Here is a 72,089-nt window from a genome sequence, read left to right as displayed (position 1 = left end):
CCCCGCCAAGTAACCTGGACCCCGGAGTGTGAGCAGGCCTCCCAACATCTGAAAAATGCACTTATTAATGCCCCTGTCTTGGCAGCTCCCAATCCAACTAAACATTTTCTTGTTAACACAGACGCTTCTATGTTTGGATTGGGGGCAGTGCTGAGCCAAGTTGGGGCCGATGGCGGAGAACACCCCGTGGCTTACATCAGTCGCAAACTGTTACCCAGAGAAGTAAGCTACGCCGCCATCGAGAAGGAATGCCTGGCTGTGGTGTGGGCCCTAAAGAAGTTACAGCCGTATTTATATGGACAGGCTTTTTCCCTGCTCACGGATCACAACCAGTTAGTATGGCTGAACCGGGTGGCTGGGGACAATTCCAGGCTGCTGCGCTGGAGTTTGGCGCTGCAGCCTTTTGACTTTAATATTCAGTACCGCCCGGGCAAACAAAATGGAAACGCTGACGGGTTGTCGAGACAAACTGATTTGGAGAAATGATCCGTGAGCACCCCGGACATCCCCAAGCCGATCCGTGCTGGATCAGACTGTGTATGCCGGCTTGTGGGCAAGGGGGAGCAGTGTAGCGGATTGTATTTAGCCTGGCCTGTTTGGATCATGTAGGACGACATTCGGTTGATTGTATGGCTATGTATTGTAAACTGTAATGTTTACTGTGTTGGATGCATTGCTTTTCTGTGCCTCCTCCCCTCCCCCTTTTTTTTCCTGTCCCATTCTTTTCCCAGCAGGGTGTGGTCTCAGGGACACTGGGAGACCAGTAATCTAGCTGTTCTGTCCCTCCTCCATCTCCCATCAGCCCTTGCTATTGTCTGTCCCCACCCTTCCTTGTACCATGGTCATCTATGTGCCCCATTGTATGTAAATAATGCTGTTGGGGGGTTTAAAGTGTGTGCCATGTCCAAATAAAGTTAGTTCTGCTCCTGATGCTGTGTGTCGTCCAGTCATTGGGATTGCTGTTGGGATATTATTGGACTATTTTGCCTGCTAGAATTACTACCCTAGGATTTATGATACTTGTTCCTGAGCCTCACTGGGATCTTAGGTGGAGATTGGCTGTGGAATATCAGCTCTCCGCTACAGTCTCCCTTTCCGCTAACTTGGGACAAAAATTTCAATCTTTCATGGACTCAATATGCCCCTCACGGAATACCTTGGGGTGTCTTCTTTCCGAAATGGGGTCACATGTGGGGTATTTATACTGCCCTGGCATTTTAGGGGCCCTAAAGCGTGAGAATAAGTCTGGAATATAAATGTCTAAAAAATGTTTACGCATTTGGATTCCGTGAGGGGTATGGTGAGTTCATGTGAGATTTTATTTTTTGACACAAGTTAGTGGAATATGAGACTTAGTAAGAAAAAACAAAAACAAACAAAAAAATTCCGCTAACTTGTGCCCAAAAAAATGTCTGAATGGAGCCTTACAGGGGGTGATCAATGACAGGGGGGTGATCAGGGAGTCTATATGGTTGATCACCCCCCTGTCATTGATCACCCCCCTGTCATTGATCACCCCCCTGTAAGGCTCCATTCAGACGTCCGTATGATTTTTTACGGATCTACGGATACATGGATCGGATCCGCAAAACACATGCGGACGTCTGAATGGAGCCTTACAGGGGGGTGATCAATGACAGAGGGGTGATCACCCATATAGACTCCCTGATCACCTCCATCATTGATCACCCCCCTGTAAGGCTCCATTTAGACGTCCGTATGATTTTTTACGGATCCACGGATACATGGATCGGATCCGCAAAACACATGCGGACATCTGAATGGAGCCTTACAGGGGGGTGATCAATGACAGAGGGGTGATCACCCATATAGACTCCCTGATCACCCCCCTGTAAGGCTCTATTCAGACGTCCGTATGATTTTTTACGGATCCACGGATACATGGATCGGATCCGCAAAACACATGCGGACGTCTGAATGGAGCCTTACAGGGGGGGTGATCAATGACAGAGGGGTGATCACCCATATAGACTCCCTGATCACCCCCACGTAAGGCTCCATTCAGACGTCCGTATGATTTTTTTCGGATCCGCAAAACACATGCGGACATCTGAATGGAGCCTTACAGGGGGGTGATCACCCATATAGACTCCCTGATCACCCCCTGTAAGGCTCCATTCAGATGTCCGTATGATTTTTTACGGATCCACGGATACATGGATCGGATCCGCAAAACACATGCGGACGTCTGAATGGAGCCTTACAGGGGGGTGATCACCCATATAGACTCCCTGATCACCCCCCTGTAAGGTTCCATTCAGACGTCCGTATGATTTTTTATGGATCCACGGATACATGGATCGGATCCACAAAACACATGCGGACGTCTGAATGGAGCCTTACAGGGGGGTGATCAATGACAGAGGGGTGATCACCCATATAGACTCCCTGATCACCCCCCTGTAAGGCTCCATTCAGACGTCCGTATGATTTTTTACGGATCCACGGATACATGGATCGGATCCGCAAAACACATGCGGACGTCTGAATGGAGCCTTACAGGGGGGTGATCAATGACAGGGGGGTGATCAGGGAGTCTATATGGGGTGATCAACCCCCTGTCATTGATCACCCCCCTGTAAGGCTCCATTCAGACGTCCGCATGTGTTTTGCGGATCCGATCCATGTATCAGTGGATCCATAAAAATCATGCGGACGTCTGAATGGAGCCTTACAGGGGGGTGATCAATGACAGAGGGGTGATCAATGACAGGGAAGTGATCAGGAAGTCTATATGCGTGATCACCCCCTTGTCATTGATCACCCCCCTGTAAGGCTCCATTCAGACGTTCGCATGTGTTTTGCGGATCCGATCCATGTATCAGTGGATCCGTAAAAATCATACGGACGTCTGAATGGAGCCTTACAGGGGGGTGATCAATGACGGAGGTGATCAGGGAGTCGATATGGGTGATCACTCCTCTGTCATTGATCACCCCCCTGTAAGGCTCCATTCAGAGGTCCGCATGTATTTTGCGGATCCGATCCATGTATCAGTGGATCCGTAAAAATCATACGGACGTCTGAATGGAGCCTTACAGGGGGGTGATCAATGACAGGGGGGTGATCAATGACAGGGAAGTGATCAGGAAGTCTATATGCGTGATCACCCACTTGTCATTGATCACCCCCCTGTAAGGCTCCATTCAGACGTCCGTATGCGTTTTGCGGATCCGATCCATGTATCCGTGGATCCGTAAAAATCATACGGACCTCTGAATGGAGCCTTACAGGGGGGTTATCAATGACAGGGGGGTGATCAATGACAGGGGGGTGATTAGGGAGTCTATATGGGGTGATCAGTGGTTCATAAAGGGTTAATAAGTGACAGGGGGGGGGGGGTAGTGTAGTGTGGTGTTTGGTGCTACTTTACACAGCTACCTGTGTCCTCTGGTGGTCGATCCTAACAAAAGGGACCACCAGAGGACCAGGTAGCAGGTATATTAGACGCTGTTATCAAAACAGCGTCTAATATACCTGTTAGGGGTTAAAAAAATCACATCTCCAGCCTGCCAGCGAACGATCGCCGCTGGCAGGCTGGAGATCCACTCGCTTACCTTCCGTTCCTGTGAGCGCACGCGCCTGTGTGCGCGCGTTCACAGGAAATCCCGGCTCTCGCGAGATGACGCATATATGCGTGACTCTGCGCAGAGCTGCCACCTCCGGACCGCACATCTGCGTTAGGCGGTCCGGAGGTGGTAAATTAGCATGATGAACCCTACCAGGCAGTATGCTAAGTTTAATATGGTTGATCATGCTGACAGAGCCTCTTTAAGTTATTTCAGAATAAGAAGAAGTGTACTAGTCCCACATTGCTAACACCCTATTGTCCTTTACACAGTCCAACTCACTGTCAGCCATCACTAGATTTTTACTCTGAGTAATCCGAGTCAGACTAGTTATGTTTGTGAGTAACAGAATTTCCAGCTAAGTGTTAGAACTCTTAAAGGGGTTATTCACCCCTGGGGATGTTTTCTACAGACCTGTCAGCATGGCTGGACCTGCAGTGGTAGTTATACTTACCTGATCCCTGACGCTGGGTCCCAGCCCCACTGCTTCCACACAGACTCTGCAGGTCCCGAGACTGGCCACAACAGTGACATGTCACCCATGCATTATGTGACCCAGTAACCTGACACATGGGTGCCATGTCACTGCTGTGGCCATTCATGGTTGATGCGTGTCAAAATGGACATTGACACAGGGAGACCCGGGACCTGCAGAGGCAGTGAGGCAGCGATGGAGCCATAACCCAGTGGCAGGGATCCGGTAAGTATCATTACCACTGCTGATCCAGCCACTCTGTGTAGAAAAGGTCCCTAGGGGTGAGCAACAACTTTAAAAATAATGATAATGGTTGAATGGCGGACTAAGTAGCTAATAGTTGTCTACAAGGATTATATATCATGTCACAAATTCATTAGATATCAAAATATGGTGTTAAAGGTAGTCAGTCATCTCCCTAAAGCACTATTAACCGCAGTACTACATGACTAGTATGGCTGAGTGTGAGTGTGGATCGCTACTTTATATTTCTATACGATTCCTCCCCCCTCCGCCCAATGTTCTGCTGTGCCGCCACATTGCTCCACTGTAATACCATACATGGGACATACTCCTTTATGTGCTCGCTGTTTGATTTTAAAATTATGATTTCAGTAACAATTAATGTTATACCTTATGAATGACCTTGTACGTGGTTTGTCCTTAATTTGATAGCTCACAATAACTGGTGAAATCTTAGAGAGACAAAAGGGAGTGCTCTGTGATAGGGAGTAGGCTCTATTAACAAGGGGCCCATATATTGTTCTTACAAAGGGTCCCTCAGTTCTCTGCCCCTGGTCTCTAGTATCGGACAACGTGTCTGCATAGCAAAAATCCTAGAATGCACTGGCTGACGACTGTGAATCTATAGCAAAGGGGAAATTCACAGACACAATACCTGCTTTGTCATGAGACAATGTGCTTTTCATGTCCTTTTTATGGTTGGGTGACTGCCATAGATTTTGATCTGGAATAGTTTCATTATCTGCATATCTCATATATGTACCCGCAAAGCAAAACCAGGGCTCCTGTAGACTGCCTGATATTAGGACAGATTATTGCTAACAAGTCTGTTACAAATGCTTGTTAAAGATAATCGATCGCCTAATGTAAATTGCGTCGGGGGTCAGGTATTTAAAGATGCGTCCATTTGCAAGCGCAGCGGGCGCCAAAGCCACCGGGTGCCTGCTGTTTTTTAACAGCAGGTACCTGGGGCTAATGTGTGTGATTGATGATAACGATGAATTGTACAGATCACCCTGCAAAAAATGAGCCATCACACAGCTCTGTACACATAAAAAAAAAAGTTATGGGGGTCAGAATATGGAGAAAAACGATACATATGTGGTATTGTTGTAATCGTAATGACCTGGAGAATGGAAGCAATTGGTAAATTTTACCACATAGGGAACGCCGTAAAAACAAAACCCATAAAGCTGTGTCAGAATTGTGTTTTTTTTTATAATTGCACCCCATTTATAATTTTTTCCCCGCTTCCCCACTACATTGTATGCAACCGCCGTAAATGGTGCCATTACAAAGTACAACTTGTCCCACAAAAAAACTAGCCCTCATATGGCTATGTGAATAGAAAAACTAAAAAGTTATGGCTGTGAGTAAAAGAAAAAAAAAATAGAAAATCACCTGGTCCTGAAGGGATTAAGGATGCCTCCGAGTACCCAATGAACGAGCAAAATGCTAGTTCATCAGGTAATAGATCATTGCGGTCACCTAAATCATCATTTGCGGACAACAGATTGTGCCGTCTAAACAGCCTCTGCTGCCGGCAAACAATTATTATGTAGGAGGATGAGCGATGGCATTAGTGACCGCTCCTCCCCATACTGTGGAGGGGATCACTGCATGTAATAGCAATGGTCTCCTTTACTGACGAGCAGGCAATTGGCAGGAACACTCCCCAGTGTAAAGGGGCCAAAACTCTAGTTTCGCGGAATCTTCTCTAAAATGATTCCCAGTTTCTTTTAGATGATAATAGGATATTGTCCTTTGATGATCTGTAAGGATGGTGAGTGAGCACTGCGAGAGACATGCTGTACAGGGCACAGTATGTATCCTTTCACAATAATCTTGTGCAAGACACCTTCCAGCAGTCCGATCACAACTTGGAATGATCAATACACCTTTTTGTGGCTGTAATCCGATCACACCTCGCTTTGGAGATCACATTTAACTTTTTATAACTGTAAAATATTAGACCTGGTCATTATAATGGCATCTGTTATTAATCTGTGACTATGCGAAATACATCCATATTGAAAGATAATAGCACTAAAGGTAGTATGTTATTAAATAACTGTAAAAAGACTGAGAAAGTTGCATCCAAAGGTACCCTGATCTGATGGAGCAGCAGGGCGGCACGGGTCTAACCGCTCCATTTATTCTCTAGGGGACTGCTGGAGATAGCTGAGTACAACACATGACTATTTCCAGCGACCCCATAGAAAATATACGGAATAGCAGGACCCCTGCTCAACCTGCCGCTTCATCAGATCAGGGGGAGGGGATCCGTGTTCTGCCGATAGGTGGGGGTCCATGTGGTCAGACCCCGGCGATCACTTAGTTATTAAATTAAAATGTAAGCTTATGTGGCTTATAACAAAGATTTAAAAAAGACTGTATGTCTATAGGTATACAGTCTGCTTTTATGTGCTGCAGCTGCAAGAATGCAATCAGAGTAAAAAGTAAAACAGATGCTATTTTTCCAAATATATTAACAGTAAAAAGCCTCCGAATTTGTTGTTCCCATAACTGATAAAGAGGATAAGTTGGTGACTGATGACACTGAGAAGGCAGAGATATTACGTTCTTCTACATGCAACATTTTTCCCATCTGTGTTCACAAAGGAGCATGTGACTAAAGCTCCTTGTCCTGATATAGCTTTCATCTTTGTGTTACTAAAGAACTTATAGGAGTTGTCTCACAAATGGCATGTATCATGTAGACAAGTTAATACAAGGCACCTACTAATGTATTGTGATTGTCCATATTGCCTCCTTTGCTGGCTTCATTCATTTTTCCATCACATTATACACTGCTTGTTTTCAGGGGATTCGGCCACCGCTGCAGCACAGATACCAGGTGGCCAGGAAGGCAGCTGCTACGCATGTGTGCCTTTTCGCTCCCACAGACCCTGCCACCATGGAGGTCAGCACGTTTTCCTATAGTTTTAAAGCACGACCACCGAGGCAGGATTGCAGAGTGGTCGTAGCCCCTGGAAACAAGCAGTGTATAATGTGATGGAAAAATGAATCCAGCCAGCAAAGGAGGCAATATGGACAATCACAATACATTAGTAAGTGCCTTGTATTAACTCTCTCTACATGCTAAATGGTATTTACTGAAGAGAGACAACCCCTTTAACTCTGTGATTGCCAAACCATTGTATTTGATACTTAAAGAGGTTTTCCAGGACTTCTTAAGGCTACTTTCACATTTGCGTTATTAATTCTGGTATTCAGATCCGTCAGAGGATCCCAATACTGGAATTAAACTGATCAGTTTTGATTATGCACAACAGTTCCGTTAGGATGTGGCTGTGTGACAAGCGTGACGTCTTTGTACTTACTACCATACATGCCGACAGATCCACCCCTATTCCAGTTTGTGGATCGACAGAATCAGTCCCCAAACCTGTGTGCATCCAGGACTATAATGTTGTTTTTCACAGCAAAATATTTCTAAATTCTATGAATCGCTTGTTGGGTCAAAGTGCTCGCTATAATCAGGTACTGAAACCATACACTGCCCTCCGCAAAACTCGGGCATGGTATAAAAAATTGTCATTGCACCTGACGCAAATTGCCCTCTATAATGCTTTTGTAATATACAGAAGTGCAGGAAACAGAGGAAAATTCCTGCACTTTCAAGAAAAAGTAATAAAGAACTTTTTATTTGGGGAACAGGAAGGGGAAGGGAGTAGGGCCACAGGAAGTGAGAGCAGAATAATACGAGGACAGCATTTCCCTGGGGTAGTTCCCCCCCCCCCCCCAGAGACATGGAGAAGGCCACAAAAAAGGTGGCGGGTATGCTCCAGAAATGGAATCAGGAAAGACACAATTCATCATTGTGAGACGTGCCCCTCAAAGCCGGGTCTTTGCATAAAAGATTGTTTCAGAATCTACCACACCTCTGTTGACTTCTCATTACACCACTAGATCAATACCTTGACGGGTGTTGTTTTACAAAAGGGGACTAGAACTTTGTATGTTCTGGTAGCTCAGTGCCTCTGCAATGTGATGACATATAATATACAACATATTTCTTTGATATAATTTGAGACACTTGTTTCTTTTAGCTGCTATATTTGGCGACTATGTCCTACCATATAAAGCTTTTTTATATATATATATATATATATATATATATATAAAAACTTTGTAGGATACCGAATACATCAGGTGTTGCTTATCAGTTCACTGAACCCTGCAGTGTGCCCATACAGCAGTTTACGGCCACATATGAAGTGTTGCCATATTCAGGAGAGAATGGGTAACAAATTGTGGGTGTAATTTACTCTGTTACCCCTTGTGAAAATAAATAATTTGGGCATAAAGACAGATTTTCTTGTAAAAAATAAAAAATGTTGTTTTTCACAGCAAAATATTTCTAAATTCTATGAATCGCTTGTTGGGTCAAAGTGCTCGCTACATGCCTTGGAAAATTCCTTGGGGGGGGGTGTCATTTCCAAAATGGGGTCACTTCTTGGGGTTTTCCACTGTGGAGGTACCTCAGGGTGTTTTCAAATGTGACATGGCACCTGAAAATTATTCCAGCGAAATCTGCCCTTCAAAAGCCATATAGCGGTCCTTTCCTTCTGCACCCTGTTGTGTTACCATACAGCAGTTTATGACCACATATGGGGGGTTTCTGTAAACTGCAGAATCAGGGCAATAAATATTGAGTTTAGTTTGGCTGTTAACCCTTGCTTTGTCACTGGAAAAAATGGACTTAAATGGAAAATCTGCTAAAATTCTGAAATTTCATCTCCATTTTCCATTAATTCTTGTGGAACACCTAAAGGGTTAACAACGTTTGTAAAAATCAGTTTTGAATACCTTGAGGGGTGTAATTTCTAAAATGGGGTCATTTGGGGATTTTTGGGTGGTTTCTATTATGTAAGCCTCAGAAAGTGACTTCAGACCTGAACTGGTCCTTAAAAAGTGGGTTTTGGATATTTTCTGAAAAATGTCAAGATTTGCTTCTAAACTTCTAAGCCTTGTAATGTCCCCCAAAAATAAAATATCATTCCCAAAATGATCCAAACATGAAGTAGACATATGGGGAATGTAAATTAATAACTATTTTTGGAGGTATTACTATGTATTATAGAAGTAGAGAAATTGAAACTTGGAAATTTGCACATTTTTCAAAATTTTTGGCAAATTTGGTATTTTTTTATAAATAAAAATGATTATTTTTTTTACTCCATTTTACCAGTGTCATGAAGTACGATATGTGACAAGAAAATAATCTCAGAATGGCCTGGATAAGTAAAAGCGTTTTAAAGTTATTACCACACAAAGTGACACATGTCAGATTTGCAAAAATCAGTCCGGTCCTTAAGGTGAAAAATGGCCCGGTCCTTAAGGGGTTAAAGTGAATAGAGCTTATCTGCCATACCACACACAATCTGTTGACGTATATAGCACTGGTTTGGAGGAAACAGCTATGTTTTTCTAATTCTGTACAATCCCTTTAATTACTATTAGTCTTGATGGATTTACAAAGCATGTATGTAAAAAGTTTTTATGTTTCACAGTTTTTATGGCACAAGTGGATCCTTCCGTGGAAGTTTCCTGTTGTTTTCTTGATGAAAAAAGGAACGACATCACCCGCCACAAAATCCTACCATCAGCTGTTCTCTCTCCAGGAGAAATCAGTGCACTCAGACAACAAACAATCGGTCTGGGAGATTTTCTGGTTATGCAGAAGGTAAAGGTCAATCCTGCTGTGTAAATTTCATTGTCAGCTACATATTGTTCCTCATTTCATCTGCTTTCCTCGAGCTGTCAGAGGCTGCTGGCATAACATAGAGTGATCCCAGTGTTTCCTTAATTGATTACTTCAGACAGCAAAGGAAACTGAAAGTGAAATAGGAATTGTGGAACTGTGATGTCACTTCCTGTGATGTAAAGAAACAAGGAAATAAATTTATTTCCCAGTTCATTCCCCAGCAATGTGGCCATTCGGGAGTGGAGAGTTTTGTACTTTGCACTTCTCCCGGCATTTCCAATTCAGTCACAAAACACAGTCCAGCTGACATGCTACTTGTGTTACATCTTCTGAAATCAAAGTAATTAATGTAGGAAGTGAGTCGTTTATACGTTACTTGACATGTTGGATTGTGCAACAAGGAGGCTTTCTTTGAAAGTTTGTGTCTTTTTTATTGCAGACATAATTTTAGTAATTTCCCCACTCATCTCCACTGACATCATCCATGGACATGGTCAAATACATACCCTACAACATTTTAAAATAAAAAATAGGTATATACTCTTTCTTCCTTTGCAAGCATGTAGAAAGAACACATAACCCCTTTGATGAATACCACCCCTCGTGCCCGCTGACGTCAACCACGTCGAGCTCACGAGACCCGGTATGATCACAGGGTTTACCAAAAACGTGAAGTTACGCCCTCCAGAGGAGCACGTAAGGTCAGGCTGGTATAGTTTACACACACACCTCCTGTCCACGCGGGCACAGAGAGGCAACAAGCTGGAAGAGCCTTTTCACTGCCACAGTGAAAACAGCCCACACTCAGCCCGGGTAACTGCCACCAGTTTCTCGTTTGATATAAGCCCGGTCCGCTAACGGGATTATATAGGGTCAGAAACCAACCCGCGGTAGCTTATAACTAGGCCAAAACACGGACGTTGGGATTCGTGATCGAGATACAAGACAGCACAAGATTAAATTATAGATTTAATCGCTGTAAGAGCACACTAGATATGACACAATATACACAGACAATATATACAGTGGTCTGAGATTACAGATACAGATTATATGGGTACAACAGGGTGAAGCAGTGTAAAAGTAAGTTACCAAGTATGATGAGAGTTCCTTGTGATGTCCTGAGCTGGAGTCCACACGAAGGGCTGTGATCTCCTGCTATTTCCTGGGTCCCTCTAAACACATGTGTAGGATGTGACCCCTCCTCAGAGAAAGACCCGCCTACTTGCTGGCACCAGGCTTTTAGCCTGTAGCCGGCCCATCCCCTCCCTGCCTCAGGGAGGGGTCAACTCCCCCTCTTCTGGGCTGACGGTGAATGACCCACAAAACCCTTTAGGGTTCATAGCTCCAGACCAGAGGGTCACAGGAAGATGGTTCTGGGACTAATGGACCTGCCTGGGTTCCGGCTACAAGTAGAGCCCAAACCTGGTACCGGTAGGTGGTTTCTATGGGGAGATATGGGTATCTCCCTACCCCGACTGGGTACGAGTAAACCAAGACCATGGGACCATACCTCGTGGCCACCGGGACACAAATATGTATCCGGTTTGCGCCTGCGATGGCCGGGCGCTTCATAATTCCTTATGAGAGGTAGGTGCCAATATGTCTGGGGAGTCTCATTGATCCGGGCAAGAGCAGATACCCCCCTGCTGAGAGTTTTCCTGCCGGATTTAGGTGGCTCCCAACTGCTGCACAGAGGTGTGAACTTCTCCTTGAAGCTTGGACCCCCTGGGGCGTCTTCCTGGCCCACTGACACGCAGATGGCTGGGGGGGGGGGGGGGGTGGAAACTTATTTTGCATATACACTGAATCATGCCAAGAGGTGCATAAAATTACAATCAGGGCTGGGGGCTTTGAAGCAGGGAAATCCTGTGGATTTCCCTACCTCTGCTGTCTGTCAGCCAATGGGGGGGGTGAGGACATGGCTGACAGTAAATATTAATCCATATTCCTCACAACCCCCACCTGGTAAATTCCATACAGTTTGAATATAAATTAAATTGCCATACAGTGACTAAAGCAAGAGATTCCTTATTAAAGGGATTGTCTGGTTTCAGAAATAAACCAGACAACCCCTGGGAGCCACCTGAAATGAAGTACTTAAAGGGAATCTGTCACTAGCAATTTACCCCATTTTTTTTTTTTTTTCATGAATCCATGTTTAACAGAGTTCCCTGGTTTCCATCTGTGTTGTTCTTTTGATTGTGAGTCTTGTCATTTCTTCAAAAAATCGATTCTTATGATATGTAAATGACGCTGTAAGGAGCCCAGAGGGGCGTTATTCTTTCTCCACGGTGCCCAGGAACGCCCCTCTGAAGTGCCGTTCCCGCCTAAGTTTGAAAACTAATAACGCCTCCAAGTTCATCTAAATCGCCTCCCAGAGGCGCGGCTAAGTGCTCAACAACCCCTCCCCCCCAGCGCCGCGCTCTGCAGCAAACACCCCGATCCTCCTCTCGCCGGCATCCCAAATCCCACGCAGGCGCAGTGCCGTCAGTCATCTTATCATAGCGCAGGCAATCGCCGGTACTGCGTCTGCACGGGATTTGGGATGCCGGTGGCGAGAGAAGGATCGGGGTGTTTGCTGCAGAGCGTGGCGCTGGGGGGGGGGGGGTTGTTGAGCACTTAGCCGCGCCTCTGGGAGGTGATTTAGATGAACTTGGAGGCGTTATTAGTTTTCAAACTTAGGCGGGCACGGCACTTCAGAGGGGCGTTCCTGGGCACCGTGGAGAAAGAATAACACCCCTCTGGGCTCCTTACAGCGTCATTTACATATCATAAGAATTGATTTTTTGAAGAAATGACAAGACTCACAATCAAAAGAACAACACAGATGGAAAACAGGTACTCTGTTAAACATGGATTCATGAAAAAAAAAATTGGGTAAATTGCTAGTGACAGATTCCCTTTAAAGGGGTTGTTGTAGAAAAATGTTAATAGTTGTAATCAGCTCGCATCAAAGTTTGTGTAAGGAAAAAGGTAAATCCATTTTCCCTCAGCTGCAGTAAGAGACAGAACCAAGTGCTACCATCTTGATTGAAATTCTGAGCAACTCCTTCTCCTCCTTGCCTAGTCTCCGTCCTTTATTGACTAACAAAAGGTGTAAAAGGGGCTGGCCCAAGACAAGGATACAGGAAGTGATGACATACAGGAAGTGATGACATAGGAAGACAAGACACCATCATTTAGAATAACATAGCCAGCTAACAAACACATGTATACAATAATCTAACATTACCCGTGAAGCAAACTTTATCCAGCCTTGCTCAGTGATCAATGCCAGATAAAGTTACTATGATCCACATGCATGTTTATTTACAGTACAGCGTCATTATCTCCAGCGGCTGATCAGGCGCACTAGAGACAACAAACGCACGTTCCTTTACAGGACATACACGGGAAGATATCCACTCCAATGGTTTACCCTGACACTGAGAGACATGATGACAATACACAATATATTAAATACACATCCTAATAAAATTTCCACAACAGGGTTGTCCGGGTTCAGAGCTGAACCTGGACATAGCTTCATTTTCACCCAGGCAGCCCCCTGCTCTCCGATGCTCTCCTTTGCCTAGCGCTAAATCGCGCAGGGCAAAGGCATTTTCAGGAGTTCCGGTGAGGAACCGGGCTCTCCATAGGGTTGCCAGGAAGCTTGGTGATGTCACCCACACTGATGGGCGGGCTTTAATTTCCTCAACACTCAAGCCAGTGGTTCATGTCCTGAGAACAGGGTATTCGCCATGTGAACCACACCCAGAGAAAACATCCAGACAGAATTTGTCACGCCTCAGTGTGGGAGGGAAACACCACACAGAGCATAGGAGGATTGTGGAAGAGCTCATCTCCATATTCATCTGTATCGCCGTCCTCAGGCCAGCGATACAGATATACGGTGCGGAGGAGCAGGAGAGAGGCGTCTCCCTTGGCCCTTCCTCTGATTGGTGATGTCACCCGCACTGATGGGCTGGCTTTAGCGCTGCCCTAGCCAGTAAAACGGCTAGGGCAGTGCTAAAGCACACCCATCAGAGTGAGTGATGTAATAGAACACACTGCCGGTGACATCAGAGCCCGTGCCCTGCGCGATCTGCGCGATCTAGTAAGTACGTAAGAGTGGCCTTTACTGTGGATTAACATTTGAGGAATAATGTGCCTAACTCTACCTTAGTTGTTTCTTTTCCCACCCCATTCATTTTTGGACTAGTTTAGCAATATGAGGACCAATCTGAACTCCTTATCCATGTCTACTAATATATCCCCTGGGTTTGGCTTAATGGTGATGACCAGCTCTCCCACCTGAAAGTCACAAAAAAGTCCAGGAAGAAACTGTAGCAAACAATCTGGACTCATTCAGATGAACACACTGCCTAAACTCCAAACAACTGCTTCTGTCGCTTTAAACCTTACACGGCCACTCTATTTTGCACAGCTTACTCCGTCAGACCCAAGTCAGCCATAAGAAGTACATTGGCTACTCTACTTTACTCTTCTTTAGCACCTCCTTTGAAAACAATGACCATCTAACTACAGCTGTCCAACTGGCTTTTGCCTCTTTACTCCAAGCCCTCTCATAAACTTGCTACATTGTACAAACCAAGGATCTTTTTTAACCAGTTCTGTCATCAGGGCTTAACAATGGACTATAGATGAGAAAGGCATGCTGCTCCTGTGGGTTCTTCCTCTACTCTTTTGTTCCTGAACTTCTCTCACAGAAAGGGTGATAGGGCTTTAGCTACTTGATTTGCAATCCCAGGTATTTATCGTACATTGGAAGCACTGCAAAATTAATTTCCTCAACACTCAAGCCAGTGGTTTATGTCTTGAGAACAGGGTGTTCGCCATGTGAACCACACCCAGAGAAACCATCTAGACAGAATATGTCACGCTTCAGCGTGGGAGGGAAACACCACACCGAGCATAGGAGGATTGTGGAAGTGCTCATCTCCATATTCATCTGTATCGCCGTCCTCAGGACAGCGATACAGATGAACGGTGCGGAGGAGCAGGGGGGAGGTGTCTCCCTTGGCCCTTCCTCTGATAGGCTACAGACTTAGTGCCTGTAGCCTATCAGAGGCCGGTGCAGGTGTTGCGATGACATCATCGCTCCTCCTGAGCCGTACAGAGCCTGACACAGGCTGGAAGAGGCATGCATCGCATCGCTAAGCAGCATAAGGTAAGTATATGTGTTTATTGTTTCTATTATTTATAGTACAGTATGGCAAGAAGGGTACTGGCACAATATGGAGGGGCACTATGGGGGCCCTATATACTGACACAATATGGAGGGGCACTATGGAGAAGAGGGAAAGCACTTATGGGGGCCCTATATACTGGCACAAGATGGGGGGCACTATGGAGAAGAGGGGACGCATCTACTGGGGGCCCTATATACTGGAACAATATGGGGGGCACTATGGAGAAGAGGGGAAGCACTATGGGGGGCCTATATACTGGCACAATATGGGGGGCACTATGGAGAAGAGGGGATACATCTAATGGGGGCCCTATATACTGGCACAATATGGGGGCACTATGGAGAAGATGGGAAGTACTATGGGGGCGCTATATACTGGCACAATATGGAGGGGCACTATGGGGGCCCTATATACTGACACAATATGGAGGGGCACTATGGAGAAGAGGGGACGCATCTACTGGGGGCCCTATATACTGGCACAATATGGAGGGGCACTATGTAGAAGAGAGAAAGCACTATGGGGCACCCTATATACTGGCACAATATGGGGGCACTACGGAGAAGAGGGAAAGCACTATGGGTGCCCTATATACTGGCACAATATAGGGGTCACTATGGAGAAGAGGGGACGCATCTACAGGGGGTCCTATATACTGTCTCTCATTATGGGGGGCTCTATTGAGAAGTGGGGGGTAAAGGAGCACTATGGGGGCATTTACTGGGGGCCCAATTTACTGGCACGCATTATGGAGAAGTGGGGGAGAAGAGCACTATGGGCCATTATATAGGGGCATTTAATACTGGCAACCATTTTGGTGCCACTATGGGGAAGGGGGAGAGGAGCATTATGGGGGCATCTATGTGGGGCAGTCTTTAGGGGCATTTTATACTGGCACATCATGGAGGACACTATGGGAACAGGGGAGGAGCACTATGGGGCATCTTCTGGGGGCACTATATAGGAGTATTTTATAATGTCACAAATTATAGGGGCACTAAGTGTTTTTTTTAGTGGCGCACAGTACGGGTCATTGGAACACATGAGTGCATTCTGGGAACATTGGCTCTACTGGGGGCACTAAGATGTTTAGTTTTTTTTTGTCTTTTTTTACTGACGAACAATGGGGCATTTTTTGCATTATGGTGGGCTTTATTACAACTGGGGGACTATGGGAGCATTATTACCGTACTTCTGGGACACAATTACTGTTGGGGGCACTGTAGGAGCACTATTACTACTAAGTGCACTTTGGCACAGAATTATCACTATTGTTGGGATTTTTGTGAGCACTATTACTGTGGGGGCACCCTGGCAGAGTATCAGCTTAGCATAGTTGTTTTTGGGGGACATTATGGTTACACTATTAGTGTCCGAGACACTATTTGCTGGGTGCAGTTATTTTTTTAGAGCATTGTGTTCCAATAATTATTGAAGGGGGCGCTATTTGTGTGTAACTAGTATTTTCAGGGGGTTTATCAGTTTATGCAGTATAGTTTTGGGGGTGCATGATGGGATGTTGACAAGATGGGAGGATGATTGAAAAGTAGGAAACTAAGATCTCTGTCAAACTCTGCAGAGAGAAGAGATGGCTGAAATAAATCATCATGGCGGTCTGGTCTGAATGGAGAAGATAAAGAAAGAGAACATCTAAATCAAAGGAGGCACCACTGGGTGTAAGAGGTATGTGGGGCTGTTTTAGGCTACTTTCACAACTGCGTTAGTGATTCTGGCAGGTTGTTCCAGCTGAAAACAGCCTGCCGGAATTCACTGGATCCGACACTGCAGACTGAATGCCTGAACGCTTTTTTGATGTTCTCCCTGTTGGTGAATTTCACTAGAAAATGCCCTGGATGGAAACTTCCTAGTGAAAACCCTAAACAAAATCCTGACTGACTACCAGTATGAACAGACCCCAAAGGTAGGTGAGTTCATATGCAGGAATACCTAGAGTCCTAACTAGCCCTACAGGACCCTGGTAATCATGGCAGGGACAAGACTACCCGGGATCGCGCTGCGGCAGGACGCGCACGGCGCATGCGCGAGAAGAGTGCGGTCACGGCTACAGGGAAAAATGTCCATCAATATGCGGAGGAGCGACATAGGGGCGGGCTTATCCAACAGTTGAGTCAAGGAGGCCGCTGCCCCCGTGACTTCAGCACGACTTCAAAAAGGTGCCAAACACAGTTTTATAAGTCGATTTTATGAGACAGCACAACGCAGAAAGAAGATATGAATACATCTTTGGGCACACTATGAGAGATTAGTGTAAATTGTCTTTTCCAGGTGACAGGTTCCCTTTAATGTTTCTTGTGGACAGCCACACAGAATCACCCACTCTTAGGTCCGGACCATTCATACATTTCCTGTCAGCCACACGTTTATACTTGTTGCCCATATTCATCAAGTTATCTTGAATTTTCCGCCATATAGATAACAATGATTATGAAAAACATTCCTCCTCAGGGATACCAGAAGTATCTGAACCAGAAAATGTACCAAACTGCGGGTGAAACCCATATGCCCCAAAAACTGGCGACTTCCCAGTGGACTCCTGTCCACTATTATTTATGGCAAACTCTGCCAAAGACAAAAACGGAGACCACTCCTCCTGGTTCTCAGAGACAAAACATCTCAAGTAAGTCTCCAGACTCTGATTAGTGTGCTCCGTCTGTCTGTTCGACTGAGGCTGAAAAGCCGAAGAAAAGGACAGTTGTACCCCCAGTCGAGTACAGAACGCCTTCCAGAATATGGAAACAAACAGAGTCCCACAATCCAAGACCATATTAGAGAGAATGCCATGGAGCTTCACAGTGTTGTCAACAAACACTTGTGCAAGTGTTTTAGCATTAGGTAGGCCCGGCAACGCTATAAAGTGCACCATTTTACTAAAGCGATCAACTACCACCAGAATAACTGTCTTTCATAAAGAATTAGGTAGATCAGTGATAAAATCCATGGATAAGTGAGTCTATGGTCTGGACGGGATGGGCAACTGAAGTAGAAATCTGGAAGGCCGAGTATGTGTCACCTTAGCGCGTGCACAGGTACTACAGGCTGACACATAGTCCTCGACACACTTACGCAACCCTGGCCACCAGAATCTACGAGAGATTAAGTTGACAGTGGATCTGCTCCCAGGGTGTCCCGTAAGAACTGTACAGTGATGTTTCTCAAACACCTTGTGACGCAATGCACAAACAGTTTCCCAGAGGGACAAGAATCCGGTGCGTCACCCTGGGTCTCTAACACCTTCACCTGTAGGTCAGGTTAAAGAACAGATATAACCACTCCTTCCGACAGTATAGGACTCAGATTTTCTAAATCACCACCTCCAGGAAAACTACGTGACAAGGCATCTGCCTTGACGTTCTTAACCCCACGACGATAGGTGACAGTGAAATTGAATATGGTGAAAAACAAAGACCATCTGGCCTGCCTCTGGTTCAGTCGTTTAGCCGACTCCAGGTAAGCCAGGTTTTTGTGATCTGTGAACACCGTGATCAGATGAATCACCCCTTCCAACTAATGACGCCATTCCTCAAAAGCCAACTTAATGGCCAGTAACTCTCTGTTACCCACATCATAATTTCTCTCTGCGGAAGATAGTTTTTTTGAGAAAAAGACACATGGATGCCATTTACCAGGTGAGGGGCCCTGCAATAGAACTGCTCCTACCCCCACCTCGTCTGCATCTACTTCCACAATGAAAGGTTGTGATACATCCGGCTGCACCAATATAGGGACAGAAGAGAAGCATTCCTTAATCGCAGAAAAGGCTCGTAAAGCCGAATCAGACCACTGAGACATCTGTCCCTTTCTTAGTTTCGAGGACAGGGGGTCTCCACCATCAGGAGTCGCCCCTGGGCTTAGGGCCAAGACTTAGGATCTGTAGCTTAGGGCTCTTTAATACATACACTCTGGCCTAATCATCTTGACGGTCTGGTGTACGCTTGGACATGTTTGGACATTATGTTTGTATGTAATACTAATAAAATTTATCAATATAAATTTTGCTAGGGTTATTAGTTAGCTGGACTACTTTAATTTTGAATACTTAACCCATTATATATATATATCCTAACCTGCTGGATGATCCTTTCTTAGTAATGTCAGTTAAGGGTTTTACTATTGTCGAATAGTTCTGAATACATTTTTGGTAATAGTTGGTTAACCCCAAAACCGCATAAGAATTTTTCAGATTTTCGGTTCAATACCAGTCCAATACAGCACAGACTTTCTCTGGATCCATTCGAAAACCCAAAGGTGACACCAGGTAGCGCCAAAACTGCACCCCGTGTACAGCAAAAATGCACTTCTCTAATCTTGTGTACAATTTATTATCTCTTAGGATCTTTAACACCTGTTTAACGTGATCCTGATGTATCTCCACATCTGGAGAATAAATGTCATAGAATGTCATCCAAATACATGACTACAAACCTCCCCACAAGATGATGAAAAATGCAATTCACAAAATGCTGGAAAACCGCAGGAGCATTGGTCAACCCAAAAGGCACGACCAGGTTCTCAAAGTGCCCTTCAGGATAATTAAAAGCTGTCTTTCATTCATCCCCTTCCTTGATCCTAACCAGATTATATGCCCCCCTTAAGTCCAACTTGGAGAACACCTTGGCACCAACAATCTGGTTAAACAAATCGGGAATCAAAGCAAGAGGGTAAGGATCACGGACAGTAATCCGATTGAGTTCATGGAAATCCAGACATGGCCGAAGACCTCCGTCCTTTTTTCTTTAACAAAAAAAAATCCTGCTGCCACTGGAGACTTGGAAGGTCTTATGTGTCCTTTAGCCAAACTCTCGGCAATATACTCTCTCGTGGCCAGTCTTTCAGGTCCAGAAAGGTTATACAATCTAGATTTTGGCAACTCAGCTCCGGGAATAAGGTTGATAGGACAATCAAATTACCGATGTGGAGGTAAATCCTGGCATCCACTCTCAGAAAATACATTGGCAAAATCAGATATAAAAGAGGGTAATGTCTTAGTAGTTAAAACAGAAAAAAATGTATTCAGACAATTGTCAATGCAATAATCACCCCAATCCAGAATCTGTCTAGCTTGCCAATCGATGGTTGGATTGTGCTTGCTTAACCACGGTAAAGCCTGAACCCACGGAGCAGGGAGACCCTCCAATACAAAACACAAGATAAATTCTTGATGAAAGTCACCCACTCCTAATCTGATATCATGCACCACTTGAGATAAACACTTCTGAGTTAGAGGTGCAGAATCAATAGGAAAAATGTAAATATTTTTTCTAATGCACTCGGCGACAACCCGTGCATACGGGCGAACTGAGCATTAATCAAGTTCACTCTGGCCCCGCTGTTGGTAAACACCTCAATCCCCACAGTTTTTAACTCTAGCGCCACCTCAGCAGTCAGGAGAAATCGGTACTACCAGTCAAAGACAAATGCACATTTTCTGACTCTCCTCTCACCCCTCCAAGAGTCAGATGGGAATTAAATGTCCCTCTTTTTCTTTTTGCCTTTGAATGTATGGACATACTCTGATAAAATGTCGCTTCTGTCCGCAGAAAAAACACACTCCCTTCCTATTACCAGAATGCTTAAAAGCGTATCCAGGAGTAGCTCCCCCTAATTGCATGGGTTTGTCCCCAGACATAAACCCAGGAGTAGCCTCACCCGAAGTGTCAGAGTAGGACGATACATCATGTGATAGTACGTCCTGAGAGTGGGGGCCCCAAGATCTCTCTCTCAGGTGTCTATCAATGCATATAGCTAGAGACATAGCAGCCTCCAGAGACACTGGGGTTTCATGAAAGGCCAAAGCGTCCTACACCCTCTCTGATAACCCTTGACAAAACTTGCTACGGAGGGCAGGATCATTCCACTCCGTATCCGTAGCCCACCTCCTAAACTCAGAGCAATAAATCTCATTAAGCATTCTGGTAAATGGTGACATTTACTATCTGGTGACATTTTCTCAGGATAGACCATCACTAGATGATTGTCGGGGGTCCAACACCTCACAGCCCTACTGTTCAGCTGTAGCTTTGTCAATGGAAGTTTGCTCCGGAACTACACAACACGGTTGACCTTGTAGTTGAAGGAGCTTGTTACTACTGCTTTGCTCCAATTGACTTCAGTTGCCTCACCGCTGCTCCATTCCCAGATGCTTCTGATCCCCACAGGACTATGAAGGAGCTAGGTCCTGTAGCCACTGCAGCCAATCACAGGTCTCTGTGGTCACAGGGGCTTGAACACTATACATTAGCTGTGATGTACTGTTCAAGCCTCTGTGACCGCCAAGGCCTTTGATTAACTGCAGTGGTCACAGGACCCAGCAGCTTTCTGATCTTGCAGAAGCAGCTAGGAATGGAGCAATGTCAGGTCTGCAGGAAGGTGAGTCTTCCTTTTTTTATATTTTCAGGGGCACACAAAAAGACCTTTTAAATATGTACAGTACTACTACAACAAATTAGGGATATTTGTCTTTTGGGTGAAACTTCAGGATAAACCTAAAATGCACTCTAACGTTCACAGGTGATCTTAATGTGTCCTTCTCTAAACTTTTGAATGCACATGTCCAACTGTTCAATGTTTCAGTACTTTTTGCACAACTTGCTGTTCTCTAACAAGTAGCTTAATGGCAAAGATCACAACAGGTGTTTGATCCATGAATTGCCCAATAAATTTCCTGGATTAATTAGAATTGGTATTTAAACAGTCTTCCTCATCATTCTGTTCACATTTTGACATCATGAGACAAAGACAACGCCTAACAATTGATCAACAGTACATCTCCATTGCGAGACTTCAAGCAGGACGTTCTCAGATGGAAGTGAACACTGAACCTAGTGTCAGTGTCATCAGCAGGTTGCAACAAATATATAGTGAGACTGGAAGTGTCACAGAAAGGCATAGAAGTGGACGTCCTTTGGCCACATCCCACACTGATGACCACTTAATTGTGAACAATGCCCCGTGGAACCGAATGATTAATGCCAAACAACTCCAGGCACATTTAAGGGAGGTGAGAGGCACCCAAGTGTTATGTCAGACCATTCAAAACCATTTACATCAGCATGGTCTGCCTGCTAGAAGACCTGCAAGGGTACCTGACCACAGGCATTATCGTCTTGCAAAGGCCAGGGAGCAGCTATGCTGGACGAGGGACCATTGGGCCCCAGTGCTGTTCACTGATGAAAGTTGATTCACGCTGAGCAGAAATGATGGCCACCAATGATGTTGGAGACATCAAGGAGAGCGCTATGCATCAGCCACTGTTGTCACCAGGCAAGCCTTTAGTGGTGGTGGTGTTAGTGTGGGTAGGTGTGTCTAGTCAATACAGAACTGCCCAACACTTTGTGAATGTTACAGTGACAAGCCAATACTACTCGAATAACATTATTAATCCAATCATTGTGCCTCTGCATGAACAACACAGACCTAATTTCATCTTCATGGACGACAGTTCATCGAAGTCTCATTATTAGGGAACAGCTGCTGGAGACTAGGGAACCTCAAATGGAGTGGCCTGCTCTTTTTCCAGACCTGAATCCCATTGAAAACCTATGGGATCAGCTGAGTCATCGTGTAGAGGCTCGTAACTCTATATCCCAGAACCTCAATGACCTGAGGGCCACCCTTCAAGAAGAGTGGGATGCCATGCCTCAGCAGACAATAAGTTGACTTGTGAACAGCATGAGACATTGTCGTGGAGCTATAATTGATGCTTAAGGCCACATGATAATTTTTTGAGACATTGACATTTTTTTGTGGGGGTATACCTACCACCATTGTTGGGTTTTGTTTCAATAAATTGTTTGAGATGAGGAAATCACCATTGCATGCTTCTACTTAAATACTCATTAAATTTCACGATATAATATCACTGTAGTGTAAACTTTTTACGTTTTGCATAAATTTCACCCGAAAGCCAAATATCCCAAACTTTTTGTGAGTAGTGTATATTCGGTAGTGCAAATGAGAGCAGTACTGCAAATATGACCTGCTATTAGATCATTCTCGGTGAGCTGGCCCTAGGAGGAAGTAGCTTACATCACTTCAATAGTCTTCTGCAAACATTAATCTTATCTTTCTATTGCTCTCTGTTATAGCATGCTAAATAAATCTACTCTCGCTCTTACTATGCTGGAGTCATAGTATGGGCAGAGGGTTAGCTAATGTAGGTAAACATCATTAGAACAAACTTTCATATTTCACTCATTATTTAAAATGAGATATATTATGAGCACATACTGAATTCTGCAAGAATAGTTTTTTTTTGCAATTAATTTTTAACTCTGGACATATAGGGCACCTTCCCCAGCTCTCGCCCACTTACCAGGGGGTGACCAACACATTCATCAGAATCCATTTACTGGACGCAGAGATTGGTGAATACTATGGTACAGCAGGGATCTCTCTGCTCTGCCATGCAGATATGAGATGTCAGAGCTTCATGCAGGCCGCAGGAATACAGGGATGTCATCCCTGTAATTGAGCTTTGGATCGCAGATCCATAGTCAATTAGTTCAAACACTTTGTTTTAATGCTGTCCAGAGAGCGGTCTCCGTACAGCATGTGGAGGCGAAATTCGTTTCACCCGAAGTCGCACTGTAAATAAATTCGGTATTTAGTTCTACATCTTTAAAAACATTTAAAATTCTGAATCCGAAGTCGGGTTTCGTACCGGCTGGTACCTCGGTACCAAACCCAACTTTGGATTGCCAATTTTAAATGTTTTTATAGATGTAGAAATGATTACTAAATTCATTCAACGAAAACGCAAAGTGTTGAACAAATCAGCTTCAGCTTGCTCAACACTAGATGTCATCATGCCGCCTACCTCCACGTGATTTTTAGGGGGCATGTTTATTATGTGGGGCACTATAACATTGTGGGGGTAGTATTACTGTAGGAGGGCCGTTTGGAGGAATTATTCTTTGGGGAGCACAAAGGGAATGAGTACTATGGTGGCATCCAGGCTATATTACTACTGAGTGGGACACAAAGGGGCATCATTACTGTGTCGTGGCGACAAATAAAGGCACTATTACTATGCGGCTATTATTACAGTATGAAGACTCTAGGGGGGAATTATTACTATGTGGGGATGCTTACTTTCTGGGACACACAAGGATTGTGTGGAGCACAAAGGGGGGCATTATTATCTTGTGTGGGCACTGAGAGGAGCATTGGGGGTCACAGCAGGATAGAGAGTCTGTGTGCTGGCAAAAGACTTCATGGAGGTCTGGGACCAGAAAGAGAAGAAAATGAGACAACCAAAGACAACGTCATCTGTGAATTACTATAGTCACTGTATTATTTGGTGACTGCATTATTTTCAGGTATTCAGCACCATCTTCTTGAGTCTTATGCACAATAAAATACAAAGTTATAAATTAGTACAATAAATTATGACAAGGTCGGGGCATATGCAATATATATGCAGCCTAATGGTTATCATAAGAGGAGATTCTTCCATATATACAATAGGCTGTAGCTTGAAGGGCAGTGAGAATCAGTACATTAGTGCACCATGCATGTGCTAAAACTATCCAGTATAATATATACGTAATATGTGGTTGCACACTCACAATAAAATAGTTTAGTCCACTAAAGCGGTGTTCCTCAACTCCAGTCCTCAGAACCCACCTGCCGGTCGTGATTTGAGAATATCCCACGGAATGAATACCTGTGGTAAGTCCTGATACATTGTCACTAATTGTATCACCTGCTCAATACTAAGGAAATCCTGAAAACATAACCGGCAGGTGGATCCTGAGGACTGGTGTTGAAGAAGAATGCACTAAAGCATATAAAGTAATGAAAAGACAGCTTGATGCTAATGTCTGTAAAATGCTGCAGAATATTGTAGCGCTATATAACTGCATAATATGAATAAATAAATACCCATGCTACTCAGTTGCTACCAGCCCTGGCGTAGGGCCTGCCCTTTGATGCAGTGAAGGCCTTGTTTGCATAAAAATAAAAACAGTTTTCTACAGAATGGCACAATGGATTTGCATTTATTTATTGCATTTGTTATTTAATGCATTTATTATTTATTGCAGGCATGCTTTTAGTCAGCAATATGTCTGGTTTAATAGGGTTGGTCCTGCTGGTGGATGCTCTTCAAAGGTGTAATTACATTTAGACATCAATAGCGTTATGTATACAGCGTTTTTAATTCATTGCCTTAATACACACTTGTCGTTATGATTACCATCCTCCTTTTAAAATTAGCTAGACCATATTAAGGAAGTCATGACATCTCTAAGTTTTTGCAAGAGGAAGACAGAAGTACACCAGTGATATTTAGATTGTATAAAATTAAGTAGACCCAGAAATCTACAAATGCTGTTATTGTGAAAATGTAATGACACACAGGCAGTTAGTAAGAATTTAGATAGTGTGACATTGCTGCTTTCCAGAAAACTGCAATCCTACAGAAATTCCCCCGTGGCCTGTAGTTGTCTATATCATTCTCATGTCACTAACCGAATTATATATATAAATAATAAAGCAACTGTTAAAATTGTCATTATTTACAAGCGATGATTACCTGCTGTTTATTTCCTCATATCCTCCTGTTTGCTGTTTTTTAGCTCACTTCTATTAGGACAGAGCTATCATCCATGACTACAGTTTTGCTACATTGTCTACAGGGAGTCCGAGGTAGTCTGGGACACATCTCCTGTCTCATTCTTACTCACAAGTCCTGCACGACATCATCTAAGGACAGGGGCTGATTGGCCATAGACCTTACAGGGAAATTTCCCGGTGGGCCAATACCCAGCTGGCCACCTGGGCCTTCCTCACCGCCAGCCAGTTGAAGTTTTTGGGGATGTATTTTGTGCTGCTGGCAGTATTTTGTGATGGACTATGGTATTTGGCTCTGTTGGGGTGGTATAATGTGACACAAGATGGTATTGCTGGCTCTGACTTCCATCAATTCGGACCTGACTACAAAACGGGGCCACGTTTAGTATTTTTTCCAGGGCCATTTTAAGTTCCCAGTCCACCCCTGTCTAAGGAACAAGACAGAGTCCTTAACCACCTCCCGACCGCCTAACGCGCCGATACGTCCGGGAGGTGGTTGATTTGTTCCTCCTGGATGCATCGGCGCGTCATCTCGCGATACCCGAGATTTCCTGTGAACGCGCGCACGCTGGCGCGCGCGCGCTCACAGGAACAGAAGGTAAGCGAGTGGATCTCCAGCCTGCCAGCGGCGATCGCTCGCTGGCAGGCTGGAGATGTGATTTTTTTTAACCCCTAACAGGTATATTAGACGCTGTTTTGATAACAGCGTCTAATATACCTACTACCTGGTCCTCTGGTGGTCCCTTTTGTTAGGATCGACCACCAGAGGACACAGGTAGGTCAGTAAAGTCGCACCAAACACCACACTACACTACACCCCCCCCGTCACTTATTAACCCCTTATAAACCCCTGATCACCCCATATAAACTCCCTGATCACCCCCCCTGTCATTGATCACCCCCCTGTCAGGCTCCGTTCAGACGTCCGTATGATTTTTACGGATCCGCAGATACATGGATCGGATCCGCAAAACACATACGGACGTCTGAATGGAGCCTTACAGGGGGGGGATCAATGACAGGCAGGTGATCACCCATATAGATTCCCTGATCACCCCCTGTCATTGATCACCCCCTGTCATTGATCACCCCCCTGTAAGGCTTCATTCAGACGCCCGTATGATTCTTACGGATCCATGGATACATGGATCGGATCCGCAAACACATGCGGACGTCTGAATGGAGCCTTACAGGGGGGTGATCAATGACAGGCGGGTGATCACCCATATAGATTCCCTGATCACCCCTGTCATTGATCACCCCCCTGTCATTGATCACCCCCCTGTAAAGCTCCATTCAGACGTCCGTATGATTTTTACGGATCCATGGATACATGGATCGGATCCGCAAAACACATGCGGACGTCTGAATGGAGCCTTACAGGGGGGTGATCAATGACAGGCGGGTGATCACCCATATAGATTCCCTGATCACCCCCTGTCATTGATCACCCCCCTGTCATTGATCACCCCCCTGTAAGGCTCCATTCAGACGTCCGTATGATTTTTACGGATCTATGGATACATGGATCGGATCCGCAAAACACATGCGGACGTCTGAATGGAGCCTTACAGGGGGGTGATCATCCCATATACACTCCCTGATCACCCCCTGTCATTGATCACCCCCCTGTAAGGCTCCATTCAGACGTCCGCATGTGTTTTGCGGATCCGATCCATGTATCCATGTATCCGTAAAAATCATACGGACGTCTGAATGGAGCCTTACCAGGGGGGTGATCAATGACAGGGGGGTGATCAGGAAGTCTATATGGGTGATCACCCCCCTGTCATTGATCACCCCCCTGGTAAGGCTCCATTCAGACGTCCGTATGATTTTTACGGATCCATGGATGCATGGATCGGATCCGCAAAACACATGCGGACGTCTGAATGGAGCCTTACAGGGGGGTGATCAATGATGGAGGTGATCAGGGAGTCTATATGGGTGATCACCCCCCTGTCATTGATCACCCCCCTGTCATTGATCAACCCCCTGTCATTGATCAACCCCCCTGTAAGGCTCCATTCAGACATTTTTTTGGCCCAAGTTAGCGGAAATATATATTTTTTTTGTTCGTTTTTTCTTACAAAGTCTCATATTCCACTAACTTGTGTCAAAAAATAAAATCTCACATGAACTCACCATACCCCTCACGGAATCCAAATGCGTAAACATTTTTAGACATTTATATTCCAGACTTCTTCTCACACTTTCGGGCCCCTAAAAAGCCAGGGCAGTATAAATACCCCACATGTGACCCCATTTCGGAAAGAAGACACCCCAAGGTATTCCGTGAGGGGCATATTGAGTCCATGAAAGATTGAAATTTTTGTCCTAAGTTAGCGGAAAGTGAGACTTTGTGAGAAAAAAAACAAAAAAAATCAATTTCCGCTAACTTATGCAAAAAAAAATAAAAAAATTCTATGAACTCGCCAGACCCCTCATTGAATACCTCGGGGTGTCTTCTTTCCAAAGTGGGGTCACATGTGGGGTATTTATACTGCCCTGGCTTTTAGGGGCCCGAAAGTGTGAGAAGAAGTCTGGGATCCAAATGTCTAAAAATGCCCTTCTAAAAGGAATTTGGGCACCTTTGCGCATCTAGGCTGCAAAAAAGTGTGACACATCTGGTATCGCCGTACTCAGGAGAAGCTGGGGAATGTGTTTTGGGGTGTCATTTTACATATACCCATGCTGGGTGAGAGAAATATCTTGGTCAAATGCCAACTTTGTATAAAAAAATGGGAAAAGTTGTCTTTTGCCAAGATATTTCTCTCACCCAGCATGGGTATATGTAAAATGACACCCCAAAACACATTCCCCAACTTCTCCTGAGTACGGCGATACCAGATGTGTGACACTTTTTTGCAGCCAAGGTGGGCAAAGGGGCACACATTCCAAAGTGCACCTTTCGGATTTCACAGGCCATTTTTTACACATTTTGATTGCAAGGTACTTCTCACACATTTGGGCCCCTAAATTGCCAGGGCAGTATAACTACCCCACAAGTGACCCCATTTTGGAAAGAAGACACTCCAAGGTATTCCGTGAGGGGCACGGCGAGTTCCTAGAATTTTTTATTTTTTGTCACAAGTTAGCGGAAAATGATGATTTTTCTTTTTTTTCCTTTTTTCCTTACAAAGTCTCATATTCCACTAACTTGCGACAAAAAATAAAAAATTCTAGGAACTCGCCATGCCCCTCACGGAATACCTTGGGGTGTCTTCTTTCCAAAATGGGGTCACTTGTGGCGTAGTTATACTGCCCTGGCAATTTAGGGGCCCAAATGTGTGAGAAGAACTTTGCAATCAAAATGTGTAAAAAATGGCCTGCGAAATCCGAAAGGTGCACTTTGGAATATGTGCCCCTTTGCCCACCTTGGCTGCAAAAAAGTGTCACACATCTGGTATCGCCGTACTCAGGAGAAGTTGGGGAATGTGTTTTGGGGTGTCATTTTATATATACCCATGCTGGGTGAGAAAAATATCTTGGTCAAATGCCAACTTTGTATAAAAAATTTTGAAAAGTTGTCTTTTGCCAAGATATTTCTCTCACCCAGCATGGGTATATGTAAAATGACACCCCAAAACACATTCCCCAACACCCAAGGGTGTGGGTAAAGATATAATCATTTTTGTGGGCCTATTAGTGAAAGGCTGTGTGCCTTTCAGGGACTACATACCCCTATTGGAGTATAGTGTTCTAATTAATTTCCTTTCCCAGTTCTGTTCTACTCCCCAGTATATTAACTAGTATTGATTCTTGAATTGGTTTAACATCTCTCGTTATATAGGGTGAGCCTATTGTCTAGTTGGCTAAATATCTCTGGATATTTTTGGATGAACTGCCACTTATATTTGTGGATTGGGTTTCAGCAAAAGCTTACCAAAATCTTTTTAGAATCTTTTCTATCAGCATCAATATTTTGACAAATTTGGCAACTATTTGGTACATGTATTTTTATACTTCCTTAAACAGAATCTGTCACCATGATCTTGGACTATCGTGGTACATATACTACACATATGAACAGATAAGGAGACCAGATTGCTTTTTTTTCCCTGCTGTCAGAGTTTTTGTTCTTTGGGAGGTAACCAGCTAGCACCAGCTGATGGACGTGCCAACGGCGCCTTCTGAACTCTGTTAGAAAAAACTGTAGTGATGTCACTGCTAGTTGATGGGAATTACCTCAGAATTTTTCTGGCAGCCAAAGAAGAGGCCAGGTGCTCCTTTGTGGTCTCAGTTTCTCTGGGTACTGTATTTTCTAGACTATAAGACCCATATGACTAGATGACACACCTCAAGTTTAGACAACAAAAAAATTAGAATAATAAAAAAAAAAATAGAATTTGGTGGTTTAATGAAGTGAAGGGGTCAAGTTACTAACCTGCACAGCTGACAAACATATTTGACTCACGCTCCTTCTGTAGATGAATAGACTACGTTGCCGCCTCCTACTGCCCCTCTCACATACACCCGAACTGAACCATGCATCAATGTGCTTGTCTACCTGGCTGAGAGTTTTAGCCCAGGGGATGATGATGCTGGATGGTCTCTGTGGGTGATGGTGTTTTGAGTTCTGGCAGATATGGGGGAACAGTCCTCAGATTATGCTTAAATCGTGATCATGGAGCTGCCCTTGCTGGTGGCAAGCTCTGGAAGTGATAAGAGTCATGGTTCCATTCCCAATTTGTTACACTCCATCAAACGTCACAATAACATCCGACGTCTCTGCTTGTATGAGAAACTTGCTCATCAAATGCAGCTGTAAGAGGCACTTGGTCTCAGCTACAAAATAAACTGAACATAAATGTTTGGGAATTCAGAGCAAAGAAACTAGGTTCCTGGGTTTTGATATATGACATTTCTCCACAGCAGTCAGTTTTTGTCCAAATGGACAACAGGGCTACTATATTATATATAAACAAAATGGGGGATTAAGGATCTTGTGTGCAAAATCTCTTTGGAATTGGGCTCTGGTAAAGGGCATAGAGCTGACGGCACACTATGTCCCAGGACACACAAATAAAATAGATGAGACAGACATTGCAACCTTGACCCTGAAGAATCTCGTATTCTTGAGAACACTTCTAACCTTTGGTAACATACAAATTGATTTGTTCACATCAAAGACAACACAGACATCTAAATTTTTTGTGAGAACTTGGTCTCCCAAAGAATGGAGGATAGATACATTATACTTCCCATGGTTGGAACTAGTAGCTCTCTGCACATTCCCTCCCCCAATCCTGCTCTCAAGAATAATTAATAAAATTCTGAAAGAACAAATAGAACATTTAGTCCTTTTGCATCCAGTATGGCCGTCGATGCTTTTAGCCCTAAACCTTACAAATTAAGGATAGAGAAGAAATTTCCATTGGGCATCACTCTGGAATGTTTTCAAGGCCCAACAGACCTATCACAATTGCCACAACTCATGTGGATAGCAGCATTATTCAGCTTTTCACATATCCAGAATTATTTAATATGACTAATGAGTTAAACTCTACAACCTAAAACTCAAAACCAAAATATTTAAATAATATCAGAGTTCTGCTCGTGGAGTTCCGAGAAAGATCGGAATTTCTAGCTTCCACCTGATATTGGGGCAGATTTAGAACTTTTAACAATGAAGTTTAATTCTGGCTTAACTTCTGATACTTAGTAGTTAAGTTAGAGTTTCTGCTCTTAACATTATAAAATTGGTAACAAATCAATTTTCCCTAAAATGATAGTAAAAAGATAAAAAATACATACCTCACTTATTTGCAGCTCTCTGCATCCGACATTGAAGAAAGCTTCCTTAATGCCCTCTGACCCCATTAACTATAAAGGGGACCAGCAGAGATAAGGCCGCAACTCAGCAAATATGTTGATGTAGACACTGCCTATAGAAGGGCCCAGGCGGTGAATGCACAAACACGGAAGTGAGATACTGCCCCTTGGACTCTTTTATGCTTATTTGCATGCCAATATAAAGATCATTTTCAGGGGCAATAAAGAACTAAAAACGAATACAAAAGTATGTCTGGAATATGGTTGTATGGGAGCTAGAGGGCACCTGTCACAAAGTAGGGGAAGGGGATAAACAACAGAATGACCACAGAAGGAAAATAACCAGGAACTAGGCCTTAAAGGGAACCTGTCACCAGTTTTATGGTGTCCTAACTAAGGGCAACATAAATAAGTGACTGATTCTCTTAGCAAAATGCTGGGTCACTTTCTTTAATTGACCCAGTCAATCTGCCAACATCTTGTATTGAAAAGCTCCAGCTGATAATGATGAGTCATTAATATTTATGAGCTCCTGACTCTCCCCACCTACCTGCTGCTGATTGACAGTTATTTTCCATATGAATCAGCAGCAGGGGAGTAGCTATAGCTCTGAATTAAAAAAAGGCTGGATCACTGACATCACGCTGGACTCAAATCAGCTCATTAGCATGCGGCATGTGGCATCTTTGTGTGTATATCATGAGGTAACCATCTGTCACACCAGTAAGGTACTTTTTAGTAGTTAATGATTGTATATAATTAGTTAGATTATAATCAAATATCCACATGACAGGTTCCCTTTAAGGCTAAAGAAAGGGAATGGGTGACCACCTAGGGAGCCCTGAACCTAAACCCAGACTCCTGTCAGTATGAATAGACCCTGAAGGTGGGAATATTCATACACCAGAAACCTAGGCCCCAGTATCCCTGAAAATCCCTAGTATTAGTGACAGGGTCTGAGACTACTGGTTCCTTCCCAGATGAACGAACCTGAGTCTCCATGAGGCCTAGTAAACAACGAGCTATGAAAACAACAAAATACAAAGCAAAGAACACTTATCTTCAATAGAAAAAGGATGAGCAGGAACTCTGATAAGAACCACACACCAGCTCTTCCAATTCCAGGCAGATAATATCCACCGCATGAAGTGTGAGTCCAGACTAAATAAAGTAGCAGTAATGACCACAAGCTTCACCTGGAACAAGAGGTGTGGTCATTACCAACAAGAGAGACAAAGAGACTGTCAGATAACCTCATGTGCCACCAGTCTCTCAGATCTTCTAACCTTTGTCATGGGAGGGACTGTGACAGCACCAGGGACAGTTTATAACATGTGTTGGTGGGGACAGACTCCCTTTAAGCAGTTCAGCAGTGTTATATAACAATTCATGACATAGGCATTTTACTTTAACTGCATTTTTGGACCTGCACTGTAAGCAAAAAGTTTAGGTGTGAATGAAAATTTAATAACTTTAGTGGGCATGTTAGTGAAAGGCTGAGTCCCTTTTGGGAGGTGAAACACCATATAGGAATATAGAGGGGCATTCATTATGACCGGTGTTTTAGACGCCGGTCTAAATAAAGCCCTGCACTGGCGGTGGATCCGCCGAAGTTATGAACAGACGCCAGCCTCTACATAACTTCTGAGAATCCACCGCTGCTTCTAAATGTAAGACAGCTTCCTTGCTGTCTTACATTTAGACCATTTTCTACACCTAAACCAGGTGTAGAAAACTGTAAATGAGACGGGCCTACCGGCCTGTCCCCTTCCCCTCCCATGCCACACCCACTTTTTTAGACCTAACATGAGCAGGAAAAAGGCACAGATTCTGCACCAGAAATACGCCTAATATCGGCGTATTTCTGATCATAAATGATCCCTGTAGTGTTCTTAGTCTAAAGTTGATCAGAATGTCAGATTTCACCCCAAATAATCAGTCATTTTAGTCGACTGATGACAGGTTGTCATTGGAACAAATGTGTTAAGTTCTTGATGATTGTACATTCAGCGGTTCTTCAACCATCAACCTACCTCCATCTAATGCGTATGAGCACCTTTATTCTACAAAAAAAAGCACTGTAGAATAAGGTCACTTAATGGACACCATAAAAAAAGGAAGCAGTCATTAAGGGATCAAGGTTCTCCAAAATCATTTTCTTTCTAGACAACACATGAAGGTTGTGACCCTTCAAACCGAAGACAGTTCCTTGTTTTGATGCAGTGTCTGGCAGGCTTACACTTTTAGGTCCGTCAATTTCGGTTTCCCGCAGTATCAGTATAGGAGGAACACATATATGCAAAACAATTTTAACATGAAGTTTTCAAATTTTTCAAAATCACAGGGGATGTCCCTATTTTAAAGGGTTTATCCTCATTAGTACGTCTTTCTGTGTTACACTTGCTTATGTATAGATTTTCTATGATAGGTGTCATAATGATAGTGACCGTCTGGTCCTCTATAAAATGTTTAACATAACTTGGGGAATGTATAGATCAGGGATGCTCAACCTGCGGCCCTCCAGCTGTTGTAAAACTATAATTCCCACCATGCCCTGCTGTAGGCTGATAGCTGTAGGCTGTTTGGGCATGCTGGGAGTTGTAGTTTTGCAACAGCTGGAGGGCCGCATGTTGAGCCTCTCTGGTATAGATAAGATACTTCCATTTACTCATCCTGCCGCAGATTTGCCAGTTCCCAGACTGTTCTGCATTCACATCACCTACAGCTTCTAAGGCTATTGTATGCACAATGTCCTGCAGTAATCTAGGACGCTCACCCCTGCTCTCTCAGATTAGCCAGTGCTGCTAACGTCATCAATTCTGGTCAATTACCCCTTTATATATAACAAGTGTAAATGCTTTTGAAATATTTTTGTAATTGGATGTAATAGACCTAAAGGGCATCTGTCAGGAGTTTTGTGACACTGGCTGACCCGTTGAATGTACTCTTGGCAGCTGAAGGCATCCGTGTTGGTCCCATGTTCATATGTACCTGCATTGCTGAGAAAAATTATGTTTTATTATGTGCAAATGAGCTTCTAGGAGCAACAGGAACGTTGCCGTTAAACCTAGAGGCTCAGCTCTCTCTGCAACTTCCGCACCCTCTGCACTTTGATTGACAGGACCAGGTGTTATAATGTTTTTGCTGCATGGCCTTGTCAATCAAAGTGCAGAGGGTGCGGAAGTTGCAGAGAGAGCAGAACCTCTATGTGTAAAGGTAACGCCCCTGTTGCTCCTAGAAGCTCATTAAAGCATAATTTTTCTCAGTAATGCCATCACATATGAACATGGGACCAACACAGATGCCTTCAGCTGCCAAGCGCACATGTAACAGGTCTGTCACTGTCATAGGTACAAATCTGCTGACAGATGCCCTTTAAAGAGGACCTGTCACCATGGAAAGTAGTGAAATCTACAGGCAGGAGGTTATAGAGCAGGAAGACCTGAGCTGATTGATATATAGTTATATAGAAAAATATAAGTATAAGGGTATGTCCATATGTGGCGTATACACTGCATGTCATATACACTTTACAGTGGCGGTAAAGTAGATTACATTTAAAAAGAATGCCATCTACTAGGGCTGAAACAATTACTCAATTGAATTGAGTAATTCGACACAAAAAATTTGTTTGTGTCATGTGACCATGGAGTGGGAGTGAAGCACTTGCTATTACTCACCGCTCCGCGATGCACTGTACGGTATCCTGACACATAGTCAGGTCGTAGTGCACGTAAGCGTGCACTATGACCTGACACTGTGTGAAGTCAAAACGAAGAAGAGAAGCGGAGAACAAGATGGAAGAGCTGTGGAGCAGCGCCCCTACAGGAAAGGTATGTACTGGCGCTGGGGACATGGCTAGGAGAGGGTGCTGCTGGCACTAGGGGGAGCTGGTGCCACTGGGGAGCAGCTGGTGCCACTGGGGGGAAGCTGATGGAACTAGGGGGGGAAGCTGAAGGCACTGGGGGGAAGTTGATGGAACTAGGGGGGAAGCTGATGGAACTAGGGGGGAAGCTGATGGAACTAGGGGGAAGCTGATGGCACTGGGGGGGGCTGATTGCACTAGGAGGGAAGCTGAAGGCACTGGGGGGAAGCTGATGGAACTAGGGGGAAGCTGATGGAACTAGGGAGCAAGCTGATGGAACTAGGGAGGAAGCTGATGGCACTAGGGGGAGCTGATGGCACTAGGGGGGAGCTGATGGCACTAGGGGGGAAGCTGATGGCACTAGGGGGGAAGCTGAAGGCACTGGGGGGGAAGCTGATGGCACTGAGGAGGAAGCTGATTACATGGGGGAAGCTGATGGCACTGGGGGTGAAGCGGATGGCACTACGGGGGGAATCTGATGGCACTAGGGGGGAAGCTGATGGCACTGGGGGGGAAGCTGATGACACAGGAGAAGCTGATGGCACTGAGGGGGGGAAGCTGATGGCACTGGGGGGGGGAAGCTCATGGCACTAGGGGGGGAAGCTGATGGCACTGGGGGGGAAGCTGATGGCACTAGGGGGGGAGCTGATGGCACTAGGGGGGAGCTGATGGCACTGGGGAGGGAGCTGATGGCACTGGGGAGGAAGCCGATGGCATTAGGGGGGAACCTGACGGCATGGGGGGGGCTGATGGGTTTTAAAAAAAGAAAACATTCTTTTAATTAGTTTTTTGTTATTAGAGTACTCGATTAATTGTTGGATTAATCGATAGAATAATCAATTACAAAAATAGTTGATAGCTGCAGCACTACCATCTACAGTACACTCTGCAGAGAGGATCCTCGCCGTGGGTTATAAATCTGCAGCATGTCAATTTATGTTGTGGATATCTGCCACAGATTTACCCTTCGCATTGCAGAGGGTAAAATCTGTAGCAAATCCACAGCGTTTCTGCAAATTCACAGCAAAATCCATGTGATTTTATACAGAGTTCAGGCAGATGCAACAAAAAAGATTGCACTAGCTTGCAGCAATAAATGAATAAATTAAATAGACATTTTTTTCTGACGTTTTCCCTCTCCTTTGGGCTCGTTCACACGACCGTAGTTTTGGTCCGCATCCGAACCACATTTTTTGCAGCTCGTTTGCGGACCCATTCACTTCAATGGGGCCGCAAAAGATGCGGACAGCACTCCGTGTGCTGTCCGCATCTGTTGCTCCGTTCTGTGGCTCCGCAAAAATTATGAAGCATGTCCTATTCTTGTCTGTTTTGCAGACAAGAATAGGCATTTCTATAATGGGCCTCCTGTTCCTTTCCGCAAATTGCGGAAGGCACATGGGCGGCATCCGTGTTTTGCGGATCCGCAATTTGCGGACTGCAAAACACGGCACGGTCATGTGAACAACCCCTTATAGAGATGCCCTAAAAAAAAAATGACCTAAAAAAGTCATACCTAGATTATGTTGCATTTTGTAAGAATAAATTATAAAAATGCACGTTTTGTCTGTAGAGCCTTATATAATGCCCAATATCTGGCAGCATAAAAAATAAATAAAAATAAACGGCAAAAACAGTAAAAAGAATTGTGACTTTTTGAGCTTTAACATCACACTCACTATGTTTTGAGAAAGAGGGCAAGGCATAGGATGAGCTTAGCGAGAGGGGCGTGGACTTGCATACATTTTAGCAGGGAGGCTGAGGGGCCAGCAGCACCACCATATTTATCTTCTTTTACACGTTTTCTGGAGCGGTAGAACACAGGCCGGCGTAGGTTTCAGTTCAGGCGCACAAACTGTTGGATGCTGCGTGCACCTCCTTATCAATCCAGGAGCGAGCCTGGTTATCACAGGCTGGTGTACACCACCCGTCTGTCATAAATCTGCCCCATAGACTTCCTCAAATTTAGTAGACTGCTAACGTTGGGTTCAGAAGTGTCTGAAAATCCAGCTGTTTATGAAGCAGAAAAGCCAGCAGATTTCACCCTCTCCAGTGCAAAGGGTGAAATCCACAAGAGAAATCCTCTGTATAAATTGACATGCGGATTTTAAATCCACAATGCTGCACCTGTTCCTCTGCTTTTTTTTACGCAACGAATGAATGCGAGTTCAGAAATTCTTATCCACTTTGCTGGTACTGAACAACGCTGCGGATTTGCCACAATAGCAAGCAATGCTCATTTAAAATGTTACTTTTAGGAGATTCAATATTTTCTAGTAAAAAGAAACATCTTTAATGAAGTATACAACAAAAATGTTTATTATCTCAGTCCCTACACTATATTAACACATTAAGGCCACCTGCACACGTAGCTGAATATGCCCAGTAGTGATGGATTAACATCGGCTGGGACGTTTTGCAAACGCGCGTTTGCAATCAAATGTTCGCGAACCGCGCGTTTGCGACGGCCCCATTCTCTATAATGGCAGTCGAACCATAAAAACCTTCAGGTCATATTTGCAGCCACCAAATACTGACTAGCAGTACACAAATAGTCCCACAACATGGACAGTGACATACCAGAGGGGGATCAATGGCAAAAATTCCCAGAAAAAATATGTATTTTAATCAGGGGCCATTTTTATGCGTCTTAAAGGGAAACTCTCAAATATGTGCCCTGCTGGAGCCTAGAACATTTTTATTTTAGGCCACGAGAGTACAGGCCCCAAAAATTAGGCATTCACCTGACAGAAAAGAACAAGTGATTATGTGGCTGGAGGTACATTAGACGGTCAGTGGATAACAATTTTACTGTAGACCAGTAAAGGCCACAAAAATTAGGCATTCACCTAACAGAAAAGAACAAGTGATTATGTGGCTAGAGGTACATTAGGCAGTCACTGAATAACAATTTTACTGTAGGCCAGTGGAGTATAGGCCCCAGAAATTAGGCATTCACCTGAGAGAAAAGAACAAGTGAGTATGTGGCTGGAGGTACAATAGACAGTCATGGATAGAAATTTTACTGTAGGCCACTGGAGTAGAGGCCCCAAAAATTAGGTATTCACCTGACAGAAAAGGCCTTTTATGCCGCTGTATATACATAAGATAAGGACCATTCTTTGTTCTGGGTGGTGGCAGATATGTGTGGGCTGGCATGAGGAAATTCAATTACACGTGGTTGTCACAGGTGTTGAATTCCTCCGAGATCCATGCCTCATTCATTTTTAGGCGAGTACGCTTATCGGTCACGATCCCCCTGCTGCGCTGAATGTCCTTTCGGACAGGACACTCGACGAGGGGCAAGCCAAGAGTTCCATGGCAAATTGTGCTAGCTCTGGCCACAGGTCAAGCCTGCACACCTAGTAGTCCAGTGGTTCCTCTCGTCTCATAGCATCCACATTGGCCGTTAACACAATGTAGTCGGACACCTGTTGGTCTAGGCACTCCCTGAGGCTGGATCCGGAGGGCGGCTGTCGATGGGTTGGATGCAAGAATGATCTCATATCCAAAGTGACCAACACATCTTCAAACCGCCCTCTTCTTGCAGGCGCGGTAGGACTGGTACCCGCACCTGTTTCGCTGTGGGCGGAAATTCCTCTGCCAGCGCCCCCAACAGCAGAATGCAGCATCTCTCACAGCAAGGCCTGGAATTGCTGCATTCTGCCAGCCCTCTGTGATGCTGGTAACATGTCCTTCTTTTTGTGTTTGTACCAGGGGTCTAAGTACGTTGCCACCCAGTACTGGTCCTTGCCCTTTATGCTTTTTATACGGGGGTCCCTCTTCAAACACTGGAGCATGAAGGCTCTCATTAGCACTAAGTTGGAAGCGGTGGAGCACCCTGGCTCCTGCTCATCGCCCAGGAGAATGTCGTCCTCGGTCTCCTCCTCCCAGCCACGGACAACACCAGAGATCTCCGAAAACCACAGACAAAAGGAGGATGAGAGAGCCGCTGCTAAACCCCGCCAGTCCTGCTGCCCTCTGGCTTGGAGGAATCAGCACACGGCGCAGCAGGCTGCCTTACCGCAGTGTTCTGCTCCTGACTCGATGTGCCCGATATGGAAACTGAGAGCAGACCGGTGTGGGCGGCGCATAGAGCTAAATTTGTACTAATTTATTGTGGGCTTTACAAAGTAAAAAATTTGAAAAAAAAAAACAATTTCAACTGAAAATATAGCATTTTGTATGCATGGGAGCACATTCCTGCTGTAGACGAAGAACCTGCTTCTGTCAGAGGTGTCTAAGTTTATTTGTGGTGTTGCCCCCTTCTGGTGGGGGTCCATTCCTGGTAACACATTCCTGCTCTAGATGAAGAATATGCTGCTGTCAAAGGTGTCTAAGTTTATTTGTGGTGTTGCCCCAGTCTGGTGGGGGCCCTTTCCTGGGAAAACATTCCTGCTCTAGATGAAGAATCTGCTGCTGTCAGAGGTGTCTAAGTTTATTTGTGGTGTTGCCCCGGTCTGGTGGGGGACCATTCCTGGGAACACATTCCTGCTGCAAAGAACCTTCTCCTGATCATGCAGAGTTATGTGTAGGCCTTATACTACACCATTTCCTTTACCTGCTGCTGTCTATCCTGATCCTGCTGAGTTATGTGTAGGCCTTATACTCCACCGTTACCATGTACCTGCTGCTGCTGTCTGTCCTGACCCTGCTAAGTTATGTTTAGGTCTTATACTCCACCGTTACTATTACCCGCTGCTGCTGCTGCTGTCTGTCCTGATCCTGGTGAGTTTGTCATGGGGGCCTTACTGCAACCTTAACGTTTAAAATTACATGAAAACATAACAGTATTAAAAAAGTAAGCACACGTTTTAACTGCAAAAACTTTTTATTCAATAGTTGGATCCAAACATTGCTCTATGGCAACTTTTTAAGTAGCTTGTGCAGGTCACACAACTCCTGCATCTGATTTAGTTGCAGCGCATCAAACTGCTGCACCTTAAATGCAAGCTTCCGCTGCTGCTCATGGATCTCCTTCACCTTATTTGCCAGCTGCCACTGCTGCTCCTCGATCTTCTGCATGTTTTTTTTCTTCTCCTGCTGTATCTTGTTCAGGAGTGTTTTAAATTTACTGAGTACTGTTTTGTTAGGAAAAAAAATATATAAAAATTACTTGCAATTTATATTAAGAGGCAATTAGTGCATTGTGTGTAGTAATTGTTTAAGTACTGCCGATTTAAATCTCTATTCATTAAATAATGATATTTATGCTAATTTTATAGTTGGTTAGTTAGTGATATTTTTTTTTTTTTTTTTTTTAAATACTTTATTGTTGTAATACAAAACTTTATATCCATACTACTTTACAATATTATAAAGTTCATAAGCCCGTCAGTTCTATTAAGTGACATTAATTTCACTTCACCAACCCCCCACCCAGCCCCACTTTGCAGGAAGGGAAAAAAAAAAAAAAAAGAAAAGGAGAAGATCCTTCATAAAGCCTAGGGGGGAAAAAGGTTCTGATTAATTAACCCTATTCCAATCTTTCCATAGTTTTTTCCACTTCAAGTAAGATCCTCTTTGTTTGTACAGAATCTTTTCATAGGTTTTCACTTTCTCGACCAGGCCCAGCCAGTTGTTACACTCTGGAGCGGAAGGAGAAAACCATAATCTAGTGATCAGGAGCCTAGCCAAAAACATAACCTTAATCAGCAGTTGGCGTTTTATAGGCTGACAATTAAGCTCCGATAAGTCCCCCAGGACCCATATCCTGGGGGACAAAGGGACAGAGGTGTTAAGTTTATGAGCCAGATTATTTTGGACCAGGCTCCAGTATCTGCTCACCGTTGGGCAGTCCCAGAACAGGTGTAAATGATCTGCCCCGGGATCGCCGCAGCGTGGGCAATCGGAAGAGGCCCTAAGGCCTCTTTTGTATAACCATGTGGGTGTCACATAAATTTTGTGCAAAATATTAAATTGTACAACAATGTGATTAAAATTGTGTGAAACCAACTTTAAACTATCCCCCATGTTCTCCCAATTTGGAGAACCCACCTCTGAAAGTAGAGAAGACCGGGCTCTCTGTCCTGGAGAGAGAACATCCGAAAAAAAGTTATTCATTAAGTGCTTATAGCAATGTGATATTTTAATTCTCGTGACAGTTTTCTTACAAATTAAATCGTGTAGAAATAAAGGGGTATCAATAAAAAATTGGCTGTCCGAAGTGCAAGATAGTGCTGACCTCAGTTGGAAATATGGAAACCAAACCACCTCACCTAGATTTGCCCTTTGCTTTAGTTCCATGAGGGGCAATATTTGTCCCTCACTGACCACTTGGTGTAGATACTGAACATTTTTGTTCCTCCAATACTGGCAACAATTTAAGTCATTTAAATTAAGGAGCTTTAAATTGTGCCACAATGGGGTACAAATAAGTGACGCCTTAACTCCACACCATCTCCTTATGGCCAACCAAGTCCTCATAGCCATTTTGCAGAAAAGTGTGTACCCACTCAGTGTGTTTACTAGATAATCAGACTCCAATACAGTAAAGAAATCCGAGAATCCTGAGTCTTTCACCACTCTACTGCAGAAAGGGCTATTTTCCCAGTCATTAAAAAGACATAATTGGGAGGCCATAAAGTAACCCCTAAAATAGGGGAGGTTGAGACCTCCCCGCTCATAGGGCATAGAAAAATAGAGTGCCTTTAGTCTCACGTGCTTCCTCCCCCATATTAAATCATTGAGCATCCGGTCTATCAATCTAAAGTAGTTATCTGCAATCCATACAGGCGAGTTGCGCAAAATATAAAGAACCTGGGGCAGTACTACCATTTTTATTAATGAGATTCTGTCCGCTCTAGAAAGCAGGATTTTTTGCCATACCTTAATTTTAGCCCTCACCTTCATCAACAGCGGAATCAGATTTAATTGTAGATATTCATGCGGTTTGGCAGAAACTGTTATCCCCAGGTATTTTATTGACTCGGAGATCGTCAACTGATTATCCCATTCGCCACGCAACTCGTCTATAGGAAGGAGGACGGTCTTATCCCAGTTGATCTCCAAACCGGATGGATCAGAGAAGAGACCAATCAGCTCCATTATACGAGGGAGAGTAGTGTCTGTTTGATGCATAAAAACCAGGATGTCATCTGCATAGAGTGAAACACGATCATACTCCCCATTTATGCCGAAGCCGGCCACCTTTGAGTCCTGCCTTATACTAGTTGCTAAAGGTTCGATGTAAATATTGAATAGCAGGGGGGAGAGGGGACAGCCTTGACGGGTACCTCTTCCCAGGATGAAACTCTCTGTCACTGTCCCATTAATCCTGATGCTAGCCACTGGGGAATTATATAACAGCTGAATCATTGCCATAAATTTTGGTCCAAAACGCATTTTCTTCATTACCTCCCAGAGAAAAGTCCACTCCACCCTGTCGAAGGCTTTGGTAGCGTCCAACGACAGGATGGAGCGGGCACCACCTCCCGGGGACTGAATATTCGTAAATAATCTATGCAAGTTGTGCTGAGTACCCCTTTTTGGCATAAAGCCATTTTGATCTGGGTGGATAATGGTGGATATGACCCGCAACAGCCTTCTAGCCAGAGCTTTGGATAGTATCTTAGCATCCGTGTTTAATAAGGAGATTGGTCTATAAGAGCTCAATTCTGCCGGGTCTTTATCCTTTTTTAAGATTAAAACAATGAGAGCCTCCATCATGGAGTTTGGTAATCCCCCTCCCTGTGTTGCTTGGGAAAAAACCTCGAGCAGCTGAGGAAGAATCACATCACTATACTTACGGTAAACCTCGTATGGCAGGCCATCCAAGCCTGGCGATGAGTTCCCCGAAATAGACCCAAGGGCCTCCTGCAGCTCTGAGAGAGACAATTCCTCTTCCAGATATTTTATTTGAGCTTCATTTAAGGTGCAGAGTGGAATTTTCTCCAAGAACCGCATCGCCAGTTCAGATGTCAAGCCAGAGGAGGGTTTATATATCTGAGCAAAATAATGCAGAAAAGTCTTCCTGATTCCTTCTGAATCTATTATAATTTCCCCCTCTGTATTCCGGATCAAGGTAATAGATTGATTTTTCTTATCTTGTTGTGAGATTATTCTAGCTAGAAGCTTACCCGGTCGTCCAGACTCGGAAAAATAATTTAACCCCTTAAAGAATACCCTATGGTTTGCCTTCTCTGTTACACAACTCTCCAGGAGACAGCTGGCCTTCTGCATCTCTTCCCTGTTGTACTCAGTGGGTTGCCTGATGAATCGCTCAGTTGTAGATGCCGCAGTCTTAGCCAATTCCTCCTCCTTCCTTTTAAATGTTCTCTTTAGTGCAGCAATCTCACTTATAAAGGTCCCCCTCAAGTATGCTTTCAAGGCATCCCATACCATATTGATGTTTGCAGAGGGTAGATTCACCTCCCAAAAGGAAGAAATCAGCAGTTTAATAACCTGATGATTATCCATAATAGTGAGCCAATATGGATTCAGCCTAAATCCCAGCCCCCGAATATCCTTGTTCTCCCCAGTGCAAACCTCAATCAGAACGGGCGAATGGTCTGAAATTGTTCTTACTCCATATCGCATCTTGCGGATATTACTCAGGTTACACTCATTAGTAAGTGCTAAATCGATCCTAGACATTGCTCTACCGCCCCTGCTGACACAGGAATACACTCTCTTTCCTCCGCCAAGATGTTCCCATATGTCCACCAGCCCTACTTCCAAACAAAACTGGAACACCGGGGAGTTACAAGAATTCCTCCGCCTTTCTGTATCTGATGAAAATCTATCTCTGTTAGGGTCCATGACCGCGTTAAAATCTCCCATCAAGATCAACCGAGATTCTGGTCTCCTTTCAGAAAAGAGCATCAACTGGGTCAGTGGATACATTGAAAATGGCGGGGGTATATAAAAAAAAGCGAGGATATAGCTGCATCCAGACAGCTCATCATAAAGGAAGATGAATCTACCCTGATCATCTATATGGGATTTTATAAGGGTGAAATCTATAGAATTATGGATAAGAACTGAAACCCCCCTGGCAGAGCTGCTGAAGGTAGTTAGTGATAGTTAAGTAGAGTATAATGTTATTTATTTGGTAAGTTAATGGTTTTTATGTAGATTACAGAGTTAGTGTCCAGTGTTGTTGTTTTCTATTTCTTTACTTTGTGTTATCCCCTCATTGTTGGCCGTTTTAACCCCTTTCCAGCCATCGCCGTAATAGTACAGTGCAGCAGAACGTGACTTGTCGCCCAGCGCCATACTATTAAGGCGCAACGAACACCCGGCCACCAGACAAAATCGTTCAGGATCCGGGGTGCAAAGGCTGCTCTGCCAAGCAGGCAGCCATGTTAACTAAGGGCTGCGGGAGTTTTTTTCCGGCCCCTTGCAGCCCTGATTGTTGCTTTTGGCCGGATTCCTTACACATGCACATCGCAGCTCCGGAGCTGCAGGGGGTGGGGGGCTGTGGGTGTCATGTGTCGGTGACTGGTGATGAAAAGGTCATCACCTGTCTACTCTGAGGTGAGGCAGGGGACATCAGTGTTTTGGGTCGCCTGCCAGCGCTGCTATTAGCTGGAACAACGCTCCAGCCAATGGCAGGGCTGTAGCTGTACAGGAAGAGGCAGAACTTCCCTACATGCAGCCATTATAGATGGTGACTGCATGCAGAGAGGTTATGTATCTTTATATGCTGCTTGTGGCTTGCTGGGACTTGTGGTGCACACCACTGCGATTTAACCCCCTTCATGCTGAAAAAGAAAAAAAGAAGAACATCCGGAATTGCTGCACAGTTTTTTTTGGATTTGCAGCTGTTCCAGAACATTCCCAGCTGAAATCCCCCAGACAGCAAGAAAGCGAAGGACCCAAAAAAGATGCAGCGTGTGTTCAAAAAGGGGCATTAGGGAGGACACCATTTACCACTGTGAAACCTGCCATTAAAAACCTGGCCTGTGCATGAAGTAGTGTTTTACAATTTACCACTTGTGAATAAATTTAATTTCATCCTTTATGCTCCCTGTAATATTTCCACTTTATATCTCTGATTTAGTCCACCTCGCTTGCATATCCAACAACCAATGCATAATTTTTCATGTGAGACAACTGTTAGGTCAAAAGTGCCCTTTCCACCCCTTAATCGTACGGGGGTGCTCTTTCAGAAATGGGGTCACTTGTTGGAGTTTTTCATTTCTGGGGACCTCAGTAATTTATTTAATGCCACATGGCACCTAAAATACAGTACATGTCTGCCAATTTAGGCCTGTCATCAAAATTTATATTTGGCAGTTTTACTCTAGAGCCCTGCCATGCACCCATATATAATTTTTTTAGCACATAATGGGTGTTGGCATATTCGGGGGAAAATGGGGAACTAAATGTGGGCTACATTTTGTGAAAGTGAAAAATGTGGGTGTAAAGCAACTTTTTCTGGAAAAAATTTTAACCTCAAATTTTCACAGCCAAGCGTTTCCTAATTCTGTGAAGTGCTCAGTATATTCCTTGAGGGGTGTAGCTTCCAGAATGGAGTCACTTTTTGGGGTTTGCCACTGTAGGCATGCGACATAATTACCATTCAAGCTAAATCCTCTCTCCTAACGCCATATGGTGCTACTTCCACTCTGAAGCCTGCTGTGCGACCATACATCTGTTTTTGAGCATACATGGGGTGTTTTTGTAAACTCCAGATTCAGGGTAACAGATTTTGAGTTTTGTTTAACTGTTAACCCTTGATGTGTTTCAGAAAAAAATATTTAAATTTAAAATCTGCTAAAATAAGTGATTTTTTGAAATTTCATTCCCATTTTCATTTCATTCTCGTGGGCCATCTAAAGGGTTAACAAAGTATGTAGAATCCGTTTTGATTAGCTTGAGGGGCGTAGTTTCTAAAATTGGGTGATTTATGGATGGTTTCCACAATGTAAGCCCCAGAAAGTGACTTCGTAACTGAACTGGTCCTGAAAACATTGGGGCTTGGAACAGTTCTTAAACATTTAAGATTTGATTCTAAACTTGTAAGCCTTCTAACGTCCCAAAAAAAATAATATATATATACATTTTTCAAAAAGATCCAAACATGAAGTAGACATATGTGTAATGTAAAGTAAAAACTATTTTTGGAGGTATTACTATCTATTATAAAAGAAGAGAAATTGAACATTGGAAATTTGCTAATTTTTCCCAAGTTATGGTAAATTAGGTAGAAACAGAAACATAGAATGTGTCGGCAGATAAGAACCATTTGGCCCATCTAGTCTGCCCAATATACTGAATACTATGGATAGCCCCTGGCCCTATCTTATATGAAGGATGGCCTTATGCCTATTGCATGCATGCTTAAACTCCTCCACTGTATTTGCAGCTACCACTTCTGCAGGAAGGCTATTCCATGCATCCACTACTCTCTCAGTAAAGTAATACTTCCTGATATTACTTTTAAACCTTTGCCCCTCTAATTTAAAACTATGTCCTCTTGTAACAGTTTTTCTTCTTTTAAATATTCTCTCCTCTTTTACCTTGTTGATTCCCTTTATGTATTTAAAAGTTTCTATCATATCCCCTCTTCCAAGCTATACATGTTAAGGTCCTTTAATCTTTCCTGGTAAGTTTTATCCTGCAATCCATGTACCAGTTTAGTAGCTCTTCTCTGAACTCTCTCCAAAGTATCAATATCCTTCTGGAGATATGGTCTCCAGTACTGAGCACAATACTCCAAATGAGGTCTCACTAGTGCTCTGTAGAGCGGCATGAGCACCTCCCTCTTTCTACTGGTAATTCCTCTCCCTATACACCCAAGCATTCTGCTAGCATTTCCTACTGCTCTATGACATTGTCTGCCTACCTTTAAGTCTTCTGAAATAATGATCCCTAAATCCCTTTCCTCAGATACTGAGGTTAGGACTGTATCACTGATTTTATATTCTGCTCTTGGGGTTTTACGTCCCGGGTGCATTATCTTGCACTTATCAACATTAAATTTTAGTTGCCAGATTTTTGACCATTCCTCTAGTTTTCCTAAGTCCTTTTCCATTTGGTGTATCCCTCCAGGAACATCAACCCTGTTACAAATCTTTGTGTCATCAGCAAAAAGACACACCTTACCATTGAGGCCTTCTGCAATTTCGCTGATAAAGATATTAAACAATATGGGTCCCAGAACAGATCCCTGAGGTACCCCACTGGTAACAAGACCTTGGTCTGAATATACTCCATAAATCTGTTAATGGTTTTGCTAGTTCACCGCTGAGCTCTTTTAATAGCTTTGGGTGTATCCCATCAGGCCCCTGTGACTTATTTGTATTAATTTTAGACAGTTGACTTAGAACCTCTTCCTCTGCAAAGACACATGCATCAAAAGATTCATTAGTCTTCTTTCCTAACTGAGGTCCTTCTCCTTAATTTTCCTTTGTAAAAACTGAACAGAAGTATTCATTGAGGCAGTCAGCTAGTTCTTTATCTTCTTCCATATACCTTCCTTCTTTTGTTTTTAATTTGGTAATTCCTTGTTTTAGTTTCCTTTTTTCATTTATGTATCTGAAGAATGCCTTATCGCCTTTTTTCCCTGACTGAGCTAATTTCTCTTCTGCCTGTGCTTTAGAAGCTCTTATAACTTGTTTGGCTTCTCTCTGCCTAATCTTATAAATTTGTCTGTTATCCTTGTTTTTTTTTTTTATAATTCCTAAATGCTATCTTTTTGTTTTTAATGATTTTGGCCACTTCTGCTGAGTACCACAGTGGTCTCTTCCTTTTTTTGTTTTTACTGACAAGCCTAATGCAATTTTCTGTTGCCTTCAATAGTGCCACTTTTAAGTAGTCCCATTTCTCCTGGACTCCAATTGAAACTGTTCCATTCTAATAGGGACTCGTATACCACTAATCTAATTTTAGAAAAGTCAGTTTTTCTAAAATCTAAAACTTTTGTTTTTGTGTGGTGTGACTCAGTCACTGTACTTATAGTAAACCACACTGACTGGTGATCACTAGATCCCAAGCTTTCTCCTACAGTAATATCAGATACCAAATTCCCATTTGTGAATACTAAATCTAAAATGGCCTCCTTCCAGGTTGGCTCCTCCACTACTTGCTGTAGAGGTAATCCCAGTAGGGAATTTAGAATATCTGTACTCCTGGCAGAACTAGCTATTTTGGTTTTCCAGTTTACATCTGGAAGATTGAAGTCTTCCATAATGATAATTTCCCCCTTCAATGTTATTTTAGATATTTCCTCAACTAGTAGATCATCTAATTCTTTGACTTGGCTAGGTGGTCTATATATCACACCTACATGAGTTACCTTATGATTATCAAGCTGCAAGGTAACCCAAACTGACTCTAAATTGTTCTCGTTAACTTGCATCAAATTAGATTTTATGCTATCTGCCTACAGGGCCACCCCTCCCCCCTTCTTGCCTTCTCTGTCTTTCCTGTATAGAGAGAACCCTGGTATTAATGTATCCCAGTCATTACTCCCCTTGAACCACGTCTCAGTAACAACCACTACATCTATATTCTCAGATGCCATTATAGCCTCAAGTTCATTGACCTTATTCCCTAGACTGCGAGCATTTGTAGACAAGACTCTGAGCTTGTCATTTCTTAACCTTTGTGCTACTGGCCTCTTCTGGCATTGTTCAGGGGGGGCAGTTGGACTGCTGGATTATCACTCTTTTGCCCCCCTTTCCTAGTTTAAATGCTTCTTAGCAAATACTTGGAACTGTTCACCGAGGACATTCGTTCCCTTGAGAGAAAGATGCAAGCCATCTTTCTTGTACTGAATACATTTTTTTATGAATAAAATGTTTGTTTTTTTAATCAATTTTACCACTATAATGAAGTACATTATGTGACAAGAAAATCTCACAATGGCCTGGATAAGTAAAAGCTTTTTAAAGTTATTAACACATAAAGTGAGACGTCAGATTTGCAAAAAATGGCCTGAGCAGGAAGTTGAAAACTGGCCTGAGGTAGAAAGGGTTAATGTTTCTGAATATGTTATGTATACAGAATTATATTGCTGTGTGCACATATTTACCCTCCTGTTGGGGGCCGGTGACATCCTCCTCATCATGAGCTGGGGCGGGAATACGGCTGATGGGAGGGTCCGGCCTCTTCCGCCGCCACCTCCACCACTTCGCCAACATCCGGTGGGGGAGGGGCATCCACATTCTGGGAGGGTCCCGCCTGCTCTCCCTCCACCACCTCCAAATCCTCCATGGAACTCCTGTGGCGGACTGAAGGAACGGGAACCCCTGTAATCACACAATATTCCTAATTTTGAACAAACAACTCAGAACTCATAACAAATGCAAATTAAGTTTGGGATGTATCTAATGTAATGATGGACAGGGCCTTTTACTGGAATACAGAATGATGATTGCAGTTTATGCATATATACACACACACACGTATATATATTTATGTGTGTGAAACGTACGAAATCAGCCGGTTACATCATACATGTCTACCTTGTTGTGTGTATCAATATATATATATTTATATATATATATACACTCACAGCGAGGTAGAGATGTATGATGTTAACGGCTGATTTGCTACGTGTCACACCAGGTACTAAATAATCATTTGTAAAGGGATGAAATACTTATTTGCATAACTGTATATATACATTACAGAATGTAGGCGAGAGATACAAAAGTAATGTAAGCATTTTCTGTCATGGATCTCTGTGATCCAGCCAATGTGCCTCCTCTTCAAATCTGACCAATGTTTCATGATGGCCATCGCACTATGCTTTCCCTTATACTCCCTCCTAAGCTCCTTCTTTACATCCCTCACGATCCGCTGTTTTTTATCCTGGACCCGGGTCCCGTCGTACTCCCCCTCCAACATGCGCTGCAGAATAAAGATGCAAGCATATAATCCCAAATTCTTTAATTCAAGTATTGAAAATAATGTCATCAACAACACAGCCAAAACAATTTTAGTGTTTAAAGGGGAATATTAGATTTTATGTTACCGTTATAAGATCGGATTCTATTGCAATTGTATGTGTGTGGGGTCTGAGCAATCGGATATTGGCCAGATGAGCAGAGATGTACCTGTCTAGTGACGGTACAGTATGGGGTGTACAGCTGGTTCGCCTCCCCGTGGTGCACCCTGGGAAACCCTAAATGAACCAGAAAATACTGGCGAAAAGCTTCTCCTGACTAACAGGACACAAACTCTAATGTATAGACTGTGTGTGTGTGGTATATAGTGTGTGGCAGGAAAATGGATGTGTAATGTGAGTTTGAGAGATATTTCTCTGCTGTCCATACATACATGCTACAGACATAGTGCTGTGATGTTACAACAATACTTGCCCCAATCAGTAATATGTAGTCAGACCTGATAAAATGTGAAGTTGTATGTATTGCAAATATAAATTCGCATCAATAGCGCAGCTTTTCGTAATCACAAATATTTTGGAACACTATCTGCATATAAAGCCATTGTTCTGCAATGCATGCGAAATGTAATCAAATATAGTGCTGTAATGTAACATTACTTACAGTGATCAGGAGTTCTTCCTCACCGTCTTAAAAATTGCTGCCCACCATCTTTTCCAGTCTCTGGAAGCTTCCCGCAATTTGAAAAAGGTAGTAAAACTAGGCCATGCCAGTATTGTGCATACGCAAATACGCGCATATTACATGCCCGATTTTCACTATCAAGAAAATCATCTTGAATTCTTGAATATGCCTAATATTCTACTGAATATTCGCAAAATATCGCGAATTAGAATATTTCCCCTGCCGCTCATCACTAGTCGTTAACGGCAGCCTATCAAGCATATACAAGGTGGAGTTCCAGCGCGTCAGGCTGTCACAAATCAGACGTCTGACGGGCAGGTGGTGTCGCCGCTGAACATTGCCATGGCCGTGTAAGATCTTCTAAAATGGCCAGAGATTTTCATGGCCTGCCGCAAGACGTCCTGGACCCCAGGGTATTGGGCAACGAATCATTGCACGACTAAGTTCAGGACGTTTGCCATGCACGGCACATGTGTCATTTTGCCCTGTTTCAGTGCACTCAGCAGATTGGCACTGTTGTCACACACCACTTTACCAACTGTCAAATTAAGCGGGGTTAGCCACTGATCGGCCTATGACCGCAGAGCTGAAAGCAGTGCAGGACCGGTGTGGCTCTTGGCTTCTAGGCACAACAGCCGCAGCACAGCCTGGGACGTCGAATAGGTTCTGGGGAGCTTGAGGGGTCCAGCGGAAGAGGCGGTAGCAGTGGAAAAGGTGGACTCAGCTGAGGAGGAGAAGAAGAGGCAGGCCTGCATGCAATCCGTGGTAGTAACACCAAATCCACACGGGAGCCACGGGTTAGATGCTTGATGGCCGTCAGAAGGTTCACCCAGTGGCCAGTAAAAGTTATGTACCTTCCCTGCCCGAGTTTGCTAGACCACATGTTTGTGGTTAGATGTATCTTGGCACCGACACTGTGTGCCAGACATATATTCACTTGCCGCTGAACATGGCCATATAGCTCTGGGATGCTCTTCTGGGAGAAATATTTCCTTCCGGGAACCTTCCATTGCGGTGTGCCAATGGCCACAAATTTTCTAAAGGCTTCCAAGTCCACCAGTTTATATGGCAGTAGTTGGCGGGCCAGCAGTTCCGACAAGCCATCGGTCAGCTGTTGGGCAAGAGGGTTATCCAGCATCATCAACTTTTTATGCTCAATATTTGGTGGGAACAGGAATATCAAACCCCTTAATCAGTATTTTGTGGAAGCAGGTATATCAAACCCCTAAATCAGTATTTTGTGGAAGCAGGTATATCGCAGGCCTCAATCAGTATTTAGTGGAAGCAGGTATATCGCAACCCTCAATCAGTATTTTGTGGAAGCAGGTGTATCGCAGGCCTCAATCAGTATTTGGTGGAAGCAGGTATATCAATCCCCTCAATCAGTATTTTGTGGAAGCCGATATATCAAACCCCTTAATCAGTATTTTGTGGAAGCAGGTGTATTGCAGGCCTCAATCAATATTTGTTGGATGCAGGTATATCAAACCCCTTAATCAGTATTTTGTGGAAGCAGGTATATCAAACCCCTTAATCAGTATTTTGTGGAAGCAGGTATATCAAACCCCTTAATCAGTATTTTGTGGAAGCAGGTATATCAAACCCCTTAATCAGTATTTTGTGGAAGCAGGTATCTAAAACCCCTTAATCAGTATTTTGTGGAAGCAGGTGTATCCCAGGCCTCAATCAATATTTGGTGGAAGGGTATATCAAACCCCTTAATCAGTATTTTGTGGAAGCAGGTATATCAAACCCCTTAATCAGTATTTTGTGGAAGCAGGTGTATCGCAGGTCTCAATCAATATTTGGTGGAAGCAGGTATAGAAATTCCTTAATCAGTATTTTGTGGTGTATTGCAGGCCTTAATCAATATTTCTATGTTAGAAAGTATATTATAAGTATATCACACCCCTCAGTATATCACACCTATCGATAGCACACCTATACCAGTACTTAAAAGGACCTTGTAGCCCTATTAGCTAGCGTTTGGTTGCCCCTAACAGTCTGTCCCTGCTCCACAAAGCAACCTCTCCCTACTGTCACGGATGGTGTTGCAGAAAGCTGGAACTTATAAATAAACATCCGACTGGCTTGATCCCAAACTAAGGAGCATATGGGTGAGCCCTATAAAACCCGTAGAGCTCTCCCTGACTGCTATGCCCATGCAAAGGTCTTTATGGTAGACGATTGCATGTCCACGTACCTCATACTATGTGACACCTGAAAACCCTATAATAGTGAGGGGACACGACCACCAGCTCCCTGCACTTAATACGGACAAAGTCAAGGTCACCTAGAATCAAGCCAGCAAGGAAACACAAATAAAGGAAACAGACTTACCTGAGGAATCAGCAGAAGCAGCATCCAGCAGTGAACACAAGCCAAGAAGAAGTATAAACCGCAAAGTGAGGCAGTATGGGAGGGAATATAAAGGGAGACAATTAGTGTAAATAGGTGACAGCTGGGAGAAGGAAAGGAGATGACAAAGTGAAACCAAAACAAAGAACTTCATGCAGGTAGAGAAGAACATCTAACAGACCTTCTCACAGAAGTGGCGGTGACACCTACACTGGCAAAACACAGAATGTAAAATGGCTGCCAGATCAGGTTATGTTATAGCGTGGTGGTGTGTCCATGTGCTGAAATGTCTCAATTGGCTTTCCTATCCCACCTGATGGATGTGTCATGGGTCAAAGTTCGGCGCAATGCAAAAGAATATGGCACACGCGAACATCGCCATATGTTCGCATGTTTGGCAAATCACAAACAAGCAAAGTTTGCCGCGAAACGACCGCCGGGCGAACCACAAGGCCATCTCTAATGCCCAGTTTTTCCACAGTGTAGTACAGTACCAGCAAACAGTATATGTACACTTTGCAGATGTTTTACGTGCGTCTGATCTGCTGTGTGGATTTAGATATCTGCGGCATATCTGTGCATGTCTATGTTTGTGGTTTTAGCTGTGGATTTCACCCTATTCTAATGACGAGTGATATTTGCGGCAAAACTGCATCAAATCCTCAAACAAAAGGCTGTTAGGAAGCCTTCACACGTGGCAGATTTTGTGGCAGAAAGTTCAGCGACTGAAATTTTGTTCCATTCACCTTAGGCCTCCTGCACACGTTTTTGGCGTTCCGTATACGGACCATATACGGAACCATTCATTTCAATAAATCCGCAACAAAACGGAAGGTACTCCATATGTCTTCTGTTTCTGTATTTCCATTCTGTTCAAGCATAGAACATGTCCTATTATTGTCCGCATAACGGACAGGGATAGTACTGTTCTATTAGGGGCCAGATGTTCAGTTCCGCAAAACACGGAATGCACACGGATGTCATCCGTATTTTGTGCGGATCCGTTTTTTGCGGACTGCAAAATACTTTAAAAACTATACGGTCATGTTAAGGAGGCCTAATGAGGCTTGCAGAAATCCATGTGCTTGCTTGCTTATTCAACTGAATTTTCAGTCGTGGTATCATCTGCCACAAAATCTGCCGCGTATGAAGGCACCCTTAGAAATTGCAGTTTATGGAGTAGTTTGGGTGCAGAAACGCACAGAAACCTGCATAGAAATTAGTGCAGATCTTCTGCAGGTGCTCTAATGGACTTGGACAAGTCCCAGGTTTCCAGGCAGAGATAAACAGTGAAATGCAATAGTGGGGCATCGAGTTAGCACTGTAACATGAGGAGGACCTAGCTTCCTTGTAAACTTTATAATTAGGCCTCTTGCACACGAACGTTGTATGCTTACGGCGGGTCCACAATACACGGGTCACGGATGCGGACCCATTCACTTGAATGGGTCCGCAATCACGTAGATGTGGAATGAAAGCACGGATCGGAACCCCACAGAAGCACTACAGAGTGTTTCCGTGGTGTTTCTGTCCATGCCTCCGCACCGCAAAAAAATAGAACTTGGATCACGGACCCATTCAAGTTGACTGGGTCTTGATCCATTTTGGCCGCCAAACTGCGGTCTCCAATGCACAGAACGGATGCACAACATTCGTGTGCAAGAGGCCTCATGTAACATCAGATGTGGTAACAATTATGACGGCAGTGATGAAACCTCAGACTCCTAGAACAATGTAGAAACTTGAACATGAGTCAAATTAGAATTTCATCTATTAACAAACAGTAAAAGAAAACAGATAAAGGTGAGAACATTCTTGGTTACAGGGTTAGGGTTAGAGTATAGTCTGCTTTCCAGGAATTTCTCAATCAATATGTGATTATCATTTGGTTCATAGGGGACAACATTATGACACCAGTCTTCATATGAGAAACAGATGTATACTTAGGGGGTTTTACATTCCGCAATAATGGCTACTCCTCAAGCAATTCTGATTGCCACAGCATGCAAACATTACCATGCAACAGTCAAAATAGCTATAGCAGGTTTTCCGGTACATAAAACATTTTCATCTTTACGCTGGTTAAGCAAAGGAAAAAAATCATGTAAAATAATGCACTAGATAACACAATAGATGCAAGCATTATATATGGATTAAGCCTTCACTCTGATATGATAAAATCTGAGACTCTCAGCCAATATATTTTGCTCAAAACACATCTGTGCCCGCCTACCTGTGCCAAGGTTGTCACAGTCAGGCAGGTCCTACTCTAAACCTACCAATGGCGTTGGGCATCTATATTCAGGAGAGCTGACCCTGCACATAAAGTGTGCTGCTCCTAGTTACCTCTGTGTGCATCAAGAAACCAATGAGAGGTGACTATAATGTCCTGAATATAGATGCCCAACGGCATAGATAGGTTTAGCGTAGGACCTGCCTGACTGAGACCACCTTGGCGCAGGTAGGCGGGCACAGATGTGTTTTGATCAAAATATATTAGCTGAGAGTCTCAGATTTTATCATATCAGAGTGAGGGGCTTAGTCCATATATAAAGCTTGCATCTATTGTGCATTATTTTCCGTGATTTTTTCCTTATAAATGTTGCCATGTACATATGCATATTTAGTTATCAAATCGTGCAGGATGTTTTGTATCTTTTTCTTTGATTTTTTGTTATGCAATTGCGGACAAGAATAGGCAGTTCTATTGGGGTACCAGCTGGGTGTATTGCGGATCCGCAATACACTACGGACATGTGACTGGACCCTAACTTGACATGCTGCCCCTTTTCAACTGCATTTTTTTACACAGTGGGTGGGTGACAATTCAGAGATACTGTACAACACTGCAGATTTGTAGCGTGAAAATCAACAACAGCAAATCCACAGCTATTCAGTCACATGTGAACCCAGCCTTAGTATCCTTACACACATGAATTTGTAAGTTTGCGGTTATTTTTTGTCCACCTACAGTTTTATGTTGTTCTTTTCTGATGTTCTTTGTACAGTGTCTTATCACTAGTGTTTTCTTCATGTGGTTTTTTCCCTTTTGAGAAAGTGTTGTCAAAATGCCTGAAAAAAAACCCCCAAGTGTGCTGCATTTTTCATATGAAGCCAGAAAGACAAAAATCGGTACTTAGTAAACAAGAACATCAGTAGCAAAAAAAAAGGCTGAGTGTTAGGACCTCCACTGATTACCAGAACAGGGTTTCCATGTTCCATCCCCTAAAAAAGCCTATGTTTAGCTTCTGGCCTATATGTACTGCTAGGTGACTGGACTGCATAGGTGAAAGACTGCTACATGAAAGACTGTGTTCACACTCCCTTCATGGTTTCCATCACATGACAGACATCAACAGGTTTCATTTAGGTGTCAGTCATTATGACATGGAGAATAGCACTGTATTCCAGTGTATCCTTCCTGTCTAACCTGATGCAACGGTTCCAAACATAGCCTCTGATGGTAGTGTGACCACAGCTTTAACTCAGTCATCATGGTCATCCTACACGTTTGTACAGTATTCTAGGACAGTTGCATCAGAATCATAAGGGCACGGCCACATGGTCAGGTTTCTGCATGCAGGAATGGATCATAAAAAGGAAAAAAAAGGATAAAGGACAGATATAACTTCTCTTTTTTGAATTCACTCCTGGTTTTGGCTTCGAAAAACTGCATACAGAAACCTGATCATGTGGTCGTACTCTAAGGCCTCTTCCACACGACCGTGTCCCCCGTGGCCGAGTGCAATCCACATGCCGGATGCTGACCAATTCACTTCACTGGGTCCGCAAATCCAGAGATGCGGTGTGGAATGGAACAGAACCACGGAACGGAAGCACTATAGAGTGCTTCTGTGGTGTTCTATGCTTCTGTTCCGCAAAAAGATAGAACTAATGGATCGCGGACCCCATTCAAGTGAATGGGGTCGCGATCCGCATACGGCTGGCCCACGGTCGGTGCCCATGCATTGCGGACCCACTGGCAGATCCAGGGGGGGCAACGGGGCAATTGTCCCCCCCCCCCCCCGAGCTGGTGGCGCGGCCCTGCTCAGAAGTGGGGGGCGGCGGCGGGGCACCGGGAGATGAGCGCTTCCATTGTGGAAGCGTTCATCTCCATAGTCATCTGTATCGCTGTACTCAGGACAGCGATACAGATGGCTGTGCTGCGGCAGGGGAGGGAGAGGCGTGTCCCTTTTCCTTCCTCTGATAGGCTGCCGGCCTAGTGCCTGCAGCCTATCAGAGGCCGGCGCAAGTGGCACAATGACGTAATCGCGCCGCCTGAGCCATACTGAGGCCAGAAGAGACCTGCATCGCATCTCTGACACTGAGGTAAGTATAAGTGTTTATTTTTATTTTTATATATATATATATATATATTTGTGTTAGGTGCTTACGGTAGTACAGAGAAGAGCCCTGGAATGCAGGGAAAGAAATGCAGTCGGTTGTGGTGTGCCGAAACCGAGGATGAGGTAGGCCTAAGAAAGAAGAGGGCCCACCCAAGGAAAAGACATAAAAGAAATGAGTTGTAAATGAGTGGAGTGGTGGGAGGGACAAAGCTCAGACCTCAGACGGTGCAGGAGCCAGGTAAGGGGGGTGCCCTAAATAGGCTGGAGGCGGACCTCAGCCCCTCCCACAAATCCAGGCAAATGCCTTAATACTTGTGTTAGGTGCTTACGGTAGTACAGAGAAGAGCCCTGGAATGCAGGGAAAGAAATGCAGTCGGTTGTGGTGTGCCGAAACCGAGGATGAGGTAGGCCTAAGAAAGAAGAGGGCAAAAATGGAAATAACCAGTTTATTTGTAACCAATAAAACATGTACACAGCTCAACCCGACAAGCTTTGGAAAGCCACTCTTAACTCATGCGCTGGATTGGGAATGTACCGCGCATATGCGGACGACTTCCAGCGTCCCAATTTCTTGATAACATGGGTAGGGATGTTGGCACTGGAGGCCGTGGATGCCGCTCCAATGCGAAAGGAGTGCCCCGAGTAGCTGCCAGCGTTTAGGCCCAGTTGGGTGAGAAAAGACCTGACATGGATCATGAAGGTGGTCGTGGTGAGCACCGATCCATGCACTTGGAGTAGCGGTTGAGAGGGTAGGAACCTGTGAAGCTGACTGTAGGTGTCCAGTACCCTCACCGGGCACCATTTGTTGTGCGTGGGGTAATATGAGATGTTGACGGGTGAATGCTGACTACTTTTGGACTGAGGTAGGGTCAGGATGTAGTGATCCAGGTGTTTGGATAAGTGGGAGACGAGGAGACAAGGTGAGGTTTGGGACGTGGAGGTGGTAGTGAATTCCCCGGGCCTCAGGAACCCGTAGAAGGCTAAGTAAATTGCGGTTTTGATGACAGCGTTGGTATTTGAATCGAAAGGCGTCGCGTCCAGCAGGTCGGATAACGCCTTGAAGACATGACTGTCGATGGGCAGCCTTTGGGCTGGACGCGCGGGTTCCGTCTTCTGAATGCCTCTGAGTATTGTTTTGATTTGGTGGGAGGCCATGAAGCTGGTGTAGTTAGGGTGCAAGATTAGCATGTGATGTTGGATGCCAGTGAGATATAGTTTGATGGTGTTGTATGACATTTTGAGTTTGAGGTGGCAAAAGGAAGCAAATCCCAAAACAGACGACATGATGAAAGGGTGCGTGATGTTGTGTTCTACCAGGAATCTGTTGAAAAGCGTGAACGCTCTGTTGTATGTCCTATGTGTATTGACTGATAGTGAAAGGTGGGCCAAAGACTGGCTATGCCGCATGATGGCCTCTAGTCCAGAATGAGTTGCTGAAATGACGGGGTGCTGGAGGCAGTGGGTGATGCTGACGGGAGATCCCGATGAAATGCCTGGAATTTGAAGCGAGACAAATTGTCAGCAGCCGAATTGCACACCCCCGGGACATGGAAACAATGCAAGAAAAAATTATTGCAGGCGGCCAGCCAAGTGAGTCTTCGCATGAACCTCATGATTGTGAGGGATTTAGAACGACCCTTGTTTATGATCTGGCAGGTTGCTTGGTTGTCCGAGTAGCAGCGGACCGCCAGATTTGCCCATAAATGACCCCACGCCACGGCAGCTGCTACGATGGGGTAGATCTCAAACAGTGCTGAGGTAGTGGAGAATCCTTCCAAACCCTGGACCTCAGGAGGCCAGCCGCCCCACAGCCAGTCGTCCCCGAATATGGCCGCAAAGCCTGTGGTAGATGCCGCATCTGACCAGATGGAGGGGGAAGAGTCCGACAGCTGAGGGAGAAACAAGCTCCTGCCATTCCAGGTGGACAGAAATCTCCCCCACATACCTAGATCCGCCGCAGCGTGGGCATCCAGGGACAATCTGTGTGAGTCGTGTCGGAACAAGGGGAAGAGGTGCAGCAGCCGTGAAATAAACGAGCGACCCTGGGGTATGATGCGCATGGCAAAGTTCAGGGAGCCCAGCAGGGACTGTAGTTCTCTGCGGTTGCAGGTGCCGAGTTGAAGATAGCCGTCTATGTGGGTGAGAATGTCCTGGATCTTCCCAGACGGTAAGCTGGCTTGCATCAAAGCTGAATCCAACTGGATACCCAGGAAGGTGATGATCGTGTCCGGCCCCTCTGTCTTCTTGGTGGAGAGGGGGACCCCCAGTTCATTGAACAGCTTGATGGTGGCTCTGAGGCTGGAAGGAGGGGAAGTGTTTTCTTCCACCAATAGGAAGTCATCAAGGTAATGCAAAACCAGCGGGCATCTCGCTATGTTCAATAGCAACCAGCATAACGCCTCCGCAAACACGTCGAAGATGGCCGGGCTGCTTTTGGACCCGAAGGTCAATCGGGAGAAAAAATAGTACTTCCCTGACCACTTGATGCCGTGCAGGTGCCACAGGGTAGGGTGAATCGGCAGTAGTTTGAAGGCGTTGGCGATGTCGGTTTTGCTGAGCCATGCCCCCACCCCCGCTTGTCTGATGGCCGTGATGGCGTGGTCAATGGTGGTGTACTGTAGAGAGAATTCCTCCGAGGGAATGAGGGAGTTGAGACTGGGGTTGCCCGTCCCGTGAGGCGCCGATAGGTCGATGATGAGCCTCTGTTTCTGGGAAGATTTCCCAGTGACAATGCCAATGGGGTTGGTGCGCCATGTGGCGAACGGGGGAGTTTTGAAAGGACCTAGCACAAAACCCTCTGTTACCTCCTGGGCTATGAGGGCGTCAATGGCGGTGGGGTTGTGCAGAGCGGACAAAAGATTGGGACACTCCAGGGTGCCTGTTGGCATGTACAGGATGCCCGTGTGAAATCCTTCTGTCAACCCTGAGATGAGAAAATCTGAGAGATGCCTGGAGGGGTGCTGCGACATGAGCGCGGTAAAGACTGGCACGTTGATGGTTGATAGATACGGTTTAGTGAACATTTTATTCGGACACATGGATTTGGCATGTGCCCGGAAGCATTTGGTGCATATATGTAACAATTTACATCCGTTATAATTACAGGACCCCTCATTGAAATTGTTGCAAATCATAGATTTGCCTAGAAATTTGATCGGCCGGCCCAGTTTGTCCCGGGCCAGTCTCTCCGGGACCCCGGAGGGCCCAGCTGACTGGGAGGGGCCCTGTCTGACCGACGTGTTCGGGCAGAAATTGGTGGTGTGGGCCGTGGAGGAGCAGTGCGCACAGGCTGGGGTCCTAAGGCCTGCGAAGTGGCGGCAAAATATGACCGTGTCAATTCTTGCCCAGTTGGAGCGGACTCCGTACTGGGAGAAAGCCCCCGCCACTTTCGCCGAAAAAGACCTGTGATAGTCATAAAATGCTGATCCTCCGTATTTGTTGCCCAAGTCCACCAGTTTGTGCAAGTAGAGGTCGAGTTCCTCCCTTCTGTCGGGGTGGACCGCACAGATGACCTCTCTGTAGATTCCGAAGGCCAAAACGAATTCGGAAATGGTCAATTTCCTATTGAGCCGGGCATCCCTGGACTTGACTACAACTGACACCTCGTCATAGGCGTACGTCGTGTTTTCGACCACGTCCTGGGAGGCAATCAGAAGGGAGGCCAGGTTTACATCCTTACCTTCCAGGATATCCCGTTTCAAGTGCTCAGGAATCATATGCGCCGGGTTGACTTCCCGGTCCTCCATGCTAGTGGATGGAGTGATCACCGGTAAACCGGCCGGTGCTGGTGATGCTGCAGGTGGTGGACCCGTCAAGGAGAGGGTCGTGGTGACCGCCTCTAGCCTTTCCAGCCTGGCATTGACTGTTGACATGGATGTCATCAGAGAGGCCAGCATGGCGTGGATGTCCCCGGTGCCGGACTGGCTGGGCCCTTCCCCCGCATCCCCAGGATTGGATGATGCGCGCAGCAGCCGGAACAGCTCCGCCTTTCTCGCCGTGGCAGGGAAGGGAACGTGACGTTTCCTTAACTCCGCCGTGATGCGTGGAACCGTCCAGGACCGGATGGACGCAGGACTGGCTAGATCGTCTCCCGGAGTAGCAGTGACAGATCTAGCCGGGGTACCAGGTATGGAGAAGTTTTCTAACCCATCCAGTGACATACTACAATAAAAAAGTTGATTAATTTGAGGCCACGCAGGAACGTGCTGGCTAGCTAGGCCGAACCGGCGAAAAATTACATTTGCATGGTGACAGATGAGGCCCTGCTAGTTGCCAAGCGGCTTTGAGAGGCTCTACCTATGATTTGGCGCGAGGGGACAATGAGGCCACTCGTGGTAGCGGCAGGATCGTTGGCCTCTCGGTGACTGTAAGACAGGACTAGGGGAAGGGAGTGACAGGTGAGGCCCTCTCTATGCAACATGCGAGGCGGCTTACTAACGAGATGGCGCGTTGGGCAGGTGCCTCCGTACGTTTGAGGCGGGGTGTCGGCCTCGCGGGACCACTAACTGCTGGCGAAGCCAAAGAAGGGGGGGTACCTAGTGGGATGATGGTGCCCCTAAAGCCAGCACGCTGACCCTAACGGGACCGTCCGAAATGAGAGGAAGATTTTGGTGAAATGAGCAGGTGAACGTACCTGGTACCAAGAAAAATACTCCGGCTACACGGTAGTGTAAACAGTATGGGTTAACCGCCTAAAACACAAAGGGGGGGGGGGGGGTAGACATGACAAAGTGTGAAAAAAGTGTAAAGCATGTGGTACATGTGCATGACCGGGAGGATCATGGCGGTTGTCCGTGAAATGACAGCTTGCGCCTGGTATGAAAGGGGGGGCCGGTGCGTGCCGTGTGGCCATGCCCAGGTGAAAGTAAGTGTCTGCGATTGGATGGCGCATGGGGACCATCCATCCAGCCATTCCACCTGTCCATTTGTTTTTTTTTTTTTTTTTTTCCCGTCCCCTGATGATCTGCTTATCAAAAGGGGAATAAAACATGCATCACAGTGCCGGTACAACTGATGAGATTCACATTTGGCACTGAAATCCATTGCAATCCGGCGGCGAACCCATGCGCCTGGAGTCCGCCCGCGGGCGCCGGGATCCCGCGCATGCGTCGAAAAAGACCTCAGACGGTGCAGGAGCCAGGTAAGGGGGGTGCCCTAAATAGGCTGGAGGCCTCAGCCCCTCCCACAAATCCAGGCAAATGCCTTAATACATATATACAATACTTTTACTGGCGCATTGGGGGGCTGTTATTACTGACACATTGGGGGGGCTTTTATTACTGGCACATTAGGGGGGCTGTTTTTACTGGCACATTGCGGGTGGCTGTTATTACTGGCACATTGGGGGGGCTGTTATTACCGGCACATGATAGGGGGGCTGTTATTACTGGCACATGATAGGGGGCTGTTATTACTGGCACATTGGGGGGACTGTTATTACTGCCACATGATGGGGGGCTCTTATTACTGGCACATGATGGGGGGGCTCTTATTACTGGCACATTGGGGGGGGGGCTATTATTACTGGCACATTGGGGGCTGTTATTACTGGCACATGGGGGGGCTGTTATTACCGGCAAACTGGGGGGCTGATATAACTGGCACATTGGGGGGGCTGTTATTACTGGCACATTAGGGGGGCTGTTATCACTGGCACATTGTGGGGGCTGTTATTACTGGCACATTGGGTGGGTTGTTATTACTGGCACATTGGGGGGCTGTTATAACTGGCACATTGGGGGCTGTTATTACTGGCACAGTGGGGGGGCTGTTTTTACTGGCACATTGGGGGGCTGTTATTACTGGCACATTGGGGGGGCTGTTATTACTGGCACATTAGAGGTCTGTTATTACTGGCACATGATGGGGGTCTGTTATTACTGGCACATGATGGGGGGATGTTTTTACTGGCACATGGGGGGTTGTTATTACTGGCACATGATGGGGGACTGTTATTACTGGCACATTGGGGGGCTGTTATTACTGGCACATTGGGGGGCTGTTATTACTGGCGCATTGGGGGGGCTGTTCAGGGTCGGTGCAAGGATTTCTGCCAACACAAGCAAAGCTACATTTTGGTGCCCCCCTTCCCTCGCAGCTCACCTGGCCCTGGTCCCGTCTGCAGCAGCTGGCTTCTCCTCTGTGTGGTCCTGGTATCTTCTCTCTGCTTCAGACAATCTCTGGTTTGAGGACCATATTTTTCGCCCTCTAAGACGCACCTAGATTTTAGAGGAGGATAATAAGAAAAAAATATTTTCCATTACACCTCAGGTCAGACCAGCCATCAGACCCCCAATGTTAATCAGACCTCAGATCAGACCCCCATGTCAGACATCAGCCCCTATCCATCAGCCCCCCATGTCAGCCATCATGAAGCCATGTCAGCCATTAGCCCCAATGTCAGCCATCAGACCCCCATGTCACATTTCTCCCCCTCCATGTCACATTTTTCCGCCCTCCCCCAGGGTGCGCCCTAAGGCAGCCGCTTGGTCTGCCTTATGGTAGCACCGGCCCTGGCGGCTGTTATTACTGCCACATTGGGGGTCTGTTATTACTGGCACATGATGGGGGGTCTGTTATTACTGGCATATGATGGGGGATGTTTTTACTGGCACATGGGGGGCTGTTATTAGTGGCATATGATGGGGGGCTCTTATTACTGGCACATTGGGGGGCTCTTATTACTGGCACATGATGGGGGCTGTTATTACTGGCACATTGGGGGGCTGTTATTACTGGCACATTGGGGGCTGTTATTACTGGCAAATTGGGGGGCTGTTATTACTGGAAAGTTGGGAGGCTGTTATAACTGGCACATTTGGGGGGCTGTTATTACTGGCACATGGGGAGCTGTTATTACTGGCACATTGGGGGGGCTGTTATTACTGGCACATGTGGGGCTCTTATTACTGGCACATGATGGGGGGCTGTTATTACTGGCACATTGGGGGCTGTTATTACTAGCACATTAGGGGCTGTTATTACTGGCACATTGGGGGCTGTTATTACTGGCAAATTGGGGGGGCTGTTATTGCTTGCACATTGGGGGGGCTGTTATTACTGGCACATTGGGGGGGCTGTTATTACTGCCACATTGGGGGTCTCCTATTACTGGCACATGATGGGGGGCTGTTATTACTGGCACATTGGGCGGCTGTTATTACTGGCACATTTGGGGCTGTTATTACTCGCACATTGGGGGCTGTTATTACTGGCAAATTGGGGGGGCTGTTATTACTGGCAAATTGGGAGGCTGTTATAACTTGCACATTAAGGGGGCTGTTATTACTGGCACATTGGGGGGCTGTTATTATTGGCACATTGGGGTGGCTGTTATTACTGGCACATTGGGGGCACTGTTATTACTGGCACATTGGGGGGCTATTATTACTGTCTCATTGGGGGGGCTGTTATTACTGGCACATTGGGGGGCTGTTATTACTGGCACATAATGGGGGTCTGTTATTACTGGCACATTGGGGGGCTGTTATTACTGGCACTTTGTTTTTTTTTATTACTGGCACTTTGGGGGGGCTGTTATTACTGGCGCATTGGGTGTGCTGTTATTACTGGCACATTGGCGGGGCTCTTATTACTGGCACATGATGGGGGCTCTTATTACTGGCACATGATGGGGGGCTCTTATTACTGGCACATGATGGAGGGGCTCTTATTACTGGCACATGATGAGGGAAGTGCTTTTATTATTGGCACATGATTGGGGGGTTGCTCTTGTTACTGGCACATGATCGGGGCTCTTATTACTGGCACATGATGGGGGCCTGTTATTACTGGCACATGATTGGGGGAGTGCTTTTATTACTGGCACATGATTGGGGGTTGGTCTTGTTACTGGCACATGATGGAGGGGCTCTTATTACTGGCACATGATGGGGGAGTGCTTTTATTACTGGCACATGATTGGGGGTTGCTCTTGTTACTGGCATATGATGAGGGGGGCTCTTATTACTGGCACATGATGGGGGGTGCTTTTATTACTGGCACATGATTGGGGGGAGCTCTTATTATTGGAACATTATTGGGGGTACTTATTACTGGCACATTATTGGGGGCACTATAGGGGCATCTACTGAGGCCACAAAGAAGGGGTGTTTTATATGGGGGGCTCTGTACAGTAGCATTTTATTCTGGGATACATTATGGTGGGTACTATGGGGTAGGGGGCAGAGGAGTACTATGGGGTCATCTACGGGGGCACTAAGAAGGGGTATTTTATACTTGCAAATTATGGGGGACACTGAGGGCATCTACTGGGGAATTTTATATTGGTACATTATGGGGGCACTAGGAGGCGGGTAGAGGAGCACTCTGGGGGAATTTACTGGGGGCACTATATATGGGGTATTTTATACTGGCACATTATGGGGGCACTATGGGGACATTAGCTCAACTGGGGGCATTACAAGGGGGTATTTTTTGCACTGTCACATTATAAAGAGAATTATTTCTACTGGGGGGGGGGCATTATGGTAGGCTTTATTACTCCCCCATGGTATGACCCCCCTAGTAGCAGCACCAGCCTCTGCTATCCCTCTGCCCCTTCTCCAAATCCTTATTATGAAATCTTTCTCATTAAGATAAAACACATCAGCTCTGCCGAGCCCCCGGCCAGTGTTGAAGTGGTGTCCGAGATCCCCAAGGACCAAGCCAAGTAGTTGTAAGTTTTCATGTGAAATATGTTTGTTATACACATATAGCCTACACTGTGCCACACAATATACAGTATACCTCTACACTGTGGAGTCTGTTCTATAAGCACCACATTGTTTTGTGGCGGCGGACAGAAAATAATCTGGAAGTGCCCCTCCCGAGACCAGGCTCTGGATCCGCCACTGTGCGGACCGCAATTTGTGGTCCACAGCATGGACAGCACTAGGGTGTATTCTGATGGTGCAGTTGGGTGTGGTTCAAACCATATAAAGAAATTCTTTACAAAGTCACAAGCATCCTTGGTAGTTTTCACTATGGTTGCAGTTTTGACAAGTAAACACATTAAAGGCCTCATGCACACGACCGTGTGCCGGCCAGACCCACGCTGCGGACCACAAATTGCAGTCTGAAATGCATGGGCACCGACCGTGGGGACACTGTATGCGGATCGCGGACCCATTCACTTGAATGGGGTCCGTGATCTGCATCCGACTCTCCACACTGCAAAAAAGTAGCGCCTGCACTACTTTTTTGTGGAGACACGGACAGAAAAACCACGGAAGCACTCCCTAGTGCTTCCGCGGGCTTCTGATCCGTGCCTCAATTCCGCACCGCATGTCCCGGGTTGTGGACACATTCAAGTAAATGGGTCGGCATCCGTGATGCAGGGTGCACACAGCTGGTGCCCGTGTATTGCGGACCCGCTGATTGTGGGCCGTGCAACGGCCATGTGCATGAGCCCTAAGGCCTTGTTCACATTTCCGTTTTTCACTGATGTGTGCTGTCCGCATTTTCTGCCGACAGCACAGGTACCCATTGATTTAATGTTCACATTTCTGTATTTTTTTAATGACTATGGTGTTTTATTTTAATACAGCAAGGCAATGACATCCATTTCAGATCTTTTTTTCATCTCCTCTACAGGGGAAAAGATGCCTGAAATAAAAATACCATCCACACATTTGTTTTGAAAAAAATGGCCACTAAAAAACACACATGCGGTATGGGAAAAAATGCAAGCTCTTTCTATAGCTTTTTTAAGGCCTCCTGCACACGAACATGTGCACCCCGTAGTCATGTTGCGACCCGCAAAATGCGGGCCGCAATGCACGAACACCGTCCGTGGGGCATCCGCAGCGGATCGCGGACCCATTCACTTTAATGGGTCCGCGATCCGGCCGTTCCGCAAAAAGATAGGACATGTTCTATGCGCACCATTCCACATCTCCGGATTTGCGGACCCATTGAAGTGAATGGGTCCACATCCGTAATGCGGAATGCACGCAGAACGGCACCCGTGTATCGCGGATCCACAAATGCAGTCCGCAATACGCCAATGGGGCGCACATGTTAGTGTGCAGGAGGCCTAAGTGGTAAGAAAAAGTGAGACCTAATTGGTGTGTGAAAGAGCCCTGAAGGTGCCTGCACACGGTGCAGATTACTTGAGGTTTTTCCATGCAAATTTTGTGCGGAAAAAATGCAGCGTAATACAGTACCAGGAAAGTGAATGAGATTAGACAAATCTCATGTACACGTAACTTTTTTTGTTAGGTGTGGAAATTGACCTGCTGTGCGGATTTTAACCACTTCAACCCCCCTAGCTGAAACCCCTTAATGACCAGGCCACTTTTTACACTTCTGCACTACACTACTTACACCGTTTATTGCTCGGTCATGCAACTTACCACCCAAATGAATTTTACCTCCTTTTCTTCTCACTAATAGAGCTTTTATTTTGTGGTATTTCATTGCTGCTGACATTTTTACTTTTTTTGTTATTAATCGAAATATAACAATTTTTTTGCAAAAAAATGACATTTTTCACTTTCAGTTGCAAAATTTTGCAAAAAAAACGACATCCATATATAAATTTTTCGCTAAATTTATTGTTCTACATGTCTTTGATAAAAAAAAATTTGGGCAAAAAAAAATTGTTTGGGTAAAAGTTATAGCGTTTACAAACTATGGTACAAAAATGTGAATTTCCGCTTTTTTGCGACAAAAAAAAAAAAATTTTAGGAACTCGCCATGCCCCTCACGGAATACCTTGGGGTGTCTTCTTTCCAAAATGGGGTCACTTGTGGGGTAGTTATACTGCCCTGGCATTTTAGGGGCCCATATGTGTGAGAAGTAGTTTGCAATCAAAATGTGTAAAAAATGGCCTGTGAAATCCGAAAGATGCTCTTTGGAATGTGTGCCCCTTTGCCCACCTTGGCTGCAAAAAAGTGTCACACATCTGGTATCGCCGTACTCAGGAGAAGTTGGGGAATGTGTTTTGGGGTGTCATTTTACATATACCCATGCTGGGTGAGATAAATATCTTGGTCAAATGCCAACTTTGTATAAAAAAATTTGAAAAGTTGTCTTTTGCCAAGGTATTTCTCTCACTCAGCATGGGTATATGTAAAATGACACCCCAAAACACATTCCCCAACTTCTCCTGAGTACGGCGATACCACATGTGTGACACTTTTTTTGCAGCCAAGGTGGGCAAAGGGGCACACATTCCAAAGAGCATCTTTCGGATTTCACAGGCCATTTTTGACACATTTTGATTGCAAACTACTTCTCACACATATGGGCCCCTAAAATGCCAGGGCAGTATAACTACCCCACAAGTGACTCCATTTTGGAAAGAAGACACCCCAAGGTATTCCATGAGGCGCATGGCGAGTTCCTCGAATTTTTTTTTGTCACAAGTTAGCGGAAAATGATGATTTTTCTTTTTTCTTTTTTTTTTCCTTACAAAGTCTCATATTCCACTAACTTGCGACAAAAAATAAAAAATTCTAGGAACTCGCCATGTCCCTCACGGAATACCTTGGGGTGTCTTCTTTCCAAAATGGGGTCACTTGTGGGGTAGTTATACTGCCCTGGCATTTTAGGGGCCCATATGCGTGAGAAGTAGTTTGCAATCAAAATCTGTAAAAAATGACCGGTGAAATCCGAAAGGTGCTCTTTGGAATTTGTGCCCCTTTGCCCACCTAGGCTGCAATAAAGTGTCACACATCTGGTATCGCCGTACTCAGGAGAAGTTGGGGAATGTGTTTTGGGGTGTCATTTTACATATACCCATGCTGGGTGAGAGAAATATCATAGCTAAAGACAACTTTTCCCATTTTTTTATACAAAGTTGGCATTTAACCAAGATATTTATCTCACCCAGCATGGGTATATGTAAAATGACACCCCAAAACACATTCCCCAACTTCTCCTGAGTACGGCAATACCACATGTGTGACACTTTTTTGCAGCCTAGATGCGCAAAGCGGCCCAAATTCCTTTTAGGAGGGCATTTTTAGACATTTGGATCCCAGACTTCTCACACTTTAGGGCCCCTAAAAAGCTAGGGCAGTATAAATACCCCACATGTGACCCACTTTGTAAAGAAGACACCCCAAGGTATTCAATGAGGGGCCTGGCGAGTTCACAGAAAAAAAAAATTGGGGTATAAGTTAGCGGAAATTGTTTTTTTTTTTTTTTTTTCTCACAAAGTCTCACTTTCCGCTAACTTGGGACAAAAATTTCAATCTTTCATGGACTCAATATGCCCCTCAGCGAATACCTTGGGGTGTCTTCTTTCCAAAATGGGGTCAGTTGTGGGGTGTTTGCACTGCCCTGGCATTTGAGGGTCTCCGCAATCATTACATGTATGGCCAGCATTAGGAGTTTCTGCTATTCTCCTTATATTGAGCATACAGGTAATGAGATTTTTTTTTTCCGTTCAGCCTCTGGGCTGAAAGAAAAAAATTAACGGCACAGATTTCTTCATTCGCATCGATCAATGTGGATGAAAAAATCTCTGCCAAAAAAAAAAGGAGGGGAAAGGCGTCTGCCAGGACATAGGAGCTCCGCCCAACATCCATACCCACTTAGCTCGTATGCCCTGGCAAACCAGATTTCTCCATTCACATCAATCGATGCTGATGAATAAATCATTGCCCGGATTTTTTATTTATTTTTTTATATACAAAGTGTTTGCAAAAGCATAGGAACACCGCCTCCTCCTCAGCTCATATGCCTCGGCAAACATATCTTTTACTGCAGAGGAGAAATCTCGTCTTGCAGCGCTGCATACACCGACTTGTGTGTAATCTGACAGCAGCGCAATGCTTCTGTCAGAATGCACATCAGTGCTGCAGCTAGTCGATCGGTTGGTCCACCTGGAAGGTAAAAAAAAAAAAAAAAACAGGCCGCAACACAATAATTTTATTAACTTTTGAACAAAACATATAAAATTTAACTTTTTGAACTGAACATTAACCTTTTTGCTTACTGGTGATTTTTTTTTTTTTTTTTTACCTTTATAGGACAAACCTCTCCTTCCCCATGGGACAATGTGCAAAGCGCAAATCGCCCAAAGATGTGGCGAAGTACATTATGCACTTTATCCCAGGGGAAAGGAGAGGTTTGCAGCAGCTGCATGTGAATGGGCCCTAATAGCCCTGTGTGCCTGTCCTGGTGAGATGTGATCCCTATGCTAGGTGTACCTGTGTGTGGTACTTCCGGAAACACTCCCCTAAGCATAGGGCAGGGTGGTCAGGACAGTCAGGACAGAAATAGCGGGTGTCACGCCTTATTCCACTCCTGCTACAGACACAACATCTTTTTCGGGGTGACGGTTGGGTTGAGGTACCGGCAACGACATTGGGGAAATGTCGCTCGTGTAGACGGCTAACTACACTGGTGGATGGGTCCACGGGAACCTCCTTGGTACAGGAGGTTCTCGATGATCTCTTCCTGAAATTTGAGGAAGGATCGTGTTCTCCCAGCCTTACTGTAGAGAACAAAACTATTATACAGAGCCAATTGAATTAGGTATACAGCCACCTTCTTATACCAGCGTCTGGTTCTGCGGGACACTAAATACGGAGACAACATCTGGTCATTGAAGTCCACCCCTCCCATGTGAAGGGTATAGTCGTGGACTGAGAGGGGCTTTTTAATGACACGGGTTGCTCGCTCAATTTGGATTGTCGTGTCTGCGTGAATGGAGGAGAGCATGTAAACGTCACGCTTGTCTCTCCATTTCACCGCGAGCAGTTCTTGGTTACACAAGGCAGTCCTCTCCCCCCTTGCAAGACGGGTGGTAACGAGCCGTTGGGGGAAGCCCGCGCGACTAGTTCGCGCGGTGCCACAGCAGCCAATCTGTTCTAGAAACAAATGCCTGAAGAGGGCCACACTTGTGTAGAAATTGTCCACATAAAGATGGTACCCCTTGCCGAATAAGGGTGACACCAAGTCCCAGACTGTCTTCCCACTGCTCCCCAGGTAGTCAGGGCAACCGACCGACTCCGGGGTCTGATCTTTTCCCTCATAGACATGAAATTTGTGGGTATAGCCTGTGGCCCTTTCACAGAGCTTATACAATTTGCCCCATACCGGGCGCGCTTGCTTGGGATGTATTGTTTGAAGCCAAGGCGCCCGGTAAAATGTATTAGGGACTCGTCTATGCAGATGTTTTGCTCTGGGGTATACAAATATGCAAATTTCTGGTTGAAATGGTCTATGAGGGGCCGAATTTTGTGGAGCCGGTCAAAAGCAGGGTGGCCTCTGGGACGGAAGGCGGTGTTGTCGCTAAAGTGCAGGAAACGCAGGATGGCCTCAAATCGTGTCCTGGACATAGCAGCAGAGAACATGGGCATGTGATGAATTGGGTTCGAGGACCAATATGATCGCAATTCATGCTTTTTAGTTAGACCCATGTTGAGGAGAAGGCCCAGAATTTTTTTTATTTCGGAAACTTGGACTGGTTTCCACCGGAAAGGC

At 45.0% G+C, this 72,089-nt stretch overlaps 1 protein-coding gene across 4 annotated transcripts; it reads right to left on the bottom strand.

Annotated features, from left to right (window-relative positions):
• Positions 1-40,291: 40,291 nt before the first annotated feature.
• Positions 40,292-61,961, bottom strand: LOC122933207. Of its 4 annotated transcripts, XM_044288054.1 has the most exons (5): positions 57,980-61,961; positions 49,446-49,662; positions 42,311-42,531; positions 41,462-41,493; positions 40,292-40,545 (listed from the first exon to the last, which is right to left on the bottom strand). In XM_044288054.1, exon 1 carries the CDS (start codon positions 61,808-61,810, stop codon positions 59,066-59,068), a length of 2,745 nt encoding a protein of 914 aa, XP_044143989.1. In that variant the 5' UTR covers positions 61,811-61,961; the 3' UTR covers positions 40,292-40,545; positions 41,462-41,493; positions 42,311-42,531; positions 49,446-49,662; positions 57,980-59,065. The 4 variants fall into 4 exon arrangements, with proteins under 4 accessions (XP_044143989.1, XP_044143990.1, XP_044143988.1 ...); XM_044288055.1 differs by lacking the exon at positions 41,462-41,493; XM_044288053.1 differs by lacking the exon at positions 42,311-42,531.
• Between the last annotated feature and the right edge of the window lie 10,128 nt (positions 61,962-72,089).

The sequence above is a fragment of the Bufo gargarizans genome, chromosome 3, assembly GCF_014858855.1.
Source record: "Bufo gargarizans isolate SCDJY-AF-19 chromosome 3, ASM1485885v1, whole genome shotgun sequence".
Lineage (NCBI taxonomy): Eukaryota > Metazoa > Chordata > Amphibia > Anura > Bufonidae > Bufo > Bufo gargarizans.
Note: the sequence above shows the minus strand (reverse complement) of the source record. Positions and strands in the feature narration are given on the sequence as shown.

What these genes read in the sequence shown, in the direction of transcription:
- LOC122933207 (XM_044288054.1), bottom strand. Translation starts at nt 61,810, where the DNA reads ATGTCACTGGATGGGTTAGAAAACTTCTCCATACCTGGTACCCCGGCT.